At 40.4% G+C, this 65,618-nt stretch overlaps 2 protein-coding genes across 4 annotated transcripts; one reads left to right on the top strand and one right to left on the bottom strand.

The window, feature by feature from the left end:
• Positions 1-3,949: 3,949 nt before the first annotated feature.
• dgo (ankyrin repeat domain containing protein 6 diego) lies at positions 3,950-56,551 on the top strand. 3 transcript variants are annotated; one of them, XM_067772141.1, is made up of 4 exons: positions 3,950-4,067; positions 53,201-53,265; positions 53,336-53,722; positions 53,789-56,551. In XM_067772141.1, exons 2-4 carry the CDS (start codon positions 53,242-53,244, stop codon positions 56,390-56,392), a joined length of 3,015 nt encoding a protein of 1,004 aa, XP_067628242.1. In that variant the 5' UTR covers positions 3,950-4,067; positions 53,201-53,241; the 3' UTR covers positions 56,393-56,551. The 3 variants fall into 3 exon arrangements, with proteins under 3 accessions (XP_067628242.1, XP_067628241.1, XP_067628240.1); XM_067772140.1 differs by lacking the exon at positions 3,950-4,067 and adding an exon at positions 35,411-35,550; XM_067772139.1 differs by lacking the exon at positions 3,950-4,067 and adding an exon at positions 35,835-36,233.
• LOC137243887 (activator of 90 kDa heat shock protein ATPase homolog 1) lies at positions 16,953-29,533 on the bottom strand. The gene is made up of 4 exons (XM_067772142.1): positions 29,206-29,533; positions 28,449-29,082; positions 28,246-28,381; positions 16,953-17,605 (listed from the first exon to the last, which is right to left on the bottom strand). The coding sequence occupies exons 1-4, from the start codon at positions 29,351-29,353 to the stop codon at positions 17,462-17,464; spliced, it is 1,062 nt and encodes a 353-aa protein (XP_067628243.1). The 5' UTR covers positions 29,354-29,533; the 3' UTR covers positions 16,953-17,461.
• Positions 56,552-65,618: the final 9,067 nt, after the last annotated feature.

Here is a 65,618-nt window from a genome sequence, read left to right on the forward strand (position 1 = left end):
TGGTAAGGGGACGCACAAAAAGCATTGGTGGTGGGATTAGGGCTGAACGTTGCCTTCGGCTGTGCCGAATTTCCTTGGATTGCTGTAGTCGTTTGTTGCTGGAATGGCGTTCTACGCTGGAAATTATTGTTTGTGATTGCGTCTACGGGAGCCTGCTTTACTTCCTCATCCGCAGGTGCCGCTTCGGGATACACTAACTCACTAACGGCTTTGGTCCTACTTTTATTTTCTTTTATGAGCCGTTTCGCTCGCCTACACTCAGCCTTTAACTCAGCCAGCGTGTCGATTTTCGACGCAAACGTTAAATTTGCCAAGTAGGGCTTCAGGTTCCCCCTAATTATCCCTACCAGCTCCTTCTCTGGGATACTTTTCCGGAGCCGGAACGTCAAATTATGGAACTCACCGTAGAAGTCGTCGAACCCTTCCAGTGGCTGTTGTTTGCGTTCCATTATCTCGCGGATTATCTCATAATCGGACTCCGCTGTCTTGAAGTGGGCTAGCAGCTCCGCCCTTAGCTCGGAGTACCCAAACTCGGGTTCATCCGAGTGGTCCTCTAAGACCTGCCAGTACCACTTCAAAGGCAGAGCCCGTTACGAGACAGTGGAAGTCGGTGAAGAGCTGGAAGTGTGAAATATTATGTTGCTGTCGCAACTTCTCAATTCTAAACAGAAAGCTCTCCACCGTTATTCCTTTACTCGTACCGTCAAACTTCATGTGCCACTTGTCCAGGTCCAACTTCTTCCATTTCGGTGGGTCCTGGGTGTTCCTCGATGAACCTGAACCCCCCAACGTAGCATTTGAATCGACACGCTGGTTGGCTGCTTCATCCCTACCATTCCTCTCTGGAGTCGATGACTGACCAGGCCGGCTACCTATCCCTTGCGCCGATGTTTCCATCACAGCGACTCGGTTACTGAGGTTTGCAATGTTGTCGCGGATATTGCGGACCTCGTCCATATACTGCACCATCACCTCATTTTGTTGCGCCATCATTGCCATCATATGGCTCAGCTGGTTTATGTTGATGGCCGTTGAAGTTGGTCTGCCTTGCCGCTGTTCCTCCACATCAGCACCCTGGTCCTTTGATGGCTCCTTGCGTCTAGGGATAGCCCCGGGTCCTGATCCGACAACTACTCCACCAGCTGCTCCCTCCTGCTCCGTGTCGGACATATTGAAAAGATCGTCGATTTTCCTTGAAAAACTACCTTCCCCCCCAGAAAATGAAAACGTTTCGGTTACTCTAAAACTAGACGGACGGACTGATTGGACTATCTGTTCCCCCGATGACCTAAAAACCTGCGAAGCGCACCTGTTAATTAGGTCCGTTGGTAAGCACTCGGAATGAGGTATGCCCGTATCGATTTGGGTAAAAATGGATCCGATGACCTCGTTCCGCAACGCCCTGGTGATACTTCGAGTCACTATTCGATCCGTGTTCAACCCCAGTCCACCAACAACTTCTTCCTGTGCGTCCCCCTCTTCCATACAAGGAACTTTCTCCACTATTACGAGGTCTGACTCGCCAAACGATGCAGGCACTGAAAGTGGGTATAAGGGTTAAGGGCCACAAGTAAAGGAAACAAGGTTTCCAGCTAGAAACCCAAAACAAATAAGCCAAAAAAATCGAAGGCTCGGCCAAGGGCAGGCAAAAAAAAAAAAACAAAATTATAGAAAAATTTCAAAATGAAATTCAAAACTGAAATGATTTATAACCAAAATGAAAAAAATATACTATAAAAAAAAAATGTACAAGAGGGGAAAGAAACTATTATAGGTCACGGCACCGGAGATAGTAGTTGTAAAAAAAATAGGAAAATTTTAGAAATTCAACAGAGAACAATCTTAAAACGTAGGTAATAATAGAAAAGGGATTGAAAAGTAATAAAAACAATATAATAGGAAACCTATTTGGAATCAAAAAATTCAACCAATCCAAATGTTCCTAAATAGTAAAGCAATTTAAACGAAAATTCAAAAAAGTAATAATATGATGAGTAAGAAAGAAAAAAAACTTCATATATGAATTTAAGCAAGAAAAAAACTTTATATATATGAATTTTAAACCTAGCTCACGAACGGGTTAATCAAAAATTCAGAAATTTTAAATGTTGAAAACTTATGAACTACTATGTCTAAAAACTAGTAAAAATAAAAAAAAAAATATAAGTAACCGAAATTCCAAAAAGAATTATACTTAATGAAAAAGTGGGTAAAAAAAAAAAAAACAAAAAAAAATGCTTAAATACAAACCTAAATTCGACTTAATTCTAAGCCTAAGCTAAAATCCAATACAAGGCCTCAAAAAAAAAGATATATATATTTTATTAAACAAAAAAATTATAAAGGTCAAAACCCAGAACCATTCAAAAAAAAATTAAGAAGAAAAACAAATTCCAAGTATCACCAAAAAAAGAAGGAATTATAAAGGAAAATTTAATAAGTAGAAAAAAAAAACAAACAAAATATTGTAAACTCAATGCAGCACGTGTTAAACTTCATCTGTTATGTAGGGGGGGGGGGGGGGGGGGGGGGCGGGGGGGTGAGTTTTTGCTCACTCGCCTTACCTACAAACAAAAAGAGGGGTTCATGCCTGAAATCTACGAAAGGAAAGCTGCAAGAAAAGGTCTGTCCGTGTCAGGTGGAGTCATCCCTCCCACTCTGCGTAAAACCTTGACGCAGCCTTGGACGTCGCTGTGACTCCTAAATTCAGCAACGTCCTCTTAGCCTGACATTTGTCGGTGCGTTACGGTCCCATGTCCCTATCCAGTCTAGTCAGTCATAGTCGCCTCACACTCACGTCTCCTTTTTTGCACTCGTGCAACACCCACACCAACTGAGTGTCTTAGCCTATCATTTTTGAATGGAATCAACCCATGAACCTGCTGAATATAAAAGGATGAATTTTGGCGTAAACGTTATAAAAGCTCTTTATTCAATAGTTACCCTAACCAGAAAAATAATATTAATAAAATTCACAATTCAACAATATCACCTATCTTACGGCTAGTTATGGAAACTACTTATATCTATTGTATATATATATGTATTGCAGAAGGCTAATAATAAGGAATGCGTTTTTGAAACATAGGTAGTAAGGAAAAAGAAGATAAGCTGGACAATTAGGGACTCAAAGCAAGATCAAGATACCGGAAGTCAACCAGAACTGTTTATTTAATAGAAAGGTTATGGATGCAAAAAAAAAAACAAAAAAAAAAGGAAACTCTATAATGAAACTTGAAAATAAAAATTACTGAATAGAAAATATGAAAAGCGCTTTAACGTAAAAGGAAAACTAATAATGCCAAAATTGGTTAAATTGAAAATTATTAAATAACAAAAACTTTAACATGAACCAGAAACTCAAAAATAAAAAAAATCTTATTTCCAACTCGTTAAGTGTACTTAGCGAGCCGCCACTGTATGCCAAGCGATTATCACCCTCTTGGCTTCCAATAGGGTTTCTTTATTAAAAGGTGAGATATGTGTACGTTTGTATATACATTTGTTTGATTAAAATGAATAGCTTAAAGAGATATCACTTACCGAGCATATCCCGCGACGGAGGCGCCTGCGTCGAAGAGAGAGAGTGTGGCTGGAAGATCGACATATACATACACACATGAGCATATACCTACAAACAAATCCTATGTTGGAACGCCTACTCAGTAATAGGTGGAAGAGGGAATAATGAGAAATTACAAAATTATTCGGGCATGCGGTTGCGGCCCGGATCGAAGGCTTTACGCGCGGTCAGACAAATAAAAATCTAAAAAATATATCTATGTAAATGCACGAGTTACAAAAAAACCTAAACTAATAAAAGCATTGAAAAAATAATAAAAACATGCGCTAAGTGAAAAAGAAGAGAAATGCAAAGCGTGCAGGAAAAGCCCGAGTAGGAAAGAAGAAGAGTTAGGTTAAAAATAATTTTGTAAACTTTAAATGCAAGAAGTGAAAGGTATAAAAACCGAACGCGAAAGGAAACTGAAAATAACCCGGGAACTGAAGCAAATTATGTAATCCCGAAAAATTTAGATATGCAAACGAGCAAGCGAGGGTCATAAAAGGTAAAAAGTAAGAAATGAATTGTGGGCAAATAGAGAAAAAGGTGTGAAGAAATATGAAGAAGGAATGCACAAGTGGGAATGGTAATAATTATAAAAAAAAATCTTAATATTAGGGTGCTATAACGACAATTGAATCCACACAAAAATTCAACTAAAATTCATCCAGGTTTTCAATAACTAAATTAATGCAATAGAAAAACTACAAACTAGATCTAAAATTTAACTACCAAATTCAGTTGAAAGAATGAGTGCAAATTTCCCAAAAATCCAAAAAAATGTGAACTGAGAACGTTGGTAACTTTAACTTAATCTAGCCTAAACAAAATTCACACAAATGGATTGCAAAAACAAAAACTGCAACGAAACAAATGCGGCGCTGGTTCCTCTCTCCTCTATTGTGGTTTTCTCTGCAGGCGAAGCTTCGAAAAAATGCTGCGGTGCCGGGACAGGAGCGCCAAAATTTCCTTTTTTATACCCTTCGGCGGGGATTCCGGCACCGGCTCTATGTTTCCCCTCCTGCTGGACTTCTACTACCCCGCTTATTTGCTTCTTTTTGGTGTCTGTGTGTGTGCGTGCGTGTCGTGGCACTAATGATGGTGGCTGGTGTGGCAAGTTTAAACCTTTGTGTCGCAATCTGAATAGGCAAGGGAAAAGAATTTTAGGGACTAGGGTCATGCGGACAACGAAACCAGACATTAGGGCACATGTGGACTTATTATATTTATTGACTTTCATCGAGCTATGTTATTCTATTTATTTATTTGCTTTTATTTAATTATTCCATTATACCTATTTATGTCATTTTATTTATTTATTTGATTTTATTTATTTTACTTAATTATACTCAGTTGAGCAGAGCTCACAGAGTATATTACGTTTGATTGGATAACGGTTGGTTGTACATATATAAAGGAATCGAAATAGATATAGACTTCCATATATCAAAATAATCAGGATCGAAAAAAAATTTGATTGAGCCATGTCCGTCCGTCCGTCCGTCCGTCCGTTAACACGATAACTTGAGTAAATTTTGAGGTATCTTGATGAAATTTGGTATGTAGGTTCCTGAGCACTCATCTCAGATCGCTATTTAAAATGAACGATATCGGACTATAACCACGCCCACTTTTTCGATATCGAAAATTTCGAAAAACCTAAAAAGTGCGATAATTCATTACAAAAGACAGATAAAGCGACGAAACTTGGTAGATGGGTTGAACTTATGACGCAGAATAGAAAATTAGTAAAATTTTGGACAATGGGCGTGGCACCGCCCACTTCTAACAGAAGGCAATTTAAAATTTTTGCAAGCAGTAATTTGGCAACCGTTGAAGATATCATGATGAAATTTAGCAGGAACGTTACTCCTATTACTATATGTACGCGTAATAAAAATTAGCAAAATCGGAGAAGGACCACGCCCACTTTTAAAAAAAATTTTTTTTTAAAGTAAAATTTTAACAAAAAATTTAATATCTTTACAGTATATAAGTAAATTATGTCAACATTCAACTCCAGTAATGATATGGTGCAACAAAATACAAAAATAAAAGGAAATTTCAAAATGGGAGTGGCTCCGCCCTTTTTCATTTAATTTGTCTAGGATACTTTTAACGCCATAAGTCGAACAAAAATTAACCAATACTTTTGAAATTTGGTGGGAGCATAGATTTTATGACTTTAACTCTTTTCTATGAATATGGGCGAAATCGGTTGATGTAACGCCCAGTTTTTATACACAGTCGTCCGTCTGTCCTTCCGCATGGCCGTTAACATAATAACTTGAGCAAAAATCGACATATCTTTAATGAACTTAGTTCACGTGCTTACTTGAGTTCACTTTATCTTGGTATGAAAAATGAACGAAATCGGACTGTGACCACGCCCACTTTTTCGATATCGAAAATTACGAAAAATGAAAAAAATGCCATAATTCTATACCAAATACGAAAAAAAGTATGAAACATGGTAAGGTAATTGGATTGTTTTATTGACGCGAAATATAACTTTAGAAAAAACTTTATAAAATGGTTGTAACACCTACCATATTAAGTAGAAGAAAATGAAAATGTTCTGCAGGGCGAAATAAAAAACCCTTAAAATCCTGGCAGATATTACATATATAAATAAATTAACGGTATCCAACAGATGATGTTCTGGGTCACCCTGGTTCACATTTTGGTCGATATCTGGAAAACGCCTTCACATATACAACTACCACCACTCCCTTTTAAAACTCTCATTAATACCTTTAATTTTATACCCATATCGTACAAACTCATTCTAGAGTCACCCCTGGTCCATCTTTATGGCAATATCTCGAAAAGGCGTCCACCTATAGAACTAATCCCCACGCCCTTTTAAAATACTCATTAACACCTTTCATTTGATACCCATATCGTACAAACAAAGTCTAGAGTCACCCCTGGTCCGCCTTAATTGCGATACCTCGAAAAGGCGTCCACCTATAGAACTAAGGCCCACTCCCTTTTAAAATACTCATTAACTCCTTTCGTTTGATACCCATATTGCACAAACGAATTCTAGAGTCACCCCTGGCCCACCTTTATGGCGATATCTCGAAACGGCGTCCACCTATGGAACTAAGGAATACTCCATTTTAAAATACTCATTAAAACCTTTCTTTTGATACCCATATTGTACAAACAAATTCTAGGGTCACCCCTGGTCCACCTTTATGGCGATATCTCGAAACGGTGTCCACCTATGGAACTAATGATAACTCCCTTTTAGAATACTCATTAACACCTTTCATTTGATACCCATATCGTACAAACGCATTCTAGAGTCACCCCTGGTTCACCCTTATGGCGATATCTCGAAAAGGCGACCAACTATACAACAACCACCACCCCTTTTAAAACTCTCATTAATACCTTTAATTTTATACCCATATCGTACAAACTCATTTTAGAGTCACCCCTGGTCCACCTTTATGGCGATATCTCGAAACGGTGTCCACCTATGGAACTAATGATTACTCCCTTTTAGAATACTCATTAACACCTTTCATTTGATACCCATATCGTACAAACGCATTCTAGAGTCACCCCTGGTTCACCTTTATGGCGATATCTCGAAGAGGCGACCACCTATACAACAACCACCACCCCTTTTAAAACTCTCATTAATACCTTTAGTTTTATACCCATATCGTACAAACTCATTTTAGAGTCACCCCTGGTCCACCTTTATGGCGATATCTCGAAAAGGCGTCCACCTATAGAACTAAGCCCCACGCCCTTTTAAAATACTCATTAACACCTTTCATTTGATACCCATATCGTACAAACGCATTCTAGAGTCACCCCTGGTTCACCTTTATGGCGATATCTCGAAAAGGCGACCAACTATACAACAACCACCACCCCTTTTAAAACTCTCATTAATACCTTTAATTTTATACCCATATCGTACAAACTCATTTTAGAGTCACCCCTGGTCCACCTTTATGGCGATATCTCGAAACGGTGTCCACCTATGGAACTAATGATTACTCCCTTTTAGAATACTCATTAACACCTTTCATTTGATACCCATATCGTACAAACGCATTCTAGAGTCACCCCTGGTTCACCTTTATGGCGATATCTCGAAGAGGCGACCACCTATACAACAACCACCACCCCTTTTAAAACTCTCATTAATACCTTTAGTTTTATACCCATATCGTACAAACTCATTTTAGAGTCACCCCTGGTCCACCTTTATGGCGATATCTCGAAAAGGCGTCCACCTATAGAACTAAGCCCCACGCCCTTTTAAAATACTCATTAACACCTTTCATTTGATACCCATATCGTACAAACGCATTCTAGAGTCACCCCTGGTTCACCTTTATGGCGATATCTCGAAAAGGCGACCAACTATACAACAACCACCACCCCTTTTAAAACTCTCATTAATACCTTTAATTTTATACCCATATCGTACAAACTCATTTTAGAGTCACCCCTGGTCCACCTTTATGGCGATATCTCGAAACGGTGTCCACCTATGGAACTAATGATTACTCCCTTTTAGAATACTCATTAACACCTTTCATTTGATACCCATATCGTACAAACGCATTCTAGAGTCACCCCTGGTTCACCTTTATGGCGATATCTCGAAGAGGCGACCACCTATACAACAACCACCACCCCTTTTAAAACTCTCATTAATACCTTTAGTTTTATACCCATATCGTACAAACTCATTTTAGAGTCACCCCTGGTCCACCTTTATGGCGATATCTCGAAAAGGCGTCCACCTATAGAACTAAGCCCCACGCCCTTTTAAAATACTCATTAACACCTTTCATTTGATACCCATATCGTACAAACGCATTCTAGAGTCACCCCTGGTTCACCTTTATGGCGATATCTCGAAAAGGCGACCAACTATACAACAACCACCACCCCTTTTAAAACTCTCATTAATACCTTTAATTTTATACCCATATCGTACAAACTCATTTTAGAGTCACCCCTGGTCCACCTTTATGGCGATATCTCGAAACGGTGTCCACCTATGGAACTAATGATTACTCCCTTTTAGAATACTCATTAACACCTTTCATTTGATACCCATATCGTACAAACGCATTCTAGAGTCACCCCTGGTTCACCTTTATGGCGATATCTCGAAGAGGCGACCACCTATACAACAACCACCACCCCTTTTAAAACTCTCATTAATACCTTTAGTTTTATACCCATATCGTACAAACTCATTTTAGAGTCACCCCTGGTCCACCTTTATTGCGATACCTCGAAAAGGCGTCCACCTATAGAACTAAGGCCCACTCCCTTTTAAAATACTCATTAACTCCTTTCGTTTGATACCCATATTGCACAAACGAATTCTAGAGTCACCCCTGGCCCACCTTTATGGCGATATCTCGAAACGGCGTCCACCTATGGAACCAAGGATTACTCCATTTTAAAATACTCATTAAAACCTTTTTTTGATACCCATATTGTACAAACAAATTCTAGGGTCACCCCTGGTCCACCTTTATGGCGATATCTTGAAACGGCGTCCACCTATGGAACTAATGATTACTCCCTTTTAGAATACTCATTAATACCTTTAATTTGATACCCATATCGTACAAACAAAGTCTAGAGTAACCCCTGGTCCACCTTTATTGCGATACCTCGAAAAGGCGTCCACCTATAGAACTAAGGCCCACTCCCTTTTAAAATACTCATTAACTCCTTTCGTTTGATACCCATATTGCACAAACGAATTCTAGAGTCACCCCTGGCCCACCTTTATGGCGATATTTCGAAACGGCATCCACTTATAGAACTAAGGCCCACTCCCTTTGAAAATACTCATTAACACCATTCGTTTGATGCCCATATTGTACAAACAAATTCTAGGGTCACCCCTGGTCCACCTTTGTGGCAATATCTCGAAACGGCGTCCACCTATGGAACTAAGGATTACTCCCTTTTAAAATACTCATTAACACCTTTCATTTGATACCCATATCGTACAAACGCATTCTAGAGTCAACCCTGATCCACCTTTATGGCTATATCCCTAAATGGCCTCCACCTATAGAACTATGGCCCACTCCCTCATAAAATACTCTTTAATGCCTTTCATTTGATACACATGTCATATAAACACATTCCAGGGTTTCCCTCGGTTCATTTTCCTACATGGTTATTTTCCCTTATGTTGTCACCATAGCTCTCAACTGAGTATGTAATGTTCGGTTACACCCGAACTTAACCTTCCTTACTTGTTTTATCTGTATATTTGATGTTATCTAGGTATAAGATTTTACTCAAATGTTGGATTTTATGTACTTATGTATGTTATTTTATTTTAATTAGTTTTATTTAATTTTATAATTTTAGTTAATTTATTTTAATTTAATTTTACTTTTAACTTTCATTATTTTGTTTAACTTTATTACTTCACATTATCTTTGTATTTACTTATATTTATTTCTTCAATTTTATGAATTTTAGGTATTTAATTTTATTTAATTAAATTTACATTTTTAACAATTTTATATATGTTCAGGTATAGTCCACACGCACCAGGGACTGGGGATAGGGATTTCACTGACTCACCTGAATAGGATCCAGGACACCGAGTTTATTTAAACGGTTTTATTTAGCTTGAGTTGACAGTCCGGCCGTTGTGAACGAATCTTGTAATTGAAATTTAAGTAACTTCCCGACAAGCTACAAGCTTGAAACTTGGAATATAGTTCAGAACCCGATGACAATGCAATAATAAGAAAAAAATCGCCGCTAGGTGGCGCAAGGATCGAGATATTCGCAAAATTCGCATTTATGGTCCGATTTGTCTCATATTTGGAACACATAATACATGCAAGAATAGAAATCGACCTGTGAAAAAAAATCGCCGCTAGGTGGCGCATGGGTCGAGATATTCACAAAAACCGTATTTGTGGTCCGATTTGGCTCATATTTGGAACACATAATACATGCAAGAATAGAAATCGACCTGTGAAAAAAATCGCCGCTAGGTGGCGCATGGCTCGAGATATTCACAAAAATCGTATTTGTGGTCCGATTTGATTTGGTCCATATTTGGAACACACAATACATACATGAATAGAAAGCGACCTATGATGCCCGATTTGGCTCATATTTGGAACAAATATTGCATACAGTCCAGTAGAAGTGATATCAAAATATTTTGGAGTTGGAGGAGGGACAAGCATACGTGGCGCAGTCGAGTAAAGTCTTTGGAAGGATTATGTATTGAGGACTTAGGTTGTAACAAAATGTCAGGAAAGAGTCCTTGTAATAATGAGTCACTAAATGAACTAAATAGAATGAGAAATAACAGGCAATTAAATAAAGACTAAAAACTTGAAAATAAAATAATTTAAAAAAAATTTTTTAGTTAAACGGTTTTATTGAAAACAATACTTACATGAAAAAATAATAATACGAAATGCTAGAAAATAATTAGGTAGGTCCTAGGTACTAGTCATCACACTCCTTATCAATCTAGGGCGTTGATCAGACAATTAAATAAAAGCGTTGGACGCGTCATATTTCTATTGATAGTCATATATAAGACCAACTGAACCTTAATCAGGTTATGCTACGCCTCACATTTTTAGAAATTTCACGCGCCCAACGCTTTTATTTAATTGTCTGATCAACGCCCTAGATTGATAAGGAGTGTGATGACTAGTACCTAGGACCTACCTAATTATTTTCTATCTTTTCGTATTATTATTATTTCATGTAAGTATTGTTTTCAATAAAACCGTTTAACTTAAAAATTTTTTTTAAATTATTTTATTTTTCTGTGTGCCGGTGCTTAACGGGCCAATAACGCGGTTAGCAACAACCGTAAACCGAAACTTATTATTTTTTTTATATTTTTTTTCACAAAAGACTAACTTTGCATTTACCACGACTTTAGTAGCTTCCGCACGCACTTGAATGTACTTTACATTTGAGACATGCCCTGTCATCGTTTGGCGATCGTACCCCATAGATCGAAAGCATTTCTTTCTCACCACTTTCACTCAAGAACGAAAGACACTAATACATACAATCCTATTATGGCGGGAAACGACAGACATAAACTTTCACGATACTAATTTCACCCACACTAACAGATACATCTTCATACATTCAAATCGCGTTACTAATACACATAAGGGTAACTCCGTTGCTGTTAACGCACAGATACAGCGGTGTTCGGACTTCTGAAATGTTGCATTGACCCACAGGCTGCTGCTACAAAATGGCTTCAAGCATCTTGGCTACTGGCGATAGGAGAGATATCGGGCGATATGACTCTTCTATGTGAGCTGGTTTCCCAGGCTTTAGTAGCGGGACCACCTTGGCCATTTTCCATTTTTCGGGAATAACAAAGGTGGAAAGAGACGGGCTGAAGACACGTGCTAAATATTTGAAACCCCCTTTCCCTAGGCTTTTAAGCATCGGCATGGCTATGCCGTCTAGGCCCACTGCTTTGGATGGTTTAGCATGACCAATGGCGTCCCCATCTTTGGCGGTGATGATAAATGGAGACGCGCTGAATTTATGTTTGTCTCCGTCTATCTTTGTCGGCCGTAGAATGCATTATATATTGTCGGCAGAAAGCGCTCGCGCATTTTTTCGCATCCGACAGCACTTTATCGCCAAAGGCGATGGAAATTTTGTCATTATGCTTAGACAGGGACTTTACGGTGGACCAAAGTTTACCTACACCGGCAGAGTGGTTACAACCGCTTAGGTGCTCCTCCCATTTCGCCCGCTTGTGTTCATCCACAAGCAATCTGATGCGTTGGTTTATATCCCTTATTTGGGGGTCGCCGGGATCGAGCTGTCTTATAAGGTCACATTCTCTAGCTAAATTTGCGGCCTCCGCCGGAAAGTTAGGCCGAATTTCGGGAATTCTACCAGCGAGAATGAAGCGAGCCGAGGCGGATTCAATGACCATGCGGAAAGCACACTCCCCTTGGCGAGCTTCAGTCGGGATAGGGAGGGCAGCAAAGCGGTTGTCTGTAAAGGATTTGTATTCATCCCACTTTCCTTTTTTAAAGTTTAAGAAAGTGCGTTTTTCTGTGACGATGAAGTCGGCGGTACGCTCGAGCGAAATAAGTATAGGCAGGTGGTCGGAAGCCAATGTTACCATCGGCTGCCAGTTAACGCAGTTTACGAATTCTGCGCTCACGATTGATATATCCGGCGAACTGTGACAGCTTCCTACCATACGTGTGGGGGCATCTCTGTTTATTGTGCAGAACATCGTTTCTTCTTTTTGACCCGCCAGCATCTCCCACCTACTGTCCGCCCGCAAGTTTGAATGGCCATAGATCGTGATGGGCATTGAAATCGCCTAAGATAATGCGATTGTTGCCAGTGAGTAAAGCGTTGCTATTACGGCGGTATCCACTGGGGCAACAGGTGGCAGGAGGGATGTAGATGTTGATGATTTCTAGGTTTGCATCGCCTGGCCGGACAGATAAGCCTTGACGTTCTAAGACACTGTCCCTGCGGCCGATGTCGGGATCAAATATATGATATTGCACAGAGTGGTGTATAATAAACGCGAGGCTGCCTCCATTTCCGCTCTCGCGACCTTTTCTGTGTGAATCGCAGCAATGCGGATATTCTGCCGCTTCATGAAATTGACTACCTCCGTGATCTTCCCAGTTAATCCATTACAGTTTAACGCAGAATTCTTAAGTGCAACGGGGGCGATGTCGTCACTCTGGGAGTAAGTGACGGTTGACAACGCCTGGTATGTGAAAAGCTAGGACGCAGCTGCTGTTATGGCCCTGGGACTGGACGTTCTTGGATAAGCATTGGGATAGCCGGTGTATTTGGGTACGCGGCCTGGCAACATGGCGCAATGAAACCTGTAGGGGGGTTGCCGTTGCGGAGACCAGAACATCTAGGAAAGTAGCACCGTCCCAGGCAGGAGCTGCATAGCTGCTAAGGCGTAGACTACGGGACGCCCTTGGACGCGAACAGCAAGGAGCGACAAAAGATTTATAGAAGTTACGTGGACGTCTGGTTTTGAGATTTAGCCCAGAACAACCTGTCCGATGGAACCATCCCTTATACGAGACACAGTGACAAGAGTATGACCGTCCTAAAAAGATTCTTTTCCGGCAGATGCAGCAAAACCATTTCTCAGAACCGGGGTCAGGAGACGGAGCCGGATGGAGTTCGATACCTTCCCGGAGCAAGAGAATATGGAGCAGTCCCGCTGCAAGGAGCTGCAGGATGACAACAAATTAAATGGGGTTACACTGAAATGACAGTCCTTGGTCGGGAAAAATCTCGAGTCGCTCGGGTACATAGAATCGACTGCCTTGGGGTGGTGTCTTATCCCCACTTCTGTTTAACTTATACATACTAAAGTTGCCTTCCTCACCGGAAGGAGTTACTATTTCGTATGCCGACGACTGCTCGATAATGGCAACCGGATAGAGGAATTAGTTTTTAAAGTAAATAGCTGCCTCCTCAGTCTTTCCTATTTCTTCACCTTTCGGGTCCTGGTACTATCACCAACCAAATCCACAGCCACTCTGTTTACATCGTAGAAGGAACAGATGACGCAAGTATTCGACGCCCACGTCGATGACATTACGCTACCAACTATCAGTCACCCAAAGATCCTGCGGGTAACGTTCGATATCACTCTCACCTTCAAAACACATTCTTCCGATATTGTAGATAAAGTACAAAGCCGCAACGAAATCCTCAAGTCGCTTGCCGGCAGGCACTTGGGCAAAAGATTAAGAAAGTTGCTAACAACTTACCCGCCGCCAGTCTAGTCGCCTGGTCTAAAAAACACATACTGGAAAATGCTTCGGCCCTGCCAAATTCCTACACTCAGAACTGGTAGGGATGTTTCTTATGACCACTGAACATCATCTAAATATTGAGGCAAAGAAGTTCAGCATTAACCCTAATTTTGACGGATACCTGTATTGTCATATTGTGTACCCGTGGGTCTGGCTGGACCCCAAAGAAAATTGAACTTCAATTTATCGCAGCTGCACTTTATTTTTTTTAAATAACATCTTGGAAACTTAAATAAGGCATTCTATTAATAAAATAAAATATTTAAATTAAAATTACTTTGTTTTTGTGCAATTAAAACATATGTAATAGCATTTTGAGTGTTGCTGACAAACAGCGTCTTCACACTTCTGGCAAAAGAATCTTATTTTTCTACTTAGAGGAAATAACTGCCTTATTCTTTTGTTTTTTTAATTTCGGGTGGGATGCATGCTTTATTCCAACGTAGAACAGCTACAAGCTCATTAGACGCTTTCGTAAATTAAAACTAGAAAAGAAGTTATCGGCAAATACTGTGCAACCTGAGTTTGCATATTTTTAACCCAAACGTGTCCTTTAATTTTCTGCTTGGTTTTTTGTTCGCTCTTCATTGGCTCCTTTTTCAATATAAATATCTCCAATCAAAGGATGATAAGTTTTTGCGTCATATGCCCACTATACTTTTATACCATACTTAGCCGGTTTTGAAAGTATGTATGAGTAAATTTTGTTCTTCGTCGATAAGGAAATAGTTGCTCGTCAACAGTTATCTCACTATCCTTCAAGATTCCTTTGAAAGTTTTCATTTAAAAAGTTCCAAATATCTATTATAAGTGCATTTTCTGAGCGAAAGGATCTAGTGCGCCCGTCATCGATGCGTATATAACGGGTATTGTCAAAAAACGATGGTATTCAAATCATCGTCGCTATCTGAACTGGTATATATATAACTGCTGCGACTTCAATTTCATATTCAGCTTCAATGAAACTTCAAATTCCGGCTTATTTTCCACTTCTGAAGCGCAATCATTATCGCCATTGTCATTATCGTTTTCAATTTCCTTGGCCAAAGCATTTGCAACCAACTCATGAAATTTGGGATCACCACGTGGCACATTATCATAAATAAAATATATTTTACTAAATAAATACACGTTTTCACAGATAACACCGAATTCTAATGATACGTGCAAAGTGAGAAAACAAAAATAGTTTGGATATCGGCACTTCAAACACAAAATAGCAAAATGAAGTAGGCCGATGCATACGAACGAATTTAAACACTTCGCTATTTACTTAAGGGTCTGGCCAGACCCATCACTACTCAATATGACTTTGACACTGAAAAATTTAATTTTATAACTATTTACAAATGTTTATAAATGTAAGCATGAACACAATTATGCTAAAATACATAACGAACGATATCAAGAAGCGTTAAAACATAAACTCATCTCCTGGCGTAGAAATAGTGAATTAAAGTCCAAAATGTCTGGCTGGACCCATCAGTACAAATGAGGGTTAAAGAGCATACGAAATGCTGAACAGTGTTTGCTAAATTATCACAAACCTAGACATCAGGATTCGCCACGGGTAGGTGAGGTTGACAATTGGGTTGGAGAAGCTATAAATTACCCTGGCAACCCCTCGAAAGGGTCTCATTACACAACACTTTGAATTAGTTTGGTATTTTATTCGCCTCTTACGACGAGCATACCTGCCGTAGGTATGTTCTAAGCCTCTAACCCGCTGGGGGCTCAGCTTCGTTCTGGATACTCTAATAGGTCAAACTTAATTGTACAGAATCAATCCCCGACATACGTAACGTATGTGCTGCATGTTATGTGTCCGTACAAGACACCAAACATCTTTTGATGTGTGACTTTGATGACAATTTGTGAGTGGTCGCACCTATTGAATGGGGGCGAAGCACTGTTAACACAACATGAGCGTTTCCTTTATTGTTGTTGTTTTTTTTACATGCTCGCCAAAATATATGGTATTCTCGAACGTCACACCCTATATTCTTGGGTGCCGGACAGTCGGAAGCGTAATGCCATCGACGTGGATGCCCAACATTTATAATATTTGCTCCATCCACGTCTTGCATAAGGTCACCGAGAATTCGGTCGGTGATAGTGCCAAGTAACGCGTGGCGAATAGGCTGTAAGAGTAGCGATATAGCTGTTAACTTTACAGCGTAGCTGCTCAATGTTGGGGCCAGGACCTGTTGCCATCATCGCGCAGTCATCGGCGTAAGAAACAATGTTACCTTCTTCTGGTGGGGAAGGGAGCGCCAACACCTCCAACACCCCTCTCACTATAGTCCACCCCTGTTGAAACTGAAAGTTTCCTTGGTCTCCCGTTAGTGGACATTGATGACAATTATTTGATCAATCGCACCTATTGGATGGGCCGAATCACTGCTGCAACAACAACAAGGGAGCGCCAATATGTAAAAATGTGGTACTTCTTATTTAATTCTTCTTGGTTTTGATGTTACGTTCTTGACCTGCGCTGATGCCTGTGATCCAGCTTGCAATGGTAACTGAAAGCAACTCAACTAAAACACTTTTCAAATGTGTCGAATTTTTTAGTTTATTTGCGACTTTTCAAATCTAATGTAATATTACAAAAGACATGCTAATTTTTAAAAAAACTAAAAAAGATGTTAAGAAATGCATTTAATAGCAGCTATGTTTCAGTTCCCTGTCTAACTTTTTATCCCAAAAATTAGTTTGATGATCAAGATGAAGCATAATTTAAATATTCCTTGTTCTAAGTTGTTTTTGAAAAACTAACGACGGTGGCTTTGTAAGCCAGAACCAAGCGCTTTTCGGCACCTGGCAGTTTATAAAGCATTCATAAATTAAAAGAGTATCTAAACAAATCATAATTTAATAGCCTATTAAAGATGATTAATGCCCCAATGTAGTTTTACATATGAATTTCGCATTAAGAGGCGGCGATGAGGTGGTTACATGTAGGACTGCTGCTCCATTACGATATATGCCGCTACAAAATCTGTGTAACATCTTCACGGCGAACTTCTGTATATATGTTTATGTAATTCCACTAATTTTAAAAAATATCCGAGATGTTCGAACCAAATCCAAATGTTTGTTTAATACTATGCCAATAGTATCGATGCCAATTTGCGCGCATAGCATCGAATTCGGACGCAGGAATGCCACTTTGTTTCAGAGTCATTTTGGTGGTATTTTTCTGTAAAAGAATTTGAAAAAACGGTTATAGAGGAAAGACTTAAAACTTCGTAAATATATACATCTATCGCTAGCATAAATTGGGCGAAATTGTAATTTCTGAAACAACTTCAGACAGCAGGGTTGCTTCTGCTATCCTTTCTAGTCCAAGTGTAAAACCAAGCCACATCTTTTCCAGAAAGAGGCATCCTAGGCTTATTGTGCAGCAATTCTCCGTAGCTTTGAGGCTGCTTTTTACTTATCGTTGCCATCATAATCTACGGCCATTTAACCGCTTCCCAAGGCAGTCGGTTCTATGTACCGGAGCGACCCGGGATTTTTCCCGACCAAGGACTGTCATTTCAGTGTAACCCCATTTAATTTGTTGCGTCCCTCCCACAAATTGTCATCCTCCCAGCAGGACTGCTCCATATTCTCTTGCTCCGGGAAGGTATCGAATCCAACCTGGGTCCGTCTCTTGACCCCGGTCCTGAGAAATGGTTTTGCTGCATCTGCCGGAAAAGAATCTTTTTAGGACGGTCATACTCTGTTCAGTGTGTCTCGTGTAAGGGATGGTTGCATCGGACAGGATGTTCTGGGCTTGATCCCAAAACCCGACGTCCACGTAACTTTTATAAATCTTTCGTGGCTCCTTGCTGTTCACGCCCAAGGGCGTCCCGTAGTCTACGCCCAAGCGCCCTCACTACCTTCGAGCATCCCCGCTGCTCAGTAAGCCACAACAAGTACCCGCTGCTGCTCGCGCCCCACGGCGCCAACAACCCAAACAGCTGCTACCACTCTTTTCCGCCAGCAATCGTGTGGGTCAGGGAAACAGACTCTTAGTCCCTACCTCCGTTTGCACCGTTTGCCAGCACAGAATATATATGTTTGCGGCATCCGCCCAATGCAGCTCCTACCTTGGGTGGTGCCGCTTTCCTAGATGTTCTGGTCTCCGCGACGGCAACCCCCCGACGGGTTTCATAGCGCCATGTTGCCAGGTCGCAAACCCAAATCATCTGGGTACCCCAATGCTTGCTCAAGGACGCCCAGTCCCAGGGCCACAACAGCAATTGCGTCCTGGACTTCCCAGGCGTAGTCACCCGTCACTTACCCCCAGAGTGGCGACGTCTCCCCCTATGCACTTCAGAATTCTGCAGTTAAACTGTAATGGACTAACTGGGAAGATTACGGATAGTCGATTTCATGAAGCGGCACAACATCCGCATTGCTGCGATTCAAGAGACTAAACTCACAGCAAGATCTGCATTGCAGACCTGCTCTGGGTATAATGTCCAAAGAAAAGATCGCGACAGCGGAAATGGAGGCGGCTCGCGTTTATCATACACCACTCTGTGCAATATTCACCCTTATCGCGAGTTTTATTTTCACCCGAAAATATTCACAGTTTTCGTTGACCCTATCGCAGAGGGTGGCGAAACAATTTTTCGTGTTCGAAAAAGATTTCACCTTATCGGCAACTCTTTGTTCGGGCGAAATGAACAGCCGGGAAACCCAAATTTGTTCACTTATATAAAATGTAAATAATTTTTTGTTTTAAAATTTGATACTCTTATAATTATATGTACTTTTATTATTAGAAATAAATCAATAAATAATGCACAATCGGAAGCTGAGTGGAAAAAAGTTAAACTCCTGTATTGCAAAGTATGTAAATTCTATTTTTTATGACAACGTATCAGTCGGCCAAGTTATCCATTGTGGAAAAAGCAACGGTTCCAAAATGTTGAGCACCTCCCTGAAACAAGATTGGCTAAGGCCCACTTCATGGTCCTTTCCAACGCCTTTTCCCTATGCGAAAAAACGAAGACATGTACTCAACTTTACAATTGGTGGAACTCCAAATTTTTGCTTCAATGGTGGCAAGGAGTTGGTAAGAATATCTAGCAAATATTAGAATACCGGCTTGTTTAGCCTGTAATATTGGCGAAAGCTAATTGAAAAAAAATTAAGTTGTTATTCAAAAGTGCTGAAAAAAGTAATTTTTGGCTTACAGTAAATCATTCAGCTCCAAAGGGTTAGAAATGTCCCTTAATTGCCTCCGAATCGCTTTCACTTGTATATTCTCCCCGCGCTCATTCAATACCAACCTAATTTCAATACTAAACATTATTTTATAAATTTTTTATTTCTATTTTTGTTGTATTTTAAGGAAATATATGCTTGGTTACAAAATTTACGCAATTGTAAGTAAATTATTTGTTCACTGTCGATTCACAATATAGCATCAGCTGTTTCGAAGTGAACTTTTGTTCGCCCGAAATTGCCGATAGGCGGAAAAAGTTCACCCGAACAAAAGAAGTGAAGGCGAACACTCTTCCGCGTGAACTTCGCGATAAGGGTGATTATATATTTGATCCTGGCATCGACCGCAGGGACAATGTCTTAGAAAGTCAAGTCCTATCTGTCCGGTCAGGCGATGCAAACCTAGAAATCATCAACATCTACATCCCTCCTGCCACCTGTTGCCCCAGTGGATACCGCCCTAATATCAGAGCCTTACTCACTGGCAACAATCGCATTATCTTAGGCGATTTCAATGCCCATCACGATCTTTGGCATTCAAATTTGCGGGCGGACAGTAGGGGTGAGATGTTGGCCAAATAGAAGAAACGACGTTCTGCACAATAAACGGAGACGCCCCACACGTATGGCAGGAAGCTGTCACAGTTCGCCAGATATCTCAATCGTGAACGCAGAACTCGTAAACTGCGTCAACTGGCAGCCGATGGTAACATTGGCATCCACCTGCCTATACTTATTTCGCTCGAGCGTACCGCCGACTTCATCGTCACCGAAAAACGCACTTTCATAAACTTCAAAAAAGGAAAGTGGGAAGAATATAAATCTTTTACAGACAACCTCTTTGCTGCCCTCCCTATCCCGACTGATGCCCACCAAGCGTAGCGTGCCTTCCGCAAGGTCATTGAATCCGCCTCGGCACGTTTCATTCCCGCCGGGAGAATTCCCGAAATCCGGCCCCACTTCCCGGCGGAGGCCGCAAACTTAGCGAGAGAACGTGACCTTATAAGACAGCTTGATCCAGGCGACCCCCAAATAAGGGATATAAACCAACGCATCAGATTGCTCGTGGATGAACACAAGCGGGCGAAGTGCGAGGAGCACCTAAGAGGTTGTAACCTCTCTACCGGTGTGGGTAAACTTTGGTCCACCGTAAAGTCCCTATAGAATCCGACTAACCACAAAGACAAAGTTTCCATATCCTTTGGCGACAAAGTGCTGTCGGATGCGAAAAAATGCGCGAGCGCTTTCTGCCGACAATATATAATGCATTCTACGGTCGACAAAGATAGACGGAGGGCCAACAGACACGCACATAAACACAAATTCAGCGCGTCACCAATCACCATTACCGCGAAAGAGGTTGAGGACGCCATTGGTCGCGCTAAACCGTCCAAAGCAGTGGGCCCAGACGGCATAGCCATGCCGATGCTTAAACGCCTAGGGAAAGAGGGTTTCAAATATTTAGCGCATGTCTTCAACCTGTCTCTTTCCACCTTTGTCATACCCGAGAAATGGAAAATGGCCAAGGTGGTCCCGCTACTAAAGCCTGGTAAACCAGCTAACATAGGAGAGTCGTATCGTCCGATATCGCTCCTATCGCCAGTAGCAAAGACGCTTGAAGCCATTTTGCTCCCTTATTTCCAAGCAAATTTGCAGCTAGCCTCTCATCAGCATGGCTTCAGAAAACTCCATAGCACTACCACCGCGCTAAATGCCATTAGCACCCAGATAAATTGCGGTTTAAATCAAAACCCCCACCATAGAACAGTACTCGTAGCGCTAGACCTATCAAAAGCTTTTGATACGGTCAACCACGGCTCGTTACTGCAAGACCTGGAAGGGTCTTAAAAGGTTGGCCGCAAATTATCTGGATGGTCGGCAGGCATCGGTGCAATTTAGAAACGGAACATCAAAACCAAGGAGAATTAAACAAGGGGTGCCACAGGGTGGTGTCCTATCCCCACTTTTGTTTAACTTCTACATATCTAAGCTACCTTCACCACCGGAAGGAGTCACAATCGTTTCCTACGCCGATGACTGCACAATAATGGCCACAGGCCCAGGCCCACAGATCGATAAGCTATGCAATAGAATAAACGGCTACCTCCCTGATCTCTCCAGTTTTTTCGCCTCGCGAAACCTGGCATTATCACCGACTAAATCTTCCGCGACCCTATTTACAACATGGACGTCCCAAATAGTGACCATTTTGAACATCCACGTCGATGGCACTACGCTACCGACTGTCCTACACCCCAAAATCTTGGGCGTGACGTTTGATCAGGATCTACATTTTGGTGAGCACGCAGCCGCAATTGTTCCGAGAATTCAGAGCCGTAACAAAATCCTCTAATTCCTCGCTGGCAGTACCTGGGGAAAAGATAAAGAAACGCTCATGACTACATAAAAAGCAATTAGCCAGCCGATTACGTGCTACGCGTCACCCATATGGTCGCCAAGCCTAAAAATTACCCACTGGAAGAAGCTACAGGCCTGCAAAAATACTGCTCTCAGAATTGCCACGGGCTGTCTGCTTATGCCCCCAGAACACCATCTGCATAATGAGGCGAGAATACTCTCAATCAGGGAGAGAAATGAGATGCTGACCAAACAGTTCCTGTTGAATACCCAGAAAGCTGAGCATCCCAATAGACATCTGATTGATGAACCAGCACCGCCTAGGGGCTTAAGGAGTCATCTCCGTAAGCATTTTGAGGAAATACGGCACCTGAGAACCCAGCCGTATGAAGCGAAAAAACACAACCAGGTCCTTGGTGAACTCCACAAACAGGCGTCGGACCTTTATGCCGGGAATTGCCCGGTGAATCCAGTACTCAAAGAAAAGTATCCAAAACTCGCGGAAGAGGAAAGCATACTCCCCAGGGAAACGCGTGTCACTCTTGCTCAACTTCGTTCTGGATACTGTAACAGGTTAAATTCTTACCTATCCAGAATCATCCCCGACATACAAAATGTATGCCCCGCTTGCAATGTGTCCCACATGAAACCAACCATCTCTTTAATTGTAATGTGGAACCAACGCCTCTAACACCCCTTTCCTTATGGTCCCCCCTGTTGAAACAGCAAGTTTCCTTGGACTCCCTTTAGAGGATATTGATGACAATTTGTGATCGGTCGCGGCTGTTAGGTGGGGCGAAGCACTGCTACAACAACAACAACGGCCATTTAACATATCGCACCCAAAATTAAAAGGGGTTACAACCCAAAAAAAGTATACATCAATTTTTTTAAAAACAACGCGATTATCATCTTCAACTAAAAGACTATCGTTGATCCTATTTTTGTGGAAATTTAGTAAGTTTTAAGTTATACAGAATCATTAAACTCAAATCTAGTCTGTTTTTGAGTTGCGACTCTTAAGTTAGGTTAGGCTGAACTGACTGGTCAATAAAGACCTCACATAGACTGAATGTGTCCAGAAGTTGTTTGACGACCAAACGGAAAACCCCAATGAGGTACTAGGACTATGTTATGGAATAACTCGGTCCTGTTGTTGTTGTTGTAGCGATAAGGACACTCCCCGAAGGCCTTGGGGAGTATTATCGATGCTGATGGTCCTTTGCCGGATGCAGATCCCGTACGTCCCGGTAACAAGCATCATTAAGGTACTAGCCCGACCATCTCGTGAACGATTTGGTATGACCACATGCAACCTTCTAGGCCATTCCCGCCCTCCCACCTCCCAAATCCATCAGGAGTTCAGAGTCACCAGGGCCTCGGCTGTTAATGAAACAGGATTCGCCGCGGGTAGGTGAGGTTGACAATTGGATTAGAGAAGCTATATATTGCGCTGGCCACTTCTTGAGGTTGCGCTACACAACCCCTTGAATCAATTTGGTATTTTAGTCGCCTCTTACGACGGGCATACCTACCGGGGTATATTCTAAGTCCCCTAACCCGCTGGGATATAACCCGGTCCACTTGGCAAATACAACACCTTGTCAAGTTTATAATGAGAGAATGCAAGTTTATATTGAGAAAATATAAATTGATAATGAGAAATATGAGTTTATATTGAGAAAATAAAAATTGATAATGAGAAATGTAATTTCAAAATGAGGATTTATAAATTGACAATGAGATATATAAGTTGATATTGAGAAAATACAAATTGATAATGAGAAAAAAAGCATATTAACTTTCAGGATCTACCAAATCTTTACATTAATGTTAACTGTCTGAAATATGTTTCTAAAGCGACGAATCTGGGCTTCGTCATAAATTCTAATCTGTCCTGTGTTGATCACGTTAATTCTGTCATCAGTAAAGTTTACTATACCCTACGAAACTTAAGAGTATCGGCGGCCTTTACCCCGCTAGAAATAAGGAGAAAGCTGGATATACAATTAATATTGCCAAGTATTTGTTATGCGGAATGTGTATACAGCAAACTAGATTCCAAGTCTGCACACAAAATTGATGTAGCCTTCAATCATGTAACGCGATATGTTTTTGGCTTAGCAAGATTTGACCATGTATCTGAATGGAGGACTCGATTGTTGGGTTGTGAGGTCTCTGATTACCTTAGAGCGAGGAACCGCATTTTCCTTTATCGTATTATGACAGATAAAGTGCCCAGTTACTTATATAACAAGTTGACTCTCTCGCAGTCTGCTCGCATATGTGACATAATTTTACCAAACTACAACTATGTTAACTCTGCAAGGCTATTCTTTGTTAATGCTATCCGCATATGGAACTCCATCCCGAACTCAATTCGCAATAGCTTAAGTAGGGGCAACTTTAAGAATGTTATATATTCGTTCTTTCGTCAATGAACGTCTTGATTTTAAACTGAGTTTACCTACATATCTTCTAGTCAATTATAAAAAAAAAATAAATGTAAGGCGCGATAACCTCCGAAGAGATCTAAGGCCGAGCTTCTCTTCTAATTTGCGTCGTGCTCCTCTTAATTTTCCCTACAAATTGGCCGGACGGGACCTACATGTTTTATGCCGACTCCGAACGGCATCTGCAAGGCAGATGACTTTTCACTGAGAGCTTTTCATGGCAGGAATACACCCGGAACGCTTGCCAAACACGGGCTGAAAGTTATTCATATCAATGCGCAAAGCCTTTATAAAAAGCTTGACGAGTTGAGGTTTCTGTCAGAAGGCTCCGATATTGATGTCATATGTGTTTCAGAAACATGGTTTTCTTCGTTTCATAGAAATGATATGGTGAAGATAAATGGATACCAACTTTTCAGAGTTGATAGAGGTGGTCATGGTGGTGGTGTTGCGATATATGTAAAAAGTAGTATGTCCTGTAAATTGTGTTGTTGTTATAGTCCAGGTGATCCTGTGGAATATGTGTTTGTTCATATGTTTTCTGATAATAATAGTAGGATTCTTATCGGCTGTGCATATAGACCGAATCGACTAGTAGATTTTTCGGCGTTTATTGAATTTCGTTACTATTAGACTATGACAATATTATCATCGCTGGAGATTTTAATAGTAACCTACTGGTGGATGCCACTTTAAAACAAAGCATGGAATCTCTGGGACTTTTTCCCACAAACTGTGCTATACCAACGCATTTCACAAATACTAACTCTTCTCTATTAGATTTATTTTTTGTCAATGATCTTCATAAAATGATTCACTACACGCAACTATCCGCCTCCTGCTTCTCAAAACACGACCTGATATTCCTAAACTACAACTTCCAAACATCATGCAGGCCAAGTTCGTTCGCGTATCGCGATTACAGAAGTATAGATTATTATTCTCTTGCTGAGTCCGTTGAGTCGGTTGAATGGAGTTTGATTCGTACGTTAACATCGGTTGATGACCAGACAAAGTTTCTGCAGGATAATATAAATAAGTTATTCGATCATCACGTTCCACTAAAAATAAAAACACCTAAATACAAGAATAGCCCTTGGTTCAATGCTACATTAAAACACCTTATCCACCTTCGTAACCAAGCCTACTCACGGTGGAAAAGGTACAAAACAGTCGAAGCGCATAGCTGCTTTAAAACAGCTCGGCTTACTGCAAACAAAGCCATAAGGCTGGCCAAGGCAAATTATTTTAAGTATAAGTTTAGTTCTGCTTTGAATACAAAAGAAAAGTGGAACAAAATCAAACAAATAGGAATTGGTAAGCCCAAAAGTGACCTGTCTCATCCCCCTGATGTCGATACCAACGAAATAAATAATACTTTTGTAAGACTACCAAACTCATGTGTGTATTGATAACTACTCCGTGCGTGTTAATGTTGACACTAGCCCTTTCGAGTTTGTTTGTGTCGATAATTGTGATGTTGTCCAAGCCATACTTTCTGTGAAGTCTAACGCAATGGGGCTTGATGGTATATGTTCAAAGTTTTTAAAAGTCATTCTTCCCAAAATCCTTCCCCACATTACTTACTTGGTGAACTCAATTTTGACGACCGGTGTCTTCCCAATATACTGGAAAGCTGCAAAAGTTATTCCAATCCGTAAACAAAATAATGAGTATCGACCAATAGCCATACTCCCTTTCCTCTCTAAGGTCGTTGAACGTATTCTACATGGGCAAATCGTATCATATGTACATGAATACAAGCTCCTGTCAGACAGTCAGTCCGGTTTCAGGCCAAAGCGGAGTTGTACAACGGCACTATTATCTGTGACAGAAGAAATTCGTGAGCGAGTGGATGAAAGTTACATTGCCTTCTTAACACTTCTTGACCACTCCAAAGCTTTCGATTCTGTAGACCACACTCTGCTCTGTAGGAAGGTGGAAAACCTATTTAACTCCTCTGGTCATGCAGTTGCCCTTATAAGATCATATCTTGGCGATAGGACTCAAGCAGTATGTATAGATGGTGAAAAGTCTGACTTCCTTCATGTCTTAAGAGGCGTCCCTCAAGGCTCTATCCTGGGTCCTCTGTTATTTGTTCTGTACATCAATGACTTACCCGATGTCCTTAAGTATTGTAATGTTCATATCTACGCTGATGATGTGCAGTTGTTTACGTGTTGTCCTCGTGATCAAACTAGCTTGTGCATAAGTAACTTAAACCACGATTTGAATCAAATATTTTCATGGGCTGCTATGAATGGCTTATGTATAAACCCGAATAAGTCAAAATGTATTGTTATTCATAGAAGGTCTTTTCCCACTAATGATTTAGAGAATGTAGTGTTCGACAATTCCGTTATAGAATACGTAGATACGGCGAAAAACTTAGGTGTAATTTTTAACAAAACATTGACATGGAAAGACCATATTTTTAGAACGGTTGGGAAAGTGTATGGAATGCTTCGTACACTATGGTTAACACAGTATTTCACGCCTTTGCACATAAGACTACTTCTGGCTAAAGCGTACTTAATACCTACGCTACTCCATGGTTGTGTGATTTACTCAAACTGTGACTATCTGTGCAAGAACAAACAACAACATTGCTAGATATGTAGTTTACTTATGGCAAATAACAATTGGAATATTTTATTTTCCCATAAGCTTTCTCATTATTAATTTAAATATTCTCAATATGTAGTTCCTCCTCTCATTATCAATTTGTATTTTCTCAATATTAACTTTTATTTCTCAATATGAACTTTTATTTCTCATTATCAACTAATATATTCTCAATATGAAGTTCTATTTCTCATTATCTATTTGTATTTTCTCAATATAAAGTTATATTTTTCAATGTAAACTTATATTTTCTCATTATAAACTTGAAAGGGGGTAACGTTTTCAAGGACCTAGCTTAATTGCTGCCTCGAGATCTGGCAATTCTGCAGCCCCTAATAACTGGAGCCTTGACCTGGCGAGCGCAGAATACGAACACAGAACGTGCTCAACCGTTTTCCCTGGCTCGCACTTCCTACGCCTGCTGTGACTGGCGAGACCTAACTTATAAGCATGTGACGCCAGAAGGCAGTGTCCAGTTAGTATGCCCGTCGTGAGCATTGAACATGTTCTTAAAATTTTTGCAGCCCCGTGCTCTTGTCCACGTCTCTCCTTGATGGATCATATGCAGCTCCTATCTTCTTTTAATTTTTCCCAAACGGTAGGGACGTCTATTGTCGTTTCAGCGAGTGTTGTAGATACCCGAACAAAATATCTAAACGTGGAAGGTCACGCACGCCACAAGGTGGTGTTCTATACCCGCCTTTGTATAACTTCTACACATCTAAGCTCCCTTCGCGACCATGACTGCGCGATAATGGCTACAGGTCATCCTTTTAATTTTTTTAAAATAATAAATCGTTTCCGTGATAGTCGGGCTAGTAACTCAATGGTGCTCGTTACCGGAACCTACCCGATATATACCTGGCAAAAGACCGTCAACTTCGTTAACACTCCTCAAAGCTCTGCGGTGTGTCTTTATCGCTACAACAACATCAACAACATGATCACAAAGATGAAAGAAAAAACATCTCTTCACATTCCTCATTAAACCAAACTCACTTTCGATCTACAGTACTGAAACATGTGTCCGTGACTGAAGTCAGTTAATCTCTTAAATTCTGCTACAATAGATACTTAAGAAAACTAAAGCTAAAGTGATTCAAGACAAAAGTAAAAAAAAATATATTTTTTAAGAGAGCATCTAGTATGCTTCAGTTTTTGCTAAATGTAACCAGCCTCTTACCGATTCTTCAAACTCTATCACTACTTCAGAAAAATGTCCTGAAGGCCAATTTTTCAGTCGCCAAGTTTGTTTGATCTTCTTTTCTGGTACCAGCTCTTCGAACTTCCCTTGCACGCTACCGCCATACAAAACAAATCTTAAATTGAATATTTATTAGTAACAATCCTAAATTCAGTAGAAAATGTATTAACGTAGTTACTTACTCGCCACCGCGCGATGCATCGACCTTGGCTGGTGTGCGCGTGAAAGCAGTTAACATTTCAGCTTTTGTAAGCGCATTATATAAGTCATTTGCATTACATTGAAACTCCTCAGTCATTCTCAATGTTTTCACTTCCAATTTACAACCTACAGTACTTCTGGGCGATGTTTCACTAGTCAACGCTGATTTCGCATTATTTAGATTAGCTTCAGCAGTGATACTAGAACCTGGTTGTTTCACCTTTGGTGTGGTTATGGCATTCTCTTCTCCCTTCTTGGGAAGTATTAAATTGCGTGAATATTCCTCCTTTAACTCTTTAATATATAATGCTAATTGTTTTCGTACAACATCGCGTCCAATATTATACATGAATTGTTTTAAATTTTCAGATTCATCATTTGATTCGTCAATGGTTATGGTGATTTCAACATCATCAATTTCGTTCTCTTCAGATAAATTCGGTATTGTTATTTTACCTTTATGTTCTAGCGTGCTATTATTCAACAATTTCCCGGTCCACTTTAGCACCAAATTCCATTCATAGAAAAATATAAGTTTTCCTTTACGATTATTAACCGTAGCTTCTCCAGTACAACTGTCAAGTGTGTCTACAATGCATTCGACACCCTCCTTCTCTGTCAGTAATAATTTAATAGATTTCATTTTAAAATGTTTAGATAACCAATTTTGGGTAATAATTTACACCGAGGCCACAGCTAATGCTCGTTCATTATTACCCAATTTTGAAACAAACTTACCAATTTTAAGACCATTCAATAATTGTGCCAAGCGCTCCTTGGACCAAGGTGTTGCATTTTTTTCAGTCCAATGCCAATTGTTGACATTCGTTGCGTCAGGGCGCTCCTCAACAATCCAACGTGGATCACCTTCACCCCACTTTGCCATTTCGTTGTTTATTAGTTATTTATCTAAATTAATTAATACTAATTTGTGTTTTTACAGCTTTATTCGTATTATCTACGCAAGTGCTTGAAATTTTCGCTTTTTTAATCTTCCAGCAAATCGCAATAAAATCACACTCCGTGTGGTTTTTGACAAGTAAAATGAAAATCGAGAATATTCACGCATCGACTGACAGCTGTTCGGTGACACCGGATCGTTGGGAAAATAAAAAATTGTAACAATGAATATTCGTAATCGGTTCTTTTGCGAATGTCGAAAATGCAGTCAAAGGTGTGTACTTCCCGAATAATGTAAAAGTTTAGATCAGCTGTCATTAACAATAATCCGAAGGCGGAAAAGAAAAAGTTTAACTGTGTTGAGGAAAATTAGCTGTTGAAGTTGAAAGTTGTCATGTGGTTTTTGTTGAACACATAAAAAATATTTGAGCGCAGAAGCCCGCCAATGCAGAAGCGATATGGATCCCAGTCCCAAGTTTCGGGATGTTCAGGTGTAGTTTTTCGGCTTTTCGTGGAAATCGTGGAAATGACGTACGCAACATTTTTTTTTGTAGTAGTCGAGAACAGGGGTCGACTGCTAATACGCGTCCAAAAATGTAAGGAGAGGTGTCAAACGACGCGTCTTGGCCCAGCGGGTTAGGGGGTTAGAATATACCCGTGATAGGTATGCCTGTCGTAAGAGGTGACTAAAATACCAAATAAAGTCAAGGGGTTGTGTAGCGTAACCCGTTCAGGTTGTCAGCGCAATATATAGCTTCTCCAAACCCAATTGTCAAATTCACCTATCCGTGGCGAATCCTTCATTAACAGCCAGGGCTCTGGCGACCCCGAGCTCCTCATGGATCTAAGGGGTGGAAGTGCGGGATGGCCTAGAAGGTCGCATGTGGTCATAACAAATCGTTCCCGAGATGGTCGGGCTTGGTTTCTTTATGGTGCTTGTTACCGGAACATACCGAATCAGCATCCGGTAAAGGAGCATCAACATCGATAACACTCCCCAAGGCCTTCGGGGAGTGTCCTTATCGCTACAACAACAACAAAAACAACAACAAGTGTGGAGTCACACGCATAGCACACAGTGCTGAATCATCCTGGTCGAAGAGTTTTCGATATTGTTTTAAACAGGGTTAAATATTGCAGAAGCCATGGTATGACATCGCAAGAGACGACTAAAATATCGAATTGATTCAAGGGGCTGTGTAGAGCAACCCTTTCAAGGGATGCCAGCGCAAGTTATAGCTTCTCCAACACATTTCTTGACCTCACCTACCCGCAGCGAATCCTGTTTCATTAGCAGTCGCAGCTCTGGTGACCACAAATTCCTCACGGAAGCTTCTTATAATTTATTTTAAATATTTACCGTTAAATAAATATCGGGAGGGAAATCATCTCTCAAGACTGCTTAACAGGTAGAAGTACGACGGGTTTCATCGCGCCATGTTGCCAGGTCGCAAACCCAAATCATCCGGGTACCCCAATGCTTGCCCTAAGACGCCCAGTCCCAGGGCCACAACAGCAATTGCGTCCTGGCCTTCCTCAACCCAGGCGTAGTCACCCGTCACTTACCCCCAGAGTGGCGACGTCTCCCCCTATGCACTTCAGAATTCTGCAGTTAAACTGTAATGGACTAACTGGGAAGATTACGGAGATAGTCGATTTCATGAAGCGGCACAACATCCGCATTGCTGCGATTCAAGGGACTAAACTCACAGCAAGATCTGCACTGCAGACCTGCTCTGGGTATAATGTCCATAGAAAAGATAGCGAGAGCGGAAATGGAGGCGGCCTCGCGTTTATCGTACACCACTCTGTGCAGTATTATATATTTGATCCTGGCATCGACCGCAGGGACAATGTCTTAGACCGTCAAGGCCTATCTGTCCGGTCATGCGATGCAAACCTAGAAATAATCAACATCTACATCCCTCCTGCCACCTGTTGCCCCAGTGGATACCGTCCTAATATCAGAGCCTTCCTCACTGGCAACAGTCGCATTATCTTAGGCGATTTCAATACCCATCACGATCTATGGCATTCAAATTTGCTGGCGGACAGTAGGGGTGAGATGTTGGCGGATCAAATAGAAGAAAGGACGTTCTGCACAATAAACGGAGACGCCCCCACACGTATGGTAGGAAGCTGTCACAGTTCGCCAGATATCTCAATCGTGAGCGCAGAACTCGTAAACTGCGTTAACTGGCAGCCGATGGTAACATTGGCATCCGACCACCTGCCTATACTTATTTCGCTCGAGCGTACCGCCGACTTCATCGTCACCGAAAAACGTACTTTCATAAACCTTAAAAAAGGAAAGTGGGAAGAATATAAATCTTTTACAGACAACCTCTTTGCTGGCCTCCCTATCCCGACTGATGCCCGCCAAGGGGAGCGTGCCTTCCGCAAGGTCATTGAATCAGCCTCGGCACGCTTCATTCCCGCCGGGAGAATTCCCGAAATCCGGCCCCACTTCCCGGCGGAGGCCACAAACTTAGCGAGAGAACGTGAATTTATAAGATAGCTTGATCCAGGCGACCCCCAAATAAGGGATATAAACCAACGCATCAGATTGCTTGCAGATGAACACAAGCGGGCGAAATGTGAGGAGCACCTAAGAGGTTGTAACCTCTCTACCGGTGTGGGTAAACTTTGGTCCACCGTAAAGTCCCTATCGAAACCGACTAAGCACAAAGACAAAGTTTCCGTCCCCTTTGGCGACAAAGTACTGTCGGATGCGAAAAAATGCGCGAGCGCTTTCTGCCGACAATATATAATGCATTCTACGGTCGACAAAGATAGACGGAGGGCCAACAGACACGCACATAAACACAAATTCAGCGCGTCACCAATCACCATCACCAATAAAGAGGTTGAGGACGCCATTGGTCTCGCTAAACAATCCAAAGCAGTGGGCCCAGACGGCATAGCCATGCCGATGCTTAAAAGCCTAGGGAAAGAGGGTTTCAAATATTTAGCGCAGGTCTTCAACCTGTCTCTTTCCACCTTTGTCATACCCGAGAAATGGAAAATGGCCAAGGTGGTCCCGCTACTAAAGCCTGGTAAACCAGCTAACATAGGAGAGTCGTATCGTCCGATATCTCTCCTATCGCCAGTAGCAAAGACACTTGAAGCCATTTTGCTCCCTTATTTCCAAGCAAATTTGCAGCTAGCCTCTCATCAGCATGGCTTCAGAAAACTCCATAGCACTACCACCGCGCTAAATGCCATTAGCACCCAGATAAATTGCGGTTTAAATCAAAACCCCCACCATAGAACAGTACTCGTAGCGCTAGACCTATCAAAAGCTTTTGATACGGTCAACCATGGCTCGTTACTGCAAGACCTGGAAGGGTCTACCCTTCCCCCATGTCTTAAAAGGTGGACCGCAAATTATCTGGGTGGTCGGCAGGCATCGGTGCAATTTAGAAACGAAACATCAAAACCAAGGAGAATTAAACAAGGGGTGCCACAGGGTGGTGTCCTATCCCCACTTTTGTTTAATTTCTACATATCTAAGCTACCTTCACCACCGGAAGGAGTCACAATCGTTTCCTACGCCGATGACTGCACAATAATGGCCACAGGCCCAGGCCCACAGATCGATCAGCTATGCAATAAAATAAACGGCTACATCCCTGATCTCTCCAGTTTTTTCGCCTCGCGAAACCTGGCATTATCACCGACTATATCTTCCGCGACCTTATTTACAACATGGACGTCCCAAATGTCGTCCATTTTGAACATCCACGTCGATGGCACTACGTTACCGACTGTCCTACACCCCAAAATCTTGGGTGTGACGTTTGATCAGGATCTACATTTTGGTGAGCACGCAACCGCAATTGTTCCGAGAATTCAGAGCCGTAACAAAATCCTCAAATCCCTCGCTGGCAGTACCTGGGGAAAAGATAAAGAAACGCTCATGACTACATACAAAGCAATTAGCCAGCCGATTACGTGCTACGCGTCACCCATATGGTCGCCAAGCCTAAAAATTACCCACTGGAAGAAGCTACAGGCCTGCCAAAATACTGCTCTCAGAATTGCACGGGCTGTCTTCTTACGTCCCCAGAACACAATCTGCATAATGAGGCGAGAATACTTCCCATCAGGGAGAGAAATGAGATGCTGACCAAAGAGTTCCTGTTGAATACCCAGAAACCTGGGCATCCCAACAGACATCTGATTGATGAACCAGCACCGCCTAGGGGCTTGAGGAGTCATCTCCGTAAGCATTTTGAGGAAATACGGCACTTGAGAACCCAGCCGTACGAAGCGAAAAAACACAAGCAGGTCCTTGGTGAACTCCACAAACAGGCGTCGGACCTTTATGCCGGGAATTGCCCGGTGAATCCAGTATTCAAAGAAAAGTTTCCAAAACTCTCGGAAGAGGAACGCATACTCCCCAGGGAAACGCGTGTCACTCTTGCTCAACTTCGTTCTGGATACTGTAACAGGTTAAACTCTTACCTATCCAGAATCAACCCCGACATACAAAATGTATGCTCCGCTTGAAATGTGTCCCCACATGACACCAACCATCTCTTTAATTGTAATGTGGAACCAACGCCTCTAACACCCCTTTCCTTATGGTCCTCCCCTGTTGAAACAGCAAGTTTCCTTGGAATCCCGTTAGAGGATATTGATGACAACTTGTGATTGGTTGCGGCTGTTAGGTGGGGCGAAGCACTGCTACAACAACAACAACAACAGGTAGAAGTAACTTATATGACAAGACAACATTCATGGGTAAGCTCATCATCATTCATTGGCGCTCAACCGCTTAGACGATTTCGGGCCTTGCGTAACAAATCACACCAGCTATTCTTATTTCATGATAACTGGCGCAAATTGGGAGCACCAAGAAGGATCAAGTCTTCCTCTATCTCTACTCTAACTCTGCTTCCATATACAGGTGTCGAAAGCAATACTTCCTTGACAGGAGCGTTTTCGTCCGTTCGCATTCACATGGTCCACCCACCGAAGTCTTTGGGCTTTTATTCGTTGCACTATCTTCATATCTGCGTAAAGCTCATAGAGCTCTCAATTTTGCTTCCTTCCATTACGGCTATTGGAAAGTCGGCAATCCCCTCTCGAACACTCCAATGGCTATCTCATCTTTTCTCGACAACGGCCATTATTCCATTACAAACATCAGTACAAATGTACCGAGAGACTTATTGAGCGTAATTTTCATTCGTCGAGAAAGGGATTTATTTCCCAAATTTCCCAATTGCCTTCTCGATTTAAAGTAGCACTTGTTGGCAAGAATTATTCTCCGTTTGATTCCTAAGCTGACGTTGTTTTTCATGTTAATGCTGGTTCATAGATAGACGAAATCCTTCAGTCTTAAATATATATATGACGGTTCTTCCAAAGCGCAAATACGCTGATTCTTTAGGAAAAAATATAAAATTATTTCAGTTTTAAATCCGAGGTTAGGTTAGGGTAGGTTGAACTGGCCGGTCCGTGAGAACCTCACAAAGACTGAATGAGTACATAGTGTTGTCAGAAGTTTGGTTAACCCTATCAAATCAGGACCTATGTTATAAAATAATCTGTACTATTGGTTAACACTGGGAGCTTTCTAGGAGCTATGCCATTTGCTGCTTCTAGATCCGACAGCTGTATCACTCCTAATATCCGGAGTCTTAGTCTGGCAAACGCAGGGCACGAGCCCAAAACGCGCTCGATCATCCTATATCTAGCTATCACTGACCAAGCCTTATTTAAAAGCATGTGACGCCAGAACGCAGCGTCCAGTCAGAATACCTGTTATGATTCCACAGTCCTTTCTCTTTAATGATAGGAGTAACTTTGATAATCTAAGGTTGTAAGACCTACACATGATCTTCGACGCTTTATAGCCCCGCGCTAAAACCGATATTAGCCCAAAAAGTTCTCATAAGGGTTGCCAACGATTTGAAGTAGATTCATCTACTACCTTTCCACAAAGCCCATATGACTTTCTTTATGTCAAATACGCTCTAAGCCAAGTTGGAGTTGGCTTAAAACAAGTTTTGAGACGCAGATATGCAGTTAAGTATTTTGGTTTGCCACTACGAGCAGTTGACGTTAAGACATTGGACGAAATGAATGTGACGTTCGGTATGAGGTGTAATTTATTGCCGTTTTCGCGATCGTAGACAAAAAAATTTTTTTTTTCTTTGTGTTGAGTACGACTGCGTAAGTCTTTTAAACGTGTGCATTTGTGTGTGTGCAAATACTAGCCTATGAAAAAATTACAAATTAAGTATTGGCATTTATTTATATTTCAACTTTACGCCTGCGCTTTTGATAACACAAAACAACTTTCGCATAGTGAAATTTATGCAATACTGAATACCAACAATTTAATTGCTTATAAATAATGAGATAAATATTTTTTAAATGAATTTGTTCATACTTAATATAATATAGGAGGTAACATACATATACAAATGTGACTAAATGCATGAAGAAGTATGTAAGAATGTGTTTAGGTATGTTTTATGTGCCAGTGGGAATCAATAACCTACATACCAACACATGCAACATTTTTCATGCAACATTTTTTTATGAAGCGTTTTGTAAAGCAAATTTACATGGAAATTATAGAGGAATTTGAAAAAAATATTGGATTCCTTAAAAAAAAATACAAAAAAAATACAATGTTCGGACTTAACTTCAAGTTGTGCAAAATCAAGTAAATAGATAATGAAGGCCAATGGCATTGGTGGTAGCTAATCTCGACGTTCTTGTTCGTGTCAAACTTCGGTTTACGCAGGCGCATTGGAAAACATTTTTTTCTTCTCGTTTTCGTATTTTTTTGCTATGTAATTTGATATGCACAACACGGCTGGGTATGAAGAGATAAATTTGAATGAAATGTAGGTACCTTCCAATGAAAACAAAAAAAATCGAAATAAAAAAGCAAGACAGAACAAATTGTACGTTAAACAATTTTTATTACTGTTTTGTGTAAAAACAAGTAAAGTCTTGAACTACAAAGTATTTACTTAAAGTAGAAAAGCAAAAATAATCCGCATCATAAACAAAATAAAACCAAAAAACGAACTTAATACTAATTGCGTAAAAGTATCTAAAGTAACAAATCTAAATGTGAAAGAAATCGAAAAAATATATAAATACATATGTGCATATCTCTCTTGAGTATAATAACAATAAAATAATGAAAAAAAAAAATTAAGTTAATCGGTTTTATTGAAAACAATACTTACATTAAGTAATAATAATACTAAAAGCTAGACAATGAAATAAAAGCGTTGGACGCGTCAAATTTCTATTGATAGTCATAAGAAGACCAACCGAACCTTAATCCGGTTATTCTACGCTTTTATTTAATTGTCTGATCAACGCCCTATATTGGTGGCGAGTGTGATGACTAGTACCAAGACCTATCTAATTATTTTCTAGCTTTTAGTATTATTATTACTTAATGTAAGTATTGTTTTCAATAAAACCGTTTAACTTAAAATTTTTTTTTAAATTTTTTTATTCTTAAGTTTTTAGTCTTTATTTAATTGCTTATTATTTCTCATTCTATTTTGTCCATTTAGTGACTCATTATAACATGGACTCTTTCCTGACAATTTGCTAGAATCTAAGTCCTCAATACATAATCCTTCCAAAGACTTTACTCGACTCCTTGTCCCTCCTCGAACTACAAAATATTTTGATGATGTCACTTCTACCGGACTGTATGTAATATTTGTTCCAAATATGAGCCAAATCGGACATCATAGGTCTCTTTCTATTCTTGTATGTATTATGTGTTCCAAATATGAGCCAAATCGGACCACAAATAAGATTTTTTTGAATTCCCCGATCCTTGCACCACCTAGCGGCGATTTTTTTTCATGTATGTATATATTATGTATACCAAATATGAACCAAATCGGACCACATATACGTTTTTTTTTTAAATATTTCGATCCATGCGCCACCTATCGGAGATTTTATTTTTTATTATTCCATTGTCATCGGGTTCTGAACTATATTTCAAGTTTCAAGCTTGAAGCTTATCGGAAAGTTACTTAAATTTCAATTACAAAATTCGTTCACAACGGCCGTGCAGCCGTGCGGCCGGCCTGTCAAGTCAAGCTAAATAAAATCGTTTATGAATGAACGAAATTTTATAAATATAAATATATATATCAGTTTAATATAATAAAAAAAAAAAAAATTGTACAAAATTGTTTTTACAAGATTAAATGAATTAAATAAGAAAAAATCTAAATTTAAAAAAGAGAACAGTAAGAAAATGTGATCAAAATAAACAACAGAATATATCAAGATGAAAAAAAATTGAACAAGAAAGAAAATCAAAGTTCCAATAAATTCGCACCTAATACCTCCTTTACGACGTCCTGCGTTAAGGGCTAATTAAACTTCCTCAACCCTGACGCCATAGTCGTAACAATACCCATATCCATAACCATCTCCAATGTGATCGATTAATGGTGCCTTAACCTAAAAATCGTGAAAATTTCATAAAAATGAAGAAAACGCAAGAAATTACAGACATATTCCACAAAAAATAAGTCTCTTAGTCATAACGTCCCTGCAAAAATTGTTGGATTACGTGTTCCATTTTCTTGATGTTGGAGTACTCTAACAATGCTCCTTTGCAATGCGTTTGTGAGAGAAATATTAGTTTCTTTATTCACGCAAATGCTAAATAACATAAGAATATTCGTAGTAAAAAATATAAAAGTTGTATTGCTCCTCTTCATTTACTTTCATTTTAAATTAAATTCACTTCGATAATTCTTTCCGACACAATTCCTTTTTAGTACTTTGGCATATGATCCTCTGTGGGTGCTCCATGGAGTACTACAGTGAAAGTACTTTGGAAAGTACTCTCACGTGTGTACTCTATGGAATACTCACAAACAAAGCGAGAGTGGGATATCCTACTCTTCTCCTAGGATATCGCAATGTTGATTGGAGCACATTTTTTGTATGAATACAGATTAGATTTGGAGCAGTCCTATACTCCCAAAGGAGTATTCCTTACATTATTTATAGAGAACTCGCGTTTTTTGAAGGGGTATCCAAAACAATGAATAAATCTACAAAAAGTTACTAAATTGAAATATTTTTAGGTTATGGATATGGCGAGAAACCAAAAACCAATTGGTTGGCTATGGTATGGTTATGGCGTTAGCGTTATGGTATGGCACCATTAATCGATTACATTGATTTCCATAAGGTTGGTTCGATCAGATGTTTTATCTGGTTGTGGTTAAGTCACCATTAACTGGTCCTTTATACCTCCTTTATGGCATCACGCGTAAGGTTAAAGCGGGAGTCATTGGTGCCGTATTTCGTATCACTGTAGTCGTATCCCTAACGTAATCAGCTGTTTATCGTTACGATGGTAAACCAAAAACCAATTGGTTGGCTACGATACGGTTACGACCTTAGCGGCACCAATAATCGATTGCACTGATTCCCATAAGGTTGGTCGAATCAGCTGTTATAAGGTTACCGATACGGTTACCGATAAAGCACCATTGTCTGCAGCTTTAGAGCCCTGACATACTTGCCAAAGTCATAACGCCTTAGACCACGTTTACACATGCCCTAATCTACAATAGATCGTCAATAGATAATCTACGCGTTTACATATGGTCCATCCCTAAGAACTAGATTATTTTCTGTCAAATGTTTACGTTTCTCTTTTATTTAGTGCTTCCGATTAGAGATTACACTATAGAGGTGGAACCTTTTTTATGAAAAACACGCCGCATCTCGAAAATTACCAGTGTTGCCAGGTGATGAAAAAAAAGAAGCTAGATTGGCAAAAAAAAAGGTTAGAAAAGGCTAAATTTAGAAAAAAAAGAAGCTAAAAAAAGGCCAGAAATTTTTTTGGTTAATTCATTAAATTTTTTTATATTTTAGTTTACATATTTGTAAACAAAAACTTAAATATAACTTCTTGTTTCAAAACATATCAGGCACATTTTCCTTGACTAGCACATGAAATTACTTTAAATGATTGCATATGTGTATATGCATAAAAAAAATATTACAAACTAATTATTTATATAAAATATTCCCCGTCTGAAGAATCAGAAGAGCTTAAGTCTGCGTATAAAGTTTGGCTATTTACCATAGATATGAGATCATCGGTAATTAAAAAATCATTACAACATTTAGATAAGCGTTTTAACGAGCATCTAATATTAAGCAGCGCATTAAGCATTTTAATTTTTAGTTTGTTCCTTAATTTAGTTTTCAGAATTTTCATGCCAAAAAATGCTTTCAACCTCCGCGTTACTGAGTGGTAATACTAAGAAACTAAATATGAATCCGACAAGTTCTAAAAAAGGAGGTTCGTTTAATGCATTTTTATGTTCCCGGACTTCCGACCAAAATTTCATGGTGGAGTGTACATTTTTCCATTGTATAGTTATAAGTTTTCGCCACTGCAGCTCTATTAATGCTATTTGACTTGAAGAATAACTATACTTCTCTTTTTCAAAGTAAGAGAATACATCTGGCTTTGAAACTTTCAACGAATTTTCAGCAGAAAAAGAATTAAACCCCCTGTAGAGAACTCATATTATTAGGTATTAGGTGTTCACAGGAACTATTGAAATTACTTTATTTTAGAAATTTTTAAAAACACATTCGGAGTAAAAAAGGCTAGAAAAAAGTCATGAAGCTAAACCCAAAATTTCGAGGCTAAAGGCAAAAAAAAAGGCTAAATCTAGCCTCGAAAAGGCTAACCTAGCAACACTGATAATTACACATTTTCTAGGGGAAAAATTTATATGGGAAATCTAGTTATATACATAATTAACGATTGAGAGTTAGGTATGAAAATTAAGATGTGTTAACCAGGTCTTAGGCCCACTTACAGAACGGCAGAATGTTTTTTTTTTGTTAGCTCATGGTTATCTTTAAACATATTGTAACGAATTTACTGCAATTCCGCTTATTTCAAATCTTCTACTAAGGTTCGAATCACTAAACTGTTGAATAAATAACACCACTATTCAGTAATGCAAAATGGCCTTTATTAAAGTACTTCACAATAATAACTCTACTATTGCCCGATAGATTGCGTGCTTAATCAAAATTGATTGTAGCGCCTCTACCGTTGAGGCCTTTTATACTCTTTGATTTCTTCGTTGCATCTTCTAGGCGCTTCTGTTCTAGAATCTACTAGTTGGTTATCTGTTATAATTATAACTACAGATGTACGTGCATAGCTCTCATATGCGCGTGTGTTTGTGAGCGACACTTCCACAACTATAATTGCATATCTCAGATAAGATATCTGCATGTGTTTGTACGTTGCTTCTCTGCTGCATGTACGTACATATGTGTAGGCATAATGATTGAATTATTGATGTGCATTCACGTCACTGCTTAGCATCGGCTTAGAGATGGCAGTATCCCTTAGTGTTGCTAATATTCGTAACACTGCCCTCCACCTAAGTCTGATCGACCCGATCAGACAAATCTCCCGATCTAAACGCTGCCAGCCTTTCCAAATGAACCACTATCATTTTGGTTCGTGGTTTTTCAATGGTTTGTATGCGGTACACTACATCGTTGATCCCTTTTACAACTTTGTATGGGCCTTCCCAATTACACTGCAATTTCGGGGACAAACCTTTTTTTCGTTGTGGGTTATATAACAGCACCAAATCCCCTTCCTGAAACCATTCCGAATTAATTGCTTTATCGTACCTCGCTTTCATTTTGTCACTCATAATATTTGCTCGTTGCCTTACCAGATCGTGTATCTCTCTCAGCTCTTCTTCCAAGACACCAGTGGATTTCTTGACATTTCTCTCCGCATCGGCATCTATCCCATACTTCAAATCAGCTGGCAGTCGAAGGTCATTGCCAAAAATTACCTTTGCGGGAGTTTGGCCCGTTGTCTCATGTACTGCCGATCGGTAGGCCATCAAGACTAATGATATGTGTATATCCCAGTCCTTATGGTACTTGTCTACTACTTTCCTTAAATGCTCCTCCAATGTTCTATTGAAACGTTCCACCATACCATCGGACTGAGGATGCAATGCAGTTGTCCGTATTTTCCGAATGCCCAACTTCGTGCACATTTCATGAAACACAGCTGATTCAAAATTCCTGCCTTGGTCAGAATGTAACTCCATTGGTACCCCATACCTTGCAACCCAATCGTTTGTAACCACTTCTGCTACTGTTTCTGCTTCTTGGTTTGGGATTGGGTATACCTCTGGCCATTTACTGAAATAATCCATAACCACCAGTACGTGTTTGTTTCCGCGGTTGCTAGTAGGAAATGGTCCTGCGACATCCATGGCGATCCTTTCAAATGGTGCACCTGAAATATACTGCTTCATCTGGCCATGACTTCGTGTTTTGGGTCCTTTCGCTCTGTTGCAAACCTCGCACTTGGCAATCCACTCGGTGACCGACTGACGGCAACCAACCGAATAGAATCTCTGCTTAATTTTCTCGAGAGTCTTCATGATTCCAAGATAAACTCCACTTGGACCATTATGCAGCTCGCTGAGAAAGTCAGGAATCCTCTTTCTGGGAACAACTATCAGTTTCTTCTTGCATTTACCATCCTCACTCTCCCATACTCGATGAAGGCAACCGGATATCAATTCCAAAGTGTTCCACTGTGCCCAATATGACTTCGCAATGGGACTCTCTGTTGACATCTCTTCTCTGTTTGGTCTTTCGTTTCGTTCGAGCCCTTGCATAACATGTGACAGATCTGTATCTTCTAGCTGACACTTTCTTAGTTGTTTCTTGTCCTATTCATTGGTACATGTTATAGTCAGGCATCTATAATGTCTTCTTTAGCCTCGGCCTTTGAACAGTGCTTACATTCCAAACTACATGGTCTTCGTGACATTGCATCAGCGTTTCCGTGGGTACTACCTTTTCGATGCTCAATGGAAAAGTCATAGCTTTGTAGTCGCTCGATCCACCGTGCCAATTGTCCTTCCGGATTACGGAACTGCAGAAGCCATTTCAACGCTGCGTGATCTGTCCTGACACGGAATCGCTGGCCGTAGAGGTATTTGTGAAAATGTTTAATGCACTCTACCAATGCCAACAGCTCTCCCCGCGTAACGCAGTAGTTCCTCTCTGGTTTTCCAATCGAACGGCTGTAATATACAACTACCTTCTCCTGTCCATCGACCAGTTGTGATAAAACGCCTCCTATAGCATATCCACTCGCATCTGTATCTAGAATAAATGTTGCTCCTGGAATAGGATATGCTAACATTGGGGCAGTGCACAAACGCTGCTTCAATGTTTGGAAAGCCACTTCTTGCTCCTTCTTCCATTCAAAAGCTTTATTTTTTCTTGTAAGCTCATTGAGGCTATGGGCTACGCTCGAAAAATTTGGTACAAATCGGCGGTAATATGTGCACAGCTCAAGGAAACTTCTCAATTCATGTAGGTTCTATAGTCTTGGCCAATCCTTTACAGCCTCTATCTTTTCGTTCGCAGTGCAGATGCCCTCTGTCGTTACCTTGTGACCCAAATAATTTACTTCCTTTTTAAACAGCGCACACTTTGTGGGACTTAGTTTCAGACCAGCGCCAGCTATTCTCTGGAAAACTTCCTCCAGGTTCTTAAGATGTTCATCAAAGTTCTTGCCCAATACGATGATGTCGTCCAGGTACACCAAGCATGTTTTCCAATGTAGTCCTTTCAGTACCTGGTCCATGAGTCTCTCAAAAGTAGCTGGTGCATTACAAAGTCCAAAAGGCATCACTGTAAATTGCCAAAGACCATCACCGACACTGAAGGCTGCTTTCTCTTTATCTTCCTCCTTGACTTCAACTTGCCAGTAGCCGCTTTCCAAGTCCAGCGTGGAAAACCATTTCGTACCAGATAGCGAATCCAGAGTGTCGTCAATTCTTGGCAATGGGTAGCTATCCTTTTTCGTGACGTCATTCAACTTCCGGTAGTCCACGCAAAACCTCATTTTTCCATCCTTCTACTTTACAAGTACTACCGGTGAGCTCCATGGACTAGCTGATGGTTCGACGACGCCGCTGTCGCTCATTTCTTGTATGATTTGACTCACAACGTCCCGCTTCGCCAGTGGAACACTAAGTGGAGCTTGACGGATCGGCCTCGCATCTGCAGTGTCAATTTGATGTTTCACAACGTTGGTGCGGCCTGATTTGGAACCATCCTGGTCAAATATGTTTGCGTACTTTAGGAGCAGTTGTTTTGCCTTTCTCTGATTGGCTTCCTCTAGCCCCTGCGTCCATGCCGTGATGTCATTTGAAAGGTCAGTATTACTAGATGGAAAGTGTTCCTGGAGCTGTTCACAGTTAATAACTACTTCAGCCTCTTGGAATCTTCCCAAAATAGCTCCTTTAATCAGTTTGAGTGGTGACTTGAACTCATTGATTACTCTTACCGGGATACGTCCATCATGTTTTGTTATAGCCGAGGTTTTTCCTACAAGTATATTCGGTATTGATTTGTTTGCTGGCGCGACAACTCACAATTTGTTTGTCCCACAATCTCCATCAACCTTTGCCCAGATGACTGCTTCGGAATTTGGTGGTATTTGCCGACTCTCTTCCACCAGCACTCGCTTACTGATGTAGCCTCTCTCGTAGTTGAAATTAAGTGGCACATCCGTGTTCTTATATCGCATCGTCTTGCTTTGCATACCGATTTTGATGCCTTGGTTGATTAAGAAGTCCACTCCAATTATGATTTCATCAACAATCTCTGCCACTATAAAATTGTGTACTACGTCAGCCAATTGCGTCTTCACATGCTACTTCACCTAGAACCGTGGTGTCTTTTCCAGGGGCTGTACGCAATCTTGCTCCATGCAATGGTCTTATCTTCTTGTTGACTAAATCCGCTCGTATGATGGAATGAGATGCACCCGTATCTACAGTCAGTAAACGTTCCTTTCCCTCCACATGCCCTCCGACAGTAAGATTGCTTGATATTCTTCCAGTGGCTGTACGCCCTGGCTTTCCACACTTAAAACATTTGACTTCTGCTGCGTACCCTTCAATGCTTCCAAAATTGTGTCTACCCACTCTGGTCTTTCTACTTCCACACGATGAGCCTTATATGCTGGTTTACTCAATAGGGAGGCAGTTTCCTGAGGCAATGCATGTGATACCGTTTCAGCAAATGTTGGCTTTGGCTTTGCGTATGTGGCTCGCTTCGTTTCGACGTCCCGTATGCCATTTATAAAACTCTGGATTTTTACCCTCTCGGTGTATTCCACGGGTGCGTCCGCATTTGCCAAATGAGCCAACCTTTCAACATCTGAAGCAAACTCTTGCAAAGTGTCATTAGCTTTTTGGTAACGGTTTTGCAACTCTATTTGGAATATCTGCTTCCTGTGTTCGCTTCCGTATCGCCTCTCTAGAGCACTCATCAATGTTTTGTAGTTGTTCCGCTCCCCCTCGGGAATATTCTGTAGGATTTCAGCAGCAGATCCTTTCAATGCCACGAATAGTGCAGCAACTTTATCTTCAGCACTCTAGTTGTTCACTGCTGCGGTCTTCTCAAACTGAACCTTAAACACCTGGAAAGGAAAAGAGCCGTCAAAAGATGAAGTTTGTACCTTCGTATTGCTTGCTGAAACAACTGGGCGATTTAGTTGCAACTCCTGTATACGACCTCTCAAAGCATCTACTTCGGCTTCGATTTTTTCCTCAAACTGCGTTATTTTCTCATCCATACGCGCTTCGAGTTTTGATGATATACGCGCCTCTTGCGCTTCGAGTTGTACTGTTATGCGTGCCTCTTACTCTTTCAGTTGTGTTTCCATCTTTGATGTAATCTGTGTCGACATTTCTGAAATACGCGTTTCTTGTGCTTCAATCTTTAAAGTTATGCGTGTCTCCTGCGATTCCAGTTGAGATGCCATATATGTCTTCTGTTCTTCCATCTTGGATGTTATACGGTTCTCCTGGGATGCCATATATATCTTCTGTTCTGCCAGTTGAGATGACACTGTCGATGTTTGAGCAGATATTGCAGCTAAAATCATGTTCAAGTCTGTACTCGTAACTGTCTGCGATGTTTTATTTTTCTCTTCAATTTTTGTTGTCTCCTCGCCATCAAGAGGAAAGACATACTCTTCCACGTTAATTCCTACTGCTTCCATTGTCTCTCGTAGTCGTGCATGAAGTTCGAGTTTAATGCCGCTTGTATTCAATACACGGCTCTCCAACTCCTTCTTCAGTTGCTGGATCTTCAATTCACTGAACTTTGCCATGTCCAAGTTGTATTCAAAATCTTCGGAATTTATTCAACAATTACTCTTCTGGCACCAATTGTAATGAATTTACTGCAATTCCGCTTATTTCAAATCTTCTACTAAGGTTCGAAACACTAAACTGTTGAATAAATAACACCACTATTCAGTAATGCAAAATGGCCTTTATTAAAGTACTTCACTATAATAACTCTACTATTGCCCGACAGATTGCGTGCTTAATCAAAACTGATTGTAGCGCCTCTACCGTTGAGGCCTTTTATATACTTTGATTTCTGCGTTGCATCTTCTAGGCGCTTCTGTTCTAGAATCTACTAATTGTTTATCTGTTATAATTATAACTACAGATGTACGTGTAAAGCTCTCATATGCGCGTGTGTTTGTGAGCGACACTTCCACAATTATAATTGCATATCTCTGATAAGATATCTGCATGTGTTTGTACGTTGCTTCTCTGCTGCGTGTGCGTACGTATGTGTAGGCATAATGATTGAATTATTGATGTGCATTCACGTCACTGCTTAGCATCGGCTTAGAGATGGCAGTACCCCTTAGTGTTGCTAATATTCGTAACAATGTGTACAAAATTTATGAGTTTAACCACTCTGCAATTGGACCTAACTATAGGTATTGAATATTGCAGCCTAAAACCTGTGATATTTTCATAAAAAAATAAAAGAAGAAATTACTAGCAAATTGTAAAATAATAACAAAAAATAAAATATTCAAAAAGTGAATTAATTCACCAACTCAAATATCTATAATCGGTTGCATTGATTTCCATAAAATTGGTTGAATCAGCTGTTTTCTAACGATATAGATATTGCAAGTATACCCAGGCCTTAAATTGAAATGGCCGGTTGATAAAAGCCTCAGGTAGACTGAGTTGGTATAATGCGACCTGCATTTGTTTGAAAACCCAACGGAAACCCACAACTAGGTATCTGCACCCGAATTCCAACATTCGCTAACGCTAAAACTCCATAGCTAAAAATCTGCAAATCTTTTTTTATGAAATTAACATTATGTAAAAGTATAGCAGTTAGGCTGTTATTCCTTTTGACGATACGATACTAGGTTAGGTTAGGTTGAACTGGCCGGTCCATGAGGACCTCACATAGACTGATTAAGTCCGTAGTGATACCAGAAGTTTGTTTTAACGACCAAACTGAAAAACCCCATCAAAAACCAGGACCTATGTTATAAAATAACTCCGTCCTCTTGGCAAATACTAGAAGCTTCCTAGGACTTAAACCACTTGCTGCTTCTAGATCTGACAGCTGTATCACTCCCTGCTGGAGTCTTAGCCTGGCAAGTGCAGGGCACGAGCACAGAACGTGCTCGATCGTTTCCTCCTCCAACCCGTACTTCCTACATCTGCTATCACTGACCAAGCCTAATTTAAAGGCATGTGACGCCAGAAGGCAGTGTCCAGTCAGAATACCCGTCATGAGTCTACAGTCCTCTCTTTTTATGATAGAAGCAACTTTGTTAGTCTAAGGTTGTAAGACCTACACATAATCTTCGACACTTTACAGCCCCGCGCTTGAACCCACGCCTTTCCCGCTTGGTCGATCATGTGCACCTCTCGCCTTCGCTTAACCTCGCTCAGTCTAATTGGGACGTCTGCGAAGCAAGCTTCAAGGGATGCGCCCTTTTTAGCTAGTTCGTCCGCTTTTTCATTCCCATCTATTCCCATATGCCCTGGGACCCAATATAGATGTATGCTTCTCCCTGTCCCGATTCTATCCAGAGACTGCTTACACTCTAACACGCATTTAGATGCTGTGCTATGGTTGCAGCTTAAGCTATTCTCTTCCAGGGTTTCTACTGCTTTGGTTACGGCTAATATTTCCGATTGAAAAACGCTACAGTAATCCGGCAGCCTGTAGGATCTGCTTATTTTCGGATCAGCGCAGTATACCGCAGACCCTACTCCTTCCACTACTTTGGAACCATCTGTGTACACATGTATCGCCTCGTCCACCATTTGCGCACCCTTGCGCCAACCGTCCACCTCTATTGTGGATTTAAGATCTCCCTCGAAGCGCAGATAGGGAATCAGGTAGTCTGTTCGTCTTGTGATTGATGACGCTATACTACTATGGCCATATGGTCGGCGCTCAAGCTGTCCCGAGGCACCGAGCCTGGTTGCAGTTTTTAATGTTATGTTCTTTGCTACCAGGTCTACAGGTGGAATGTGCAGAATGGCATACAGTGCAGCCGTCGGGGTTGTTTTCAGGGCTCTCGTAATACTAAGCATCGATAGTCTGCATACCCCCTCTAATTTTTTGAGATATGTTGTTTTTTGTGTGGTTTTCCACCAAACAAGAACTTCATAGTATAGAATAGGGCTTACAATCGCTGTGAAAACCCAATGAGAAAGAGAGGGGGATTAGCCCCACGTACACCCCAGCATTGTTTTACATGCATAGAGTGCCGTGGGTGCCTTCTTTACCCTCTCCTCCACGTTGAGCTTCCATGACAGCTTACTGTCTAGGATGATTCCTAGATATTTTGTGCAAGGTTTCTCCTGTAAGGTCACCCCTCCTAACTTAGGCCTGGAGCAATTTGGGACCTTGTACCTCTTTGTAAACAAGCCCATATCCGCCTTCTTCCGCATTAACTTTCAACCCGACATTAGATGCCCAGGTATGAATATCTCGAAGCGCCCGATGCATCAAAGAACTAATCGTTGGAAGGCACTTTCCACTTATGACAATTGCAACGTCATCTGCGTAAGCCGTAAGTTTTACGGGTCCCTCATCGAATCGCCTGAGCAGTTGGTTGATGACCAGCGTCCACAGTAGAGGTGATAGCAGCACCATTGGGCTGTTTGTCCCCCTCCAGCACCTTCGCCGTGACGTCGTCGTCCTCCCCTTGCCCTTTTGGTTTAGAGTATTCGAGGCCCCCTTCAGCCTCTCGTAACTGTTGCGCCGGGTGTTCCTCTGTGCGAGTTACAGCACCATTTGTCGGTTGGTCCTCTTCTAACACCTTCGTGGTGACGTCGGGGACCTCCACCTGTCTTTTTTCCCTTATGCTTTTGAGGTCCTTTTCGACTTCGCCCACCTCTAGCGTGTTAGGATTTTTATCCTCGGGACTTCTTTTCTTGATTCGCATGTAAATTTTGCCAGTGCCAAAGGACATTTTGCCAAGCTGCGTGTACAAAATATCCTCCGGTTGCTTGTTTATTTGGAAAATGTAGAACTGACCTTCCCCGGTAGGCCGAGATGCAGTAAGTATCTTCCAATCCTCTGTCGGTATGTTCGGATTCTGATTCTGCAGAAGTCGCAGTGTATCCTCCGACTTCACCACGCATGGTATCCATACCATAACTTTTGGTGCCGTGGGGATTTGCGCTTTATCCACCACCTAAAACCGCGCGTTCGTGCCTTGCCTTTGGAGGTTTGGAACCACTTCCACCAGCCACTGCAAGCTCGCGATGTTATCGCACGCTATCATCTTCACACCATTATACCATCCCCCCGAATCAAAGGTTGGAAGGAGCTTATTTGTTTGTTCCCGCATCATCTTAAGCATTAAGCTAATAAGCTCCCTTTCCGCAGATCTCCACCTTTCAGTAGTCATTTGTCCGAAAGGACTGGTACGATCACCCAGCGCCACAGTCAGTGACTGCTTTGCCACATCACTCATCTTCTCGGGAAAAGCCGGAGTCTTAGTGTTATCTCCCTTTGGCACCTCCGAGAAAGCCGGAGTCTTAGCGTTATCTCCCTTTGGCTTATGTCCTACTTCCGTAGTTGGAACTTCCCTCTGACTCGCAGCTTTCGAGGTAGTTTCTACCTCGCTATTGGGGCCCATCTGTCTTACAGCTTTGGGCCTACTTGTCTCCTTGGGTCCTTTCTGCCTCTTGAAAGCAGGTTTGTCGCCTTCCGCCGAACGTTGCCTCGTACCGGTTGCAGAACCGAGGGTTTCTCGCAGCAAACCTTTTGAACTGCCTTCGACCTACTTCTACCGCCTCATGGGCCCATTCCAAGTGCTCGATCTCCACTTCTGTTGGGTCGACCACTGCGCCAAGCGTTGTACAATTCTTAGTGATGCACGGTACTGCAAGAGAGCTCTTTTACTTCCTATGATCCGTACCCTTCTCCACTCTTCTACTCCGTTTCCATTTGTGTGCTTCTCTAACACGGAGTTCATTGAATCAGCACTACTCTCGCTCCCCGAGTCCGACACATCACTTAATGCGTATTTGTCGTCCTTGGCTTGCGACTCAGTCCTCCTCTTATCATCGTCCTTATTACAATCAGGTAATGAGTTGTTCATCTTGGTCGTACGACCACCTGCCCGACAAGATGGACTCAGCGGTCCAGTATTATATACGGGGAAAGAACCTTCCGCCACAGCAGCGCCCCTTACTGTGGTAAGGCCATCAAAACTTTCCGAGGTGGTCCGGTATCGGGAAGGCTCCGTTCGAATACAGCCGAATTCATCCCCTGGCTGCAAATCGTCCAATAAGCACGGTCCGCATAACACCCTGGATTAGGGGGTTGGCAGTTATTGGTCACCGAAATCCCGCCGCCCTCCTATGAGGCGAAACGGCGTAGATGGCAGTCCTAAACAGCTCCGACTCATAGTCGGGCGCTATGGAGTTCGGCTAAGCCCTCACATCAACGACAAGGTGCCTATCCTAGTGAGGGCCATACGGTACTAAATGTTGTATAATTTTTGCGCACTTTATCCTGTTTTAGATATGTTTGGCAATGGAGCTTTAGCGCCCCGGTTTCAAAACTTACGCCAAATGGGAGCACAAAGGGAGATCATATCTCCCTCCACCTGCCGCTTTCAACTCACTCTCCTCTGCTTCCAAATATGGATGCCTATAGAACTACTTTCTTAACCGCAGCGTCTAAGTTTATTCGCATTACATTACCAAGCCAGCGTAGCCTTTAAGCATTTATTCGTTGCCTTATATTCATATCTGCGTAATGCAGGACACGAACACAATATATGCTCGAGAGACTCTTTCTCGGCCAGTTCAACCTAACCTAACCAGTTCTAAATGTTATATATCCGAAACTCACAGTTTCACAGGAAACCAATTTCGCCAGGAAGACGCTCGTCACTCTGACACAACTTCGATCTGGAAACTGTTTAAGGTTAAATTCTTACTTTTGCAGAATACATCTCAACATAAATAAAAAAAAATAAATAAATGTAAGGCGCGATAACCTCCGAAGAGATCTAAGGCCGAGCTTCTCTTCCAATTTGCGTCGTGCTCCTCTTGATTTTTCCCTACAAATTGACCGGACGGGACCTACATGTTTTATGCCGACTCCGAACGGCATCTGCAAGGCAGATGAGTTTTCACTGAGAGCTTTTCATGGCAGAAATACAATCGGAGCGCTTGCCAGACACTGCCGAGGGGCGACCCCGCTTAGAAAAATTTTCTTCTAATTGAAAAATCTTATTTCTAAAATTTTGATGTTGCTTTGCCCGGGAGTTGAACCCAGGGCATACGGTGTGATAGGCGGAGCACGCTACCATCACACCACGGTGGCCGCCTCAACATACCCCCAATGTATTACCATGTAACGTGTCCTAACGTGACACCAAACACGTTCTCAATCGCAATGTGGAACGCCTTTAACACCCAGTGGATATTAATGACAAGGATATTGAGAATATTGATGATAATTTGTGAGTGATTGCACCTATTGCAAAGAGCCACAGCACTCCTACAACAACAATAACAACAGCCGCTACTCGAACATTGGTATTTCAGTGCAGAAGAAATTTTAACGTGAGCGGCTTTGAGCGCAAAATAAAATAAACTTTACTCCGATATGTCCGTCTACACAATTTATAGTATTGATGCGCAGAACAATGATTCTACGTAAGCGGCCTTAGGGCGCGCTTAACACCAAATAATCCCCAGTCATTACAACATCGACTAAGCAATCTTTATTAGTATATCTGCGTTTTTGATTCGGCGGATTTGTGCATTCTGCAGAAAAAAAACACCCTCTACCAGACCCATAGTATTTCTGCGTGAGCGGTATTCCAGCGCCCTTCACATTAAATAACCCCAACAGGATCCAACAACGGCTATGCGTTCGTTGGTATTTCTGTGCAGAAAATTCTTGAACGCACCTCAAAAAGAAAATCTTGCCTACGTAAGCGGCCTTCGAGCGCTTGGCAAAACCACCCAGTCTTCGTTGTTGTTGTGATAAACACACTCTCCTAAGGTTGGAGAGTGTTATCGATGTAGATGATACTTTGCCGGATATAGATCCGGTACGTTCCGGTAACACGCATCATTGAGGTACCAGCCCGACCATCTCGGGAACGATTTAATATGCTCACATTGAACATTCTATGCCTAGCCGCTTTCCCCCCTAGTTCCATGAGAAACTTGGGGCCGCAAGAGCCTCGCCTGCTAGATAAACAGGATTCGACCCGGGTAGCTGAAGTTGACAATTGGGTTGGAGAAGCTATAAATTGTGCTACCAACCCCTTGAATGGGTTTTGCTACAAAGCCCCAACCATGAAGCCGTTTATATTTCTGCACAGAGCCACCTTTTATGTGGGCGGCCTTACGTGCGCTTCAAAAAACCCTGGGCTGGCTAAACCCCGAACACCGCATATGCGGCAGTTAGTATTTCTGTGAGGAGTTAAACGTCCTACTGACCTGGCACCATATCCCCGCGATAGTACCGCTAAGTATTACGTCGGTATGTGGTTTGAGGAGCATGTATTAAAGTCGTTTGGGTCTCGTTACTGTACGCGTATTGTTAGTGCATTGACCGGGGACCGTTTTAAATTATGTTATGCTGAATGTTTGTTTGCCCAGCTAAGTCCTCGAGGCCGATTTGTATGATGTCTCAACCTGATGTGTATTGCAACGACTTTCCGTCATCCCTGGACGGAAAATCGTTCCAATATACATCATTTATCCACCCTGTCGGAAAATCAACAAAACAAGATACGTCTCAACTTCTTTATTCTCCAAAAGATATCTGGATTTAGTATAACGGTAATAAAATGACATTGAAATGCGTTACATCCATAAATCAGCCATTAGAACCCCTTTGATAATTAACTGGAAACGATATAAATGATATTTGGCAAGGAGTTCTACTGTCGGACAGAGCAGGCCCCACGATGGCACACCTCCTAACGGGTTGGGGTAGATAGATTTCCCTATGGCGCGGAATATTTGTAATTCCAGTGGAAGGTCCCAGCATAAAAAAGTAATCTAACTACTTGGCTTATGCGCACGTGGTCTACGTGGTTAAAATATCGACTTGCACCCATTGACTTGCAGAAGCGCAGATAAACACACGCTTCTTTGCAGTAAAGAAGGTGGGTGCAGCGGAACAAGAAAAGCTTGACGTTAAGTAGCGGAACAGACAGATGATGATTACTCCTCTCGGATCTCTCTCCCGCTCACTGAGAGCAATATTCAACCTAATGATTATATAGGCCACTCCAGGAACTATATTTACAATACGAATGTTGGTTGGAAATAATATCTATCGAAGTATTCGGGCACCCAGCTTCTTTGCAGGGTTGCCATACCTATAACGCCTTCAACACAATCTAAAATTGCATTCATCCATTTTTTTTTTTTTTCAGATCCCTATAAAGCAACAAACTCTCTGAGCCGAAGACGCACCATGTTGCCAAATACAATTAGTCAGGTAAAACTATATCTAATTTATTGGTCATAGGCATGAAGGTCATATTAAATGTCCCCACTTTCTTTAACAGGATCGTGGCAAAGACTGGACCAGCCTCCACGAGGCTTCCGCCAATGGTAATGAACAAATGATTAAGACGCTGCTAGCAGGAAATGCAGATATTACCGCAAAGGAAACCAAATTGGGAAATACGCCACTGCACGAGGCAGCTTCACGTGGTTTCAGTCGGTCGGTGAAGTTACTCTGCACACCTAAACCCAGCGCTAAGCCGACTTCGAAGAGCAAACAAAAGAAAGATGATGCGTCGAAACAAAGTCGAGGACCCGCACAAAACGCGATGCTTAGCATACAAAACTTTGCGGGTTTCACAGCCTTACATTTGGCGGCACAAAATGGACACAACCAAAGTTGTAGAGAATTGCTGTTGGCTGGCGCAAACGCCGATGTTGAGAATTATGTAAGTGTGTGGGTTGAATAAAGGTTTTATAAAATTATAAATTATATTTTTACACTCTTCCAATAGTATGGTGACACCGCGCTTCATACCGCCTGTCGCTATGGACATGCCGGCGCTGCGCGTATACTCATCTCCGCTTTCTGCGATGTGAATAAGAAAAATCTCAATGGCGATACACCGCTTCACATAACCAGCGCTATGGGAAGACACAAACTCTCACGTATACTTTTAGAGGCTGAATGTGAAATAAATACACGTAATTCACAATGTGAAACCCCGCGCGATATAGCAATACGTAAAGGTTTTGGTAAAATCTTAGACATCTTAGACAATCCGCACCGCATACGTAATAAGAAAGATAAACCCGACGCGGGGGAGGACGAAAAGGTTCGTGGTGGCGCATGTGCTTCCAAAGCGCATTCAAATGAGGTTAGTTGGTCGCCGTATGGTTGTCATTACTTTCCCGATATGCGCGCGTTTCCGTCACCCAAACTGGAGACATTACCCAAAGAGCCATTGAAACGTGGCGAGCAATATTACTTAGATCTCGCTGGACACATTCGCAAAGGGCCCATCGGCATTGGTAATACCTGTTATTGTGGTCCCTTCTTTAAGCATATTGAAGACAAAATCAATTCAAATAAGCGGCATTTGCGCAAATACGTACACAATGCCAAAGAGCATTTGGATGACAAAGTGCAAGCGCTGGCCGCGCGCACGAATCATCAAATCGAGAAGCTGACGCGAACCATGATCGCTGAACGTGTAGAATGTGAGAATAGACGTATTTATTTGGAGAATTATTTGAAGCGTGGCGGACCGCTACGGCTAACAGCAGATGTGGCATCAAAAGGGAAGGAGGCGCGCGAAATGATGGACACGCTGAAACGTTGTCGCAGTCTAGAGTTTCTCGAAAAAGTTAATGTGATGGAGAGCAAAATGGCAAACTCACGCAGTTTCGATCTACTCGATGCGAATGCGAACGAAGCAATGGGTGTGTCACTTAGAGGCGACCAAACGCATTGTTGTGTGCACACAGCGGAGCAACCAAATCAGTTAAATGAGGATCCAAACAATGAGTTTTACGATGTATCTAAACGTTTAGGCAGTTTGCTTGCAAAAACGAGCACATTTTTAAAAGTTCCGCCTACGCAGACTGACGCGCACTACGCCCAACCACCAGCCGCTTCAACAGAGCAAGCTTTAGATATAGACACGACAAACGACGACCCAATTTGCACACGCTTAGAAAATATGCACTTAAGCCCATCAGCGAGTGACGTTTCCAATGTGACGCCAGCTCAACTCAGCTCAGAAACTGGTGCTGTCTCAAGCCCTGACTATAATCGCAACTTTCGCACAACGCTAGCTGCTGCGGAGCGCAAAGCGATTGTAGCGTCACCGGAGGGGATAAAAACGGCGTCCTCAATGGCGGTTTCACCGTCTGAGCGTCCGCATAGAGATAAACAGTTAGAATATTTGTATGATATACAAAAACGTGGCAGCGTCATACAGAATGTGATTAGCGCGTTGCGTAAAAGTCACCAAAGGACGGACGCTTTAATGGATGTGAAGACGCGCAATGAATCGGAGTATCAGCAAGAGGATAAATTGGGGTATAAAGATGAATTATTTCAAGTTCATCGTTTGACAGACAGCGATAGCCGCGAAGCGGAAATGTTGAAAGAAGTCGGTTTACCGCTTGAAAATGTGAACGCACGCGAACCATATAACCTCCATCATAAGTCGACATTTGCATTGCAGATGAATGATTATATTTACAAAAACAACACACAAAGTCTTCTAAAAACTATGGATCAGACGCCACAAAGTACGCTTGGTGTACGCAATCAAGACTCATCCTACACCGAAAGTCATCCAGGTGAAGACTGCCTAGACTCTTTGGAGAATGTGCAACAACAGCAACAGCAGCAAATGCAATATTCTAGCTCACAGAGCTCACCGCTATATGCGGCGCAACAAACGTGCGACAAAAAATCGATGTTGCTGCACGGTTCAACATCCTCAAAGGCTGCCGACTCGCCGGACTCACAAAATTATGTATTCCAAACAAATTATTGGCCCGAACGTTATGTGCCAAAAGACGCTTACTTTCACGATTTGTCACAACGTAAATGTCGCATAGCACAGACAGCTGCGCTCAATGCAACAACTGCAGCTAAAAGCGCTGGCCTCACGAATGCAATACCGAAATTCAATGTGGCGAATGCAGTTAAAAGCATAGAGAGTCTTAATGGACAAGCACTAGCGAATACCTACATACGCGATCCAACAGCAAGGAGTAGCATAACGAATACGAAAGCTCTTTTAGTTTCCGCGGCAGCGAAGTCTCAAAGTTGTGTTGCATGCACGGATGCGGTTTGCAATGGGAATTGCTCTTACAACACACAGGCGCATACGGTTAGTGGGGCTCATTCACCTCACTCTGGGTATATAGAGGGCAGGCGTGGTTCGCAGCCAGTTGAGGCGGGCAACTTGGCGTTGGTTACACAGTCAACAAATTTTAATGAGACCCGCATTGTTACAACTGCAGCGGTCCACAATGGTGGATCGTACAGATATGATCAAGATGAGTCTGATGCACTCAATAGCAAGACAAGACTGCCCGCTTCGGGTTACTATGCGAGTAATGTTTCTAGTTTAGTTTGACTTTTCCTGCTGTTTGATAAGGCTTAAGTGTCTTTAGTTAAGTTCATGTAATTTTTGTGAATATGTACTATGTATGTATGAAAGTTTCTAGGACATAGCGTTAGTCATAGATTTGTTAGAAAAATGCTAAGCATAAATATATTTATAACCCAATTCATTAAAAAAATTATGTTAAGATTGAAAATTAGTTTGTTCTTTGAACTCTAAAATTCATAAGAATTCCGACTTCCGACATTGCAAGCCTGGTTTTGGCCGTAAGTATTCAATTTACTTAGGTTGAGGATAAAACTAAGTATTTTCCTAAAAAATAATGACCATATCGAGCTTGAGGATTTGTTATAATCCCAGTTGTCTCCAAGCAAATTTATTACCCTATGTTCTCTTCGAATTTCCTTTGCAGATCGCCAAAAAGTGGTCTTACAGAAATGTCTGCCGCTTCTTCACTTATTTCACTTATTTCATTCTCTTCAATATTGCTGTACACGGGAATCATAGGGGTTCGACACTTCCGCACAGTTTCAGGATCGATAAATTTTAATTAACATTGCTTTGGTCAGCCTGAAACTTTTTATGACACAAATCCCTGCGTCGATATTATGTCAGTATAAGAGGGGGCGTCATCTGAGGACTGTTCTGCTCCAAACCCGTATAAGTGATAGTTACACTTTTTATAGTGAGCCACATTCATTCAAGACAGATGACCACATGCTTTCGTATCTCATGGCAAAAAGGTCCTACAACCCTCGTTAGCCTTTAAACCGGATTAACATCACCCCTCCACCCTCCGTCTCCACGAGGCTCCCTCTTATTCTACCTACCTCACAATGCACGAATCGGGATTTATGTCGGGGTGGAGCACGGTTGCGCTATTGGGACTGCTTACCCAGCTGTACAACCGCGATCCATTACACTCTACAAACAAAAGTCACGCTCTTAAACCCTGACCTGATGCATGGCTCTGAATTATGGACGGTGTCGAAACAAGATGGGATGGCGCTTGTATGTTCATGAATAAAAGTCCTCAAGAAGATTTAGTCTCCACGATGGAAACGAATAAAATTCCCAGAATCGGTAGTGCTAGAGGTCAAAAAAGTCGTTTTCACGGCAATCGGGATAGTCCCATTGTGAACGGGATTAATATCCAGCAGAGGGCTGTCCACATTCCTGTACACCTTCGGGGAGTTGAGGAATGGGAAGTCTCGACTGACAAGACAAGACGCGGCCATCAAACCATTTGCAACAAAGTGTATTCGAATACATGAAAGGATGGAAGATCTTTAAGAGATCATCGCAGTAAACTACCCAAATATCGAAATCCTTGAAAGGCGGATTGATAAAGGTTTGGTACACCCCTTGAAACGAGAGTATCAGGTTTTTTCAAACTCAGAAACCTATGACTGAAGAAATCACCCAAAACATAAAAAGTTCTGAATTTTGAAAGTGCCAAATTTTTGAGAGGGGAGCACTTGAAGAAGCATGTTTCAAATCCACAGAGGTGAAAGATAACTTCAACTCTTTATCATAAAAAGCCTACTTCAGCAACAGGTTGGCCTGTCAGGCTGAACTCTCACAAAATGTCCCAAGGATAGTATGCTACAATACTGTCGAAGGCTTATATAACTCCTTAAAACGAATCTACTTGGTAAGAAGGGAGTGAGGAAGCTCTGCTACAACAATTTAAAATGTGTCTGGCTTATGACCTAATCATGTTCCCATACTCACTTTGCATAAAGTTAGTATATGTTTATTTCGATAGAATTAGGATTTTGCTCATGGGTACGACAATTGAACGTTACGGAAAAGCTTGAGACCAATTAGCCTCAGCCGTGTTATGGGGTGCGCGGTAGACTTCCATACCAAAGCTGTCAGGGTTATATCTGCATCTTCAATTTATGCCCCTATTACGGTTTACAACTCAATTCTCAAGTTGAAATTTTGCAATTTGATATGTATTACGGATTACAACTCAACTTGCCAAAAACAATGTCGGTTAAAGTTGCCTAGTCTAACAACTTTCTACGGCATTACCGTTTACAACCTTGTGTTGGCGTAATTGTCAAAGAAGCCAAAATCTGACAACTGTCTCAGAAAATTTTGCAGTTGTTTGGAAAAAAGGTAACGCTTTACAAGACGGTGAATCGCCAAATTTTTATGAAAAATTATCAAAGGTAGTAGAAAAGACGCGCTTCGACATATTTTTTATTTATTTTATTTTATTTATTTATTTATTACAGCGTAAGCCTAGTTTGAACAATATTTATTAAATCACATTGTAGAACTTATCTTATAGGTAAGGTTTTACAATGTTCATATAGCCTGCTTTTAAATACATAAATTTCTTCAAAATTTTTTATTTCATTAGGAAATTCATTAAAGTTTTTAAATCCTTTATGGAAAAGGTTTTGTTTGTCCACTTCAGTTCTATAGAGTTGCAGTTTAAAATCATTTTTTTTACGGGTATTAAAATTATGGGTTTCGTTAATATATACAACATTATTTGTTAAGTATTCAGGTACATTTCCCTTTCGTATATTGAAGATCATTTTCATAGTATAATAAAAAATAATTTGTTTGACACTTAATCATTTTAGTTTTATTAGCATGTCGCTTATCGACGCATCTAACTTTTCCCGTAACACAAATCTCATACACCTATTTTGCAATATCTGAAGTCTATCTATTTTTGTATCTGGTATAATGAATAAGACTGATGGGCAATATTTAAAATGAGATTCAATCAATGTTTTGTATACAATATCCTTAAACTCTCTATTTATAAATTTACAGGTTCTTTGCATAAAACCGACTTGTTTAGCTATCTTTCCTATAGTGTATCGAATATGTTCATCAAATTTGAGTTTGTTGTCAATTACAATCCCAAGATATTTTATTGATTTTATTTGCTCTAACATTTCATCTTTCACCCTGAGCTGAATACTCCTAACTTCGCTTTCGATTTGTCGGCTAATAACCATATATTTTGTTTTACTCACGTTCAGTTTAAGTCTGTTACCACATAGCCATTTATATAAACTATCTAAGTCACACTGCATTTTTGTCAATGCAGTTGTTAAATTACTTTCACTTATTCTAAGCAGAGCATCATCCGCAAACAGTTTTATGTTACAGTACTTTACAGCTTTAACAATATCATTAATATAAATCAAAAATAATAAAGGTGCCAATACAGAACCTTGCGGTAACCCTAATGGGACCGAAATTTCGTTCGATACTTCATCACCTATTATAGCTTTTTGTTTTCTGCCAGTCAAGTAATTTGGGAACCACTTTAATTCTTTACCCTGAATTCCCATGGCTTTCATTTTCTGGAGCAAAATGTCTCGGTCCACTGTTTTGCATAAAAATAAGCTGTATACTCTATTGAATCTTTTAAAACTCCTTCTGGTAAAAGCTTTTTGCCACCAATTTTGTTCTTGAATAGCCGAACTATTTTGACAATGTCATCTGCTACAACTTTATTAAATTTGAATGTCGAACTGCTCTCAGATACGGTTAAATTTAAATCAAAATGTTCGATACTTTGGTTTCTTTCTAAAACACTGTTTAAGAAAAAGTTATTGAGCTCATTCGCAATTTCGATCTTTTCTATTTGAATTTTGTTAATTTCTTGATGATCTTTTTTCAGGTTTATGGTTTACTTTAGATTTTTCTACATATCTTTGCTATTATTTCTACTAATTAAGATTTTGTTTTCCATATATTTCGCCTTTTTCTTTTTGATAAGTTTTTTGTATCTTTTGTTTATTTCTTTATAATTGTCCCAATTTCCTGTTTTTCTAGACTCATTTAAAAGATTATATTTAAGTTTATTTAATTGTGTAAGTTCATGATCAAACCACTTATTCATAAGCCTTACTTTCACTACTTTTTCAAATGTTAATCCTGTCATACATTGTAGAATTGCATTGTTTACTATGTCTAATTGGGATTCTATACTGGTTGAATCATTTATCACAAAACTGCATGCGCGCAACAAGTTAAGTAGATTTTCTTTATTATAAAGCTCCCATGAGGTAATTGTTTTTGTTGTTCTCATTTTATATGGTGCTGATGTATTAATTTTTATTTCTATCGTTTCATGGTCTGATATTTTATACTTGTCCATGTTTTGACAAATAACATCATTCGAATTTGAGTATAGAAGGTCGATTTTTCTTTCAGTTGTATCTGCGATACGTGTGTTGAAGAGTATTTTTTGGCTCATTGCCAAATCATTAAACATATCTATTAATTTCTTGCTGTTATAGTCTCTAACCACGAAGCAGTTCACACTTAACTCAACTTTTTCCAACAATATTTCATTTAGATAATTTAAGAAGTCAGATTCACTCGTATTAGGTGAGTGATATAAAACCCTTATTTGCCATTTTTTATCGCACTCTTTTAGTTTTATTATGATGCACCAAATGTTATTATTAATGCTGTTATTAAATATAACGTTGTATTTCACAGAGTTGTGAGCATATATTAAGACACCTCCTGTGTGTCTGCTATGTGAGTCACATCTAATAGGCATTAATACATTAATATGTAAATCTGCTCTAATATCACCCGTGGTACATGTTTCCGAGCACAATAGTAACGCAGGTTTATGCTCCACAATAAGATTTTCTAGTTCATTTTTGTTAGAAATAATACTACATATATTTAAATAGATACATTTAAGTTCAAAGTTTTTATTTGGTTGCTATTTCTTCGCTTTTTTGCTCTACAGATAGCATATATATGCAGGGCACTTAGTACTATAGGCATAGTGATCCACTTCAACGTCTATAACTTTTCTTCTCACCAAGTCAAAGCAGTTAGCACATCTTATGATGTTTGAGTTACACTCTTTAACATCATGCTGTTCACCACATTTGCTACATGCTTGTTTAAATCCACAATCACTAGCTTTATGTTGGAAGCCTAGACATTTAAAACATCTAGGTACATTTATATGTTCAAAAACTCTACAACTGTCCCATTCAACTTTTATTCTCTTCTTCTCAATTAGATTCTCATACGTTTCACAATCTGTTTCTATAATAATATTATAACTTTCTTCTCTTTTATTGCGATCTTCATAAACCTTAATAATTTTTAACTATTTATTATCTTCAATATCGTTTTGTTTTTCTACACTATGCTTTTTGAATCGGAAAGCGAAAATTAAAAATTGTATTCTGTCATTGAAGGATTACATTAAAAAACTTGTTGACCTTATGGAGCAACATCCCGAAGTTGAACGAAGCAAGCCGCAGTTCGGATGCAGCCAAAATAAGTGAAATTATGCGAACGTGAGTCCCATCGATACTACCCACTACTCCTGGGAATCCTGTTTTAGGGTAAACTCCGATTTTTAAAGTACTTTGCCCCTCCGCAGTCATTTGGGTTTTAATTCACTTCGTAAAAATATGCTCCTCAATAATATCTCAAACCACTTTAATAACTGTAGATGTTGTCCAGTCCAACACTGAAATCATTTCCACAGCATTTTTGATAGCTGTTGCCAGCAAGGAATCGAAGTGTAGCGCATAATTTTAAAAACCGTCCTTCGAACGCGTTTGCGGAAATGGTCCTTCATTTTGTTTAGTAAGGAGAAAAATATTTCCTTACTTAACCGAAAATTACTTATACTATGTACAAACAAACACCAAATTGGCAATTTATACTATTTGGGAATTTATTATTATTAATAATAAATTGCCAATTTAAAAAAATTGCGTAATAAATTGTTTCAAACTGCAAATGCAACCTTGTAAAGTGTGTTATTGAGTAGATTTAACGTCAGTTACACAAATCACACACAGAAGATTGCGCATTCACGAGTTCACTGGAGTACGGATTGTCAAAAGAAGATGGCAAACTCAAAATGAAACCGAAACATTGAACACATTTTCTTACAACACACACAAATTTCAAAGTTTTATGTTCTCATTCCATTCCATTCGTCTAATACCAACACGCACATTTTGACAGTCTGAACAAAGGTATATTGTTGCTGTAGAGATGAGCCAACCAGCTATCAAATTACTATAAGCTAAATTGAGTTGTATGAACAGCACTCAATTGAAATCGAAATTGCCTAAATTTATTTTTCTGTTTGAACATAGTATTGCAAATCTGCAAAATAACTTCATTAGAAGCTCATCATTTTGCTCAAAAATCACTTTTTCAAATGGTTAAATTTCCGCCACAAATTGATCAGCTATCATTTATCTGTCAAATCATAACTTTTTTTAGGTTTGCAACATCAATTCAACTTCAACTGAAAGAAGTTGTAATTCGTAAATACCATTCAACTAAGTTGCGTTGTAAACCGTAATAGGGGTATTAGATGGGAAGTTGGCTTTTAAAATATTCAAAGTCGATACAAAAATATTTTTGCACTGAAATACCATAATTGATATCCGTAAAAAAATTAAAAGGCTATCGTTTTCAAATCATTCGTCACGACTAGGAAAACAATTATTACATGTTCGTTTGATGTAGTACTGTCGTGCTAGGAAAATATGTTTTGTGGAACTTAAAAGAATTGGCGCATAATCATAGTCAAAATAAAATAGGTTTTAAATTTAGGTGCAGCTTTTTGACATATTTTTCTATGAGCTATCTGTCAAAAAAGCTGCAACTAAATTTAAAACCTATTTTATTTCGACTATGAATATGCGCCATTATGTTTTAGATAAATAAACTTTCGTTTATGAATACAAAAATTTTGTAATTATGTGAAATATTAAAATCAAATTTACTCTAAAGCTATTATCATAATCGTATGATAAAATGGAGATACAAAGCGGTAAAATTATCATAAGTACAGGATATAACGGAGCTATAAAATTGTAAAATGAAAATTATAGGATGACTAACGGAACAATCAAAATAGAAAAAGAAAAATAAATTAAGTGATTAATTATATGCAACATTTAATACTATATTTTAAATAAATACATAAAATATTTTATAAAAATTATTAATCTACATAAATAATGCACCAGCTAGATTATTTAACAAATAAAAATTACATATTTGTAATCACACACATGAGCTGAAATACATATGGATACATACACATGCAGTATACTTAGTTTAACAAACATTTAATTAACATGTGACTATGTAACCCAAAATTACTAAACTTGAGATCTATGCTATTATCGAAACAAAAATATAGACACAGCAACATGACTTAGGAATACAAAACTTATTTAGACTTCCCAGTCTTTGCATGAAGCTAAATGATTAATTAAAAGACATTATATCTATGAAAAATATAAACAAATTAAATTGGACAAAATACAAACAAACATAATTTCTACGATCATAGTAGTATGATAAAATGGAGTGACAAAGCGGTAAAATTATCATAAGTTCATGATATAACGGCGTTACAAAACTGTAAAATGAAAATATTTCTATAACAATTGGAGGATGTCTGCTGCCACTGGCTTGGGCATGTTTGAGTTACGGAGCTACAAAACTTGACTAAAATTAAATCTATTTCAACATAATTTTTGGATTCACGAGTAACCACAAATAAGAGATGGTATACACATTGAAATGATGGAGACATACATATGGATTATGCACATGAGCAAACACAGTAATATTGACACAAAAATATAATAAACGAGGAATTACAAATCTTGAAAAAGCACATGGCAACAAGCCATACATTAAAACTTAACATAACTTAACTAACCTGAACATTTATAAGGAAAACATCTTTGTGCTACGGGTTTTTACTTTGCGACATGTGTTAGTTGCTTATACGTTTGTTAACCTGGCGATTTAAGAGGCAATTGAAGGGTCCTCTTGCCATTTATTGGAATTGAAAGATAAAATTCCCAAAACCAAAAAAAAAAAACAAAAATATTCAAAGTTGTAAATCTTTATCTTTACTCCGTATTCGGGCTTACGTACAACTGCCCCAATGTCATTCCTCACTAGTGTTTAATATATGAATGTACATAAAATGTTTGTAGTTTTTCATAAATATATTTTTATTTTTAAATCAGAATCTTTTGTCAACCACTTACTGCTTTCTTTGGCATCGAGTATGTCGCGCTTTCCCCGACCTGAACGTATTTGAAGATAAGTAAAAAAACAATCTTTTATTTTCCAATTTGACCAACAATTCAATGTTAATTCTATTTTAGTACACACATACACATATTGAGGCATACATTACAGTGGATGTGAGTGGACGCGAGAATTGCTGAGAATTAATACATGCATTTGTACTTTATGCAGCACCGCAACGTAAGGCCTTTGAATTTATTATATCTAGGCTTACGCTATTTCGGACTAACGGTAAAAGAACGAATGTTGAGACATTCTTGGTTCCTATATAGGCCTTAAGTCCAACAGAAGCACTCCCACAGTTCAGTGAATTCGCACTAAACCTTAGCTCTGCTCTTAGCAATACACTTAAATCCTTTAAGTTCTCCGCAGCCAACTATGAGCTTAAGCCATCTGCTTAACAATTTCTTGTACTCTACGACCCAGACCGTCTAGAATATTTAGGCCGAGTTCACCAAAGCAGTCGTTCCTGTTTTTCGGTAGCTTAAATATTCGAGAGGAGTGTAAGTCCTTCACTCGACCATCTCAATAAAGCGGGTGAGAACTCTTTCCGACTTTTATCACAGATGGGTTACACCTTCTGGACCGTAACATATTCAATTATTCACATAACACTACCTAGCCAGAAAATACGCTTTAAATATCTACTATGTACATGTCAGCGTAAAACTCGTACATCTCATAATTAAATTTAATTCGATACTCGATACATAAACCATAGAACCATATACCTTCCGAAGAACTTTTCCTGGCATCACTTCTTTGTCTTCGCCATGTAGCGATAAGGAAACCCTCCATCCGCTTTTGGAGTTTTATAGATGCTGATGATACCGTATATTGATCCGGAACGATTGGGAACAATTTGGTGTGACCGCGTTGAACCTTCTAAGTCATCCAACCCCCTCTTCCGTGTGAAACTTAGAGTCGCCAGAGCCTCGTCTGCTAATTTCGCGAAGGGTAGGTGAGGTTGACAATTTGTCAACCCATTGAAATCCCCATTCCCCATCCGTAGTCTCAACTGATGTGGTCATCCATTGCCAAGCTTCTCGCTCATACTCAGGACGAGTTGGATTATTAAAGGCATATTTTTTGCTTGTCGAACCATTATTGCCTGTAATAAAAACCGAATTTCTACATTTAC

This window comes from Eurosta solidaginis, chromosome 3, assembly GCF_040869045.1.
Source record: "Eurosta solidaginis isolate ZX-2024a chromosome 3, ASM4086904v1, whole genome shotgun sequence".
NCBI lineage: Eukaryota > Metazoa > Arthropoda > Insecta > Diptera > Tephritidae > Eurosta > Eurosta solidaginis.

Bases quoted from the DNA above. Each gene is read 5' to 3' on its own strand.
- LOC137243887 (XM_067772142.1), bottom strand. From the start codon at position 29,353: ATGGCAAAGTGGGGTGAAGGTGATCCACGTTGGATTGTTGAGGAGCGC. The intron at 29,083-29,205 runs GTAAGTTTGTTT...TATTACTGACAG, and splicing joins ATTGAATGGTCTTAAAATTG to AGAAGGAGGGTGTCGAATGC. The intron at 28,382-28,448 runs GTAAGTAACTAC...ATTCAATTTAAG, and splicing joins GATGCATCGCGCGGTGGCGA to ATTTGTTTTGTATGGCGGTA.
- dgo (XM_067772139.1), top strand. The intron at 53,266-53,335 runs GTAAAACTATAT...TTTCTTTAACAG, and splicing joins TGCCAAATACAATTAGTCAG to GATCGTGGCAAAGACTGGAC. The intron at 53,723-53,788 runs GTAAGTGTGTGG...CTCTTCCAATAG, and splicing joins ACGCCGATGTTGAGAATTAT to TATGGTGACACCGCGCTTCA.